Raw genomic sequence first — 72,089 nt, forward strand, 5'->3', positions numbered from 1 at the left:
TTGAAAGTGTGTGAACACATGCAACCCATGTGTGAAGTGTAAGCCACTATGACCATATAGGCCATAACTCACTTCACTGATACCATTTATTTGCCAAAATAAATAAATAAATAAATAAAACTGTGCATTAATGTGTGTAGGCCTATATTTAATTTACTTGTGCTCATGATAAACGTTAATGGACTACTAAAAGTTTAATAGTGAATATATATGGCTTAGGATTTGTGACTAATGTATTATTGGCAAAAGTTTAAAAAATAAATGAATAAAGCACAGTCAGATGCAGCAGACACCAGTTGTGTGTATTTTTTTATTTACGAACGTTTGATTGAGTGATGAGTTGAACTCACATATGCAGACTGGCAGAGTGGTATGCTTGGAACAATGGGAACAGCACGCTATAGCTCAGTCAAAATGTTAACGGTAACTCACAGACAAAACGTCTTTGTTTTAAAAAGTGCATTCACAAACATGACAAATACTTTCAACTCAGGATGTCTATCTTTATGTGATACAAAATATGCATACCTGTTTTAGATTTGTCTGTATTTCTATACATAGATATTTCTCCAAAATGATCATTACTTATTTTCTTTTTACAAAGGTTAAAAGCAGGGTTGTGGTCATATAGCAGCTTCAGATATCTTTAACATCTTCCATGTGTAACGACGGCCCAGCATATCCACAGATATCCCAAAAACGATTCATTTTCCTTTTTTTGTTCAACTCAGTGAACATACCGTCTTTAGTGAAAGATATATTCCTCAGTGAAGCCTGCAGTCTAGAAAAAATGGATCAATAAAATGCCTGGGCCATTAAATATATTTTTGTATACCCGCTTTTTTGTCAATATCATAAATACTAAAGACACAGGACAATATCATAAGACAATGCTGGGAGACTAAATGTAAAATTGTTCAAACATTATTTTTCAAGTTTTCTAGTTTATGAAAAAATCAAGCGAGCACAGAAACACTAAAACATCAGTCATTTCTTCAGTCCGTCCACAGCTCTTTTAATGAGCTTCATAAACCATAGAAAGAGGCCTAAGTGTTCCTCTTTTCTTTATGTGTCCCATTCAGATACGATGCTTGTCCATTATCAGTGAGGCAGGGTCCCGGTTTGGAAAAAAATTTCAAAGCAGTCAAACATACTGAGAAAAAACAGTACCATGCAAATCTTGCAAGACGGCGTATTCTCGAACGAGACAAAATATTCTTCATATATATCACTTGAAGGAATGGGCGAAAGGCAAAGACTGCTAATCATTACTAAATTCTATATTTCCAAAACCAAACGAAAAATACAGTATTTCTCCTGTACATACATAGTATAGTATGACTGTCCATCTTATGCGATCTTTAGTCTTGCCAAACACCTAGCTTGGAATAAACGTATTTAATTGATCCCAATTTCTTTGTTCTCCTCCATAAACCTGGAAAAGGGTCGACTTGCCCCGACCTCCAGTGCGGTCTTGTCCATAGCAGTCATGGGTGGGCTGCTGCCAGCGTGCACCCGCTCTATCCCTCCCGGCATGGGACCCAAAGAGGTGATCCCTGTGCCCCCCAGGCTCACAGGCAGCTGGGTGATGCCACCGTTCTGGATGACAGAGATCTCATTGTTCTTCATGGCCAGTCCGTTGGTGATGGCGGCTGCGTACTGGTTCCAGAAGCCTGGGTCCACGTTCATGGCCCGAGCGGCTAAGTCCTTCTGGAAGATCTCACTGAACTTCATGGCATCACCGCCTAACAGAGCCATGGGGTTCTCCACAGACAGCCGTCGACCTCTGCGGGCAGGTGCGTTGTTCCACATGTGCGTGCCCATATGGACCTAAAAATATCACAAATAATATTGAAAATGTTATAAATTATACCAAATTATTATTATCTGGCTCAGAAAATATTGTGTAAACTGTAACATATGATGTAAACAAGAACATAATAATAATAATAATAATAATAATAATAATAATAATAATAATAATAATAATAATAACAATAATAACAACAACAACAATAATAATAATAATAATAATAATAATAATAATAATAATAATAATAATTTTATATTATATATAACTGTTTTTCCACAAGATTTGCAAAAATGTTTTGTGAAAAAGCAAAAGGCAATTCATCTGTGCAATTTGAAGCTTTACTACCTGAATATAACATCTTTCTGTTAATAAAAAAAGAAATAATAATAACTCTATGGGCTTATTCTCAGACCTTTAAACTGACAATAGTAAATGTTATGTAGCTTACCTTGAGGTTGCCTTTTGTGGTGAAGGCCCGTCCACAGATGGAGCAGGCGAAGGGCTTTTCTCCGGTGTGTGTGCGCTCGTGGATCTGCAGGGCACTGGCTGAGGAGAAGTTCTTCCCACACGAGTGGCAGTTGTGCTGCTTAGGGGTGCGTCTGGGGGGTGGGGGAGCGAGCATGGGGTTCAGGCTGGAGCTCATGGTGGAGCTCATGGTAGTGCTCTGGGGCGGTGCTGCATGGCCCTGTATCCCCACAGGCAGGTGCGAGCTCTCACTCAGAGACTTCCCGTGACCATTCATCTCCATTTTGATCATGTTGGATGCAGTGCTGGCCAAACTGGGAGTGTTCAAACCTGTAAGACAAGTTCAAATATTGATGAATAGAAAGTAAATACTGGCAATTAAAACAACAAATATAATAACTAATACTAAGTAATATTCCATTAATATTTCATCAACAATATTAAACATTGTAACTTGTAACAGCTTTTCCTAATCTCATCATGGAAACAAATTTAATTATTGTCCTATTTAATTCATAAAGTCTTTGTGATTCATAAATGTCATGTTTTAAATAGAATGGCGTAAATGTTAAAATGTGTTGGCCTATATCGTAATAAACTGTTATCTTGTAGTATTAGGCTGACTTTATAATGTTACTGAATGATATGTTATGTATTGGATATAGTTTTGGCACACTCACCTCTATCTCTATTCAGGAACAGCATGTTGAAGTGGCTCTCCTCCTTGATAAAGTGCCTGCCAGGTTGAGTGGCAGTCAGGTCAAGAGCCCCAGTGCCTTCTGTGGCAGCGAGCGGAGATGGCGTCTCTGATTTTTCCGACTTCACTGTTGCCAAGCTGCCTGTATTGTTCTCTGGACCCTCCTCTGTCGTCATGACATTGCTATTGTTATTGTTGAGTATAATTGGCGACTTAGACCGCTGGCTCTCCGAGTGGCTGTGTGAGGGGGACAAGTGCTGCATGGAGCCGGAGGAGTCGGACAAAGCGGGGCTCCCCAGGCTCTGACCTTCTGTGTCTCCCACTGCAGACAGAGAATCAGTGGCAAAGCAATCGTTCTCTCCGCCAAAGCTGCTGCCGTTCAGGATTGGCTTCTGACCAATTGTGCGGGTCATGTTGGCAGTGGAGTCAATCATCTTCATCTGGTTCTCCATGGCAGCTATACTGGAGTTTATAGAAGGTGGAGGGGAATTGCCAGGGGAATAAACTTTTGGTCCATCCACTACATCTACATCTTTTAAGTCAGGCTCATCATCAATTGCTGCCTCCATTTCGTCGAGAAGGTCATCATCATAAGTGCTCATTGCATCTAAGCTCTTTTCGTCAAAGCCAATGTCAGTGTCCATTTCTTGAATGCTTTCTGGGACAGGGGTGTTAGGGATCTGCCCTCCCATGTGCATACGGATGTGCTGCTGTAGCACCACAGCGTTGGTGAACTTCTTCTGACATATGGGACATGAGTGCTGGACCCGCAAAGGTGGTTTAGATCTGTGCACGCCAAAGTGAGTTTTCAGATTGCCCTTGGTGGTAAATGCCCTTCCACAGATCTTACACTTGAAGGGCCTTTCTCCAGTGTGGATTCTGTAGTGCATCTTCAGAGCGCTCTGACAGCTCAGTACACGATGACAGATGACACACTGGTTTGGGTCAGTCATCTTCTTGTCAATATTCTCGACCAACTGCTGCAATTTTGATGTTTCTGAGGTTTGCATAGAGTCTAGGAGGCCTCCAAAAGGAAACTTGGCCTTGAACTGGTCAGACAGCATAGGGAGAACAGGGTGGGAGACTGCGTTCGAGGCAGAGTTAGGGCTGCCAATGGGCTCCGTTACCTGGCCCCCACTGGAGCATGTGGTAGATGTTACAGTGGTGGACAAAACCACTTGAGTGACTGTAGTTGTGGTGGTGGTATTGTCCCCTGGACGAGTGGGACAGCTCGGGGGCAGTAGAACGCCTTCAGCTCTTAAGTGAGGGTTATCACTCCCAATGTTGAGCTTTGGGGACGGTGAAGTAGTGGTCAAACCAGAGTCATTAATAATGTTAGGGGAAAGAGATGCGCACTCACTAGAGGGAGGAGAGGGCCTCTGTGGAGACCTGTTGAGTGGAGTAAGACTTGGAGAGTCGCCAAAGCCACCCATCATACTGGGCAGAGTGGGAGGCAGCTGCAGCCCTACAGATGTGGACACAGTGGGGAGGACAGGCTTACTGTCTAACCATGTGGTGACAGGCTTTTCCGGGGGCAAAGACATACCATATGGTATGCCTGAACTAGTGGGCACATTGTCCAGATACTCTGGCACAGGGTAGGGGTTCATTTGAATATGTGGGTATTTTTCTTTGTGTCTCTGGAAATGTACTTTGAGATTGCCCTTGGTGGAGAAGCGGTTTCCACATATGTTGCATTTATAGGGCCTTTCTCCAGTGTGGGAGCGCAGGTGAATCTGTAGGGCACTGTCACTGCCAAACACCTTGGCACAGAAGCGACACTTATGCTTGAAGAAGGGGTCGTCAGAGCTGGGCTTGGTGTCAAATACAGACACATTTGGGGGCTTCCCTTTACGGTGCTTCATCAGCGCTGAGAGAGGGTCCAGAGCATTGGCTGTGGCTGCAATACTCGCAAGAGGGTTAGGGAAGATAACACTGCTGGAAGAACTGTGAGGTATCAGTGGCATGTTAGAGGCAGAGCTCAGCAGGCTGCTGTGGCTGAGTGCTGGAGGAGTGCTGGAGTTTCTGGGTAGTGCCACACTGTTACTGAGGCCTGCGCCCACTGTTACACTACTGCTGCTGCTAATGTTTGTGCCTGTGGACGAGCAGGAGGGTAGGAGAGACGACAGGCCTGCAGCGGCCGGAGAAGGAAACACTGTACTGTTAGAGGAAGTGTTGGGGATGGAGGAGTTGTTAGACTGCTGACCACCACTTTGTGGTGTTTGGGAAAGAGGCCCTTCCATTGCAGAGGTCAGAGGTGAAGGCCCTTGGCCATTAAGTGTGGCTGGCAACCTAACAGGCAGCTGATGGACAGGGGGAGTGATGAAGCTGTGTAGCTGCAGCTGACTGGGGACAGGGGGGATGCAGGAGGAGACAGAGGCCTGACTCACAGATGTGCTGTGGTGGCTGAGCTGAGGCTGTGAAGCAGACTGTCTGTTCATCAGAGCCACCTGACTGCGGATCTGTTCGATCAGCTGCAGCTGGTGAATCTGCTGCTGCTGCAGGGCCATGAGCTGCTCCAGGATCAGAGGAATGGCCATAGTGGAGACTCCAGAGCCCGAGGCTCTGACACTCTGAGAGAACTGTGCCACAGCCACGCGAGTGCCCTGCAGCGTCTCCAGGGTCACGTTTGTGCTGGGCATGGCGTACGCACTGAGGCTGGAGGGAAGATCACTGAGCGGAGGTAGAGAGGGGTCAGGCTCAGGTGAAGTCATGTCTCTCTCCTCTGGATCCAGGCCCTTTTCAGGAGACAAGTCCAGCTCCATCTGTTCATCCTCCTTTTCCAGGACACTGACCCCATCTAAGGCTACTGTGTCAGGCATGTCCTCCCCCTCGCCGACAGGGCTGTGGCTCCCCTCCCTAGGGTCCTCGCTGTCCTCCTGTTCACTGGGACAACTGGGGACAGGGGAGGACTCTCCGGGGTACTCCTGGGAGGGGTTAGGAGTGTCCTCATTCTCATTGACTATGAGCACCAGTGGATTCTTGGTACAGCTGTTTAAATGTTCACAGAAGTCGGCCCATTTGAAGAACTCAGCACAGCACTTCTCACACACGTGCGTCTCCTCGCTGCCACTGCGACTCTCGTTCCCACTGTCTGCGTCCTCCAGCACCTCACCCCGACCTGAAGGTGAGACGGTCCAGAGAGAGGGGGGAGGGAGAAAAGAGAAAAGAAGAATTAATGAATAAATAATCGATAAAGAATCCACACATATTTTGCACAGCAGACCTGCAAAGATTTAACCTTTGATTTTACCCCCTCTTTTAACATAACCAAAATCAATATTCTTTTTATTTTTTTTACTCTGAACAAATTGCCGTAGTTCACCAATTCTCAGGCCCGGCTCTGTGCGTTCACACCCACTCCATAGAGCCAGCTAATAATTTTCTTTGTGCAATCCATCAAATTATGAGGGCCTATCAATTGTGGATACTGCCGCTTAATGAAATTCCATAGAAGCTATTGATTTCCAATATTTCATACAATTCACAGCTGCCTCATCTGTTGGGTACAAATCAGGACTTTGATGGCCACATTAGGATTCCCCTCTGCTATCAAAGCATTTGCACCTGAATTTCAAAAGCCTTTTTGAATTGCCAATGTAATATAGATTTAAATATAATGTCTCAATGCCAGGTATGTTTTTGAATCTCATTATTGATCGGGGTATTTCTGCATCAGTCACTACTAAACTGATACATTCAAACCTTGAGATGTTTGTATACCTATTCCACACAAATGAATTGATTTAAAATGTGTTGCTTTTGATCTTCTTTTTTGTTCTTTTTTCCTTAACCACTTTCTATTCTCTCTCTCTTTTTCCATCGTGCCATCTAAAAAAGACAAATTATATGCTGGTGCCATAGCAGCAAACTCTCTGATTGGTTGCATATGTTTAATCACAGTTGTAGAAAGCCACTTCCTTTTCCACATGCAACCAGGAGGAGAATTAAGCGGCTCCAAGTCCGGACAAAGAACAAGCCACACCTGCTTATACTTTGATAACTTTTACTAGCGCCTCAGTAACATTTACAATGAAAATATTTTACCACATGTATCTTATTTATGTATTTTTACCTCTTGTTTTTATTTTTGATTTAAATGTTTTGTTTTTGTTTTTTGTTTTTTTGTTGTTGTTTTTTTTTTTTTTGTATTAAACATTCTTTAGTCATTAATTATAATCAACATATAGTACACCTCTGTGGATTCATGAATTACATAATAACAACTAAGTAGTTCAAAAGTACAATGTTTGTACATGTATACATGTTAAAAAGATAATTATGTAATCTTAAAAAAAAAAAAAAAAAGTCTATAAGTCACCTTCTCGTAGTGGGTGAAAAAAAAGCAATGTTTCATACAGTGTCTTTTGAGCAAGCCACACATAAAACATTCATGCGTATTACATTGAGTCATTAGTGAAGAAATTTATCACTGGTGTAATTTCTGGCTGAAGGGGACTTGAGCTCTCAGGGTCTGGGCTGTGCAATCCAATCAATTATCTATATAGCTTTAAACACGGCATGTCATTGTATGGGAGATTATGTAAAATACTTAAAAACTTGTATGAATATGATTCAAAATTGTGCAAAACATATGTAACCCTTCATATCAACTCCTAAACACAACCTGACAAGTGAAAAGCAGCAAGTGCCCAAAGCGCGACACGTGACAGCAGGCGAAAAATCTCCTTAGGCCAGCAGCGGACAGCCCAGCTCATTTCCATAATTGAGGGGTGAAAGGTCAACACAAATGAGTAGGCATTGTGTTGAGCTGATTAGTTATTAGAATGGTATTACTGTCAATCTCTTTTATTCATTCATACAATTACAAGCAGGGACCTTTGTGTGAAAAAGTGGACAAAGACATACAAACAACTTGAGTAAACCGAGAATGTAATTTTAAGGATACTACTTAGATACAAATACTACTACCACTATCAGTGTATCATTATTATTGCATTACACAAATACAAAATATTATACAAAAAACACTAAATAGATCATGTATGAAAAACCTAAACCTAAACATGGTAATACAATTATATATAATTTTTAAAATAAAATACCATATATCTAATACCTAATAAATTATTTTAAACTTAAATCTACATCAACATGACTCTTGAAACATTAATAATACTATAAATGCCATTTGAAATTATATATATTTAGTTTGAAATGATTATACTATATTTATTGTTATAACACATCTAAAACATATTTAAACAGTGTTATATGTTGTACGCACTGACAGCAAGAATTAAAAATGACCTTGTATACCTTTCTTTTCTTCCTTTACTATAAAGCATATGTAAAGTTGAACCAGGTCAACGAGGAGATTGTGGACATAGAATCCCTGCGTTCCTTATCATGCTAAGCAATCTTTGGCATGCTAACTGAAACCGCTAATCTGACATATTATATCAGAGCAGCTATTCATGCTTTCCACTCTTCCACTGAGTGCCACAGTATAGGCATTCAATAGGAATCAGGAGTGTACAAATCATCCCATTCTTTACAAATTACAGTTTTTCTCACCAAGTTATGACACCAATCAAATGTACAGTGGAGACAACTGTATGCACTCTGAAAACATGAACAGGATCCAAATGCACAATTACAAGAGCATGTTTTTTCCTTCCATTATATGCACCTATTCTAATCACGTAATTAAAAATAAATATCCGAAAAACGCATATGTTGTCAAAAATAATGAATAATTTGTATTTGGAATAATGAGCCCAGTCAGTGTAGAGGTAATTTGACAAACAATAGAAAACAACGTCATTGCTCATACAAGAATGCCTTTGTGTGTTAGCTGCATCGTTTTGCATTACTCCACTATAATGTGTGTGTGTGTGTGTGCGTGTGTGTTTTAAAGCTATCGTAGCCAGTGATTTCATGCACGGACTGTCAGCAGAGCACCCAGAGTGTGAGCGCGTGTCATCACTGCAGACCATGGTACAGTTATATATCTGCAGCTACACAGAGGCCTTTGTCAGTGGCTGCAGATGCCGGGCCACCAAAACATTAACGATTTGTTTGTGTAAGCATTTGCAATACAGTATTCAATGACGGCACACTGTCCAGATCACTCTGTCAAGCCTCAAGACAATACTTATTCAGATAATGTTTGAACAGAACTTTTTACTGGGATTCAAACAGTCTATCAAAAGCTATTTATAGAATTCTGTGAAAATGCCGTTTAAATAAATGAATACATTTTGCATCTGTGTTTAAAAAGAATTGTGTTTTTCTGGATATTTTATCTTATTTTGAGAGATGACTTACTGCACCGACTTCTTCCAAAGAGCAAATGTACCTTCTGTGCCTTAGATACAATATAGATTTTGTGGCCCGTGCTGCAGGGGGGCTTGGTGCTGGGGCTGTAGCACATATGCAGGGAAGCTCTCCTGCCTTGATGTTGTGGGTTCAAATCCAGCGATCTGTCAAATCTCACTCTCTATTCTGTTCTTATGCTCTGTCCCCGCAAAAAAAGAAAAACATTTGGAGCATCTGTGCTTAAATGATTCAAGTCTGACTGTATTTCTGTGACATCGTGCAATAGGACCAGTTTATTATCACGTCTCTGCTATGAGAGCACAGAACGAAATACAGTTAATGTCCCCAGCTACTGAACTGTGTCTTTGACTGATCCTTACAAATCCTTTTCTTCTTGTTCTCCTCTCTGCTCCTTCCACACACAAATATCACTACTTTTTCCTGTGTTTTCTGTACTAACTAGTAATTAAGATATATCATATTCTAGGGGCTTTCTGGACTTCTTTAGAAAAACACATGGGTGGTCAAACAGTCAGCACCCACGGATTAAAAAGAAGATCGATATAGAAAAAGTGCGTGTGACAACCATAATACAACTATGACTTTAACACCGGTCCTGCTGAAAATATTGGTTGATTCAATTTGCAAACAATAATGGAATAAATAGAAATCATAAAAACTCAACTAAATCAAAGTTTAAGTGACTCGGTGGTGCCAAAAATAGAGGCAAAACATACAAAGTAGGCATAACAAAAGACACTAACTTCAAATTCAGGTATAGTTTGACAAAACACTTGAGTTAGTTAGTTGAAATTCATGTTGTATGTACGAGAAAAAGGAAATCCCTCCTTCATAAACCTAAGTGAGCATTATAGTAAAGCTCCCTTCATAGTTTACACTTTCTAGGACATATATAGACTGCTCTTCCAAGGTCACCATGGCTACAGTGCATGTTCTAATTGTACAAAGATCGTGACATCCATCGCTATGACCTGCTGTCTGGGCCCGAGACAAAGGTTAAGTCAGTGGGCTTTATAAATGCACTCCCCCCTTCACCCTTTCCTGTCCTAACACACACAACATCATAGTCACCACCCTGGGGGGCACCGTCCGGATGATCTGAGGTGCCAGACAAGGGATTTTGGCATATAATTTTATTTTTGATCTGTGCTTGACATAGATAGCATAACATTAAACGTTTCAAAATATCACATAAATACAACCTTTGCAATATAGAGATTATATTTTCTCACTTTTCCTCAAAATAATAATGCCATATTGTGTTTAATATTTAATTTTATCTATATAGTCCAATATCCAACCAACATTTTACAAAAGTGTGATAATGATTTAAAGTCTTAGGTTCTTCATGTAAATATTTTGTTGATAAATCATAAATCCCCAAATGTAAAATCCTCTTCATTCTCATGGTCCTTTATAAGCCTATGATTCATTGGCAGATTTAGCCGACTTTGTTGGAACTTCTACATCCCTCGGACATCATACAAGAACATTTGTCAAGGCCGAGCGATCAATAGTGTCATCGGTAGCTGTGCCACAAACGCGATGATGGCAGCTACACAGAGCGACAGGGGTGGCCAGAACAATGCGATCCCAAAGTAGTGATTCTCTCACTATGACATGTGTAACATGGGGCTCCGAGGCACTGCTCTGGGACCTAACCTGGTGTTATTACACTAAAGTGTGTAGAGGTATACTGTGTATACTGTGCTCGCGCCAAACCATAGGGATTGTTTTCTGCCACGTCTGCTCCAGAAACAAGCGGCTCTGTGTATGGACATAGGACATTCCATAGCTACTTGGGCTCCTCAGCAAAACGCCATTGACATTGCTTGCTATAACAATGAATACATATTTTTGAAAGACACATTCTATTTAAAAACAATTCTATTTAAATCCTTGCCAACACCCGATAATTTCTTTCAATGTGAAAAGTTGATTTGAAAAGAAAAAACATATATATTATTTATTTTTCCATCCCTAGCACTTTTGCAACAACACCCATTAAGTAACCTATTTTAAGACTTCTTTTTTTTTAATATAAATGTGTATATACAATCAAATTGTTTTTTTCCTCAGTAAAACTTGAACTAAATTCTTAAACCACAAGCTCTGTTCCAATCCTTAAATCTTATTCTATTTGTTATTTTCCTGAAATAGGACTGTATGTATTTTAAATCAACATTTATTTTTTTTAATTATTATTATTATTATTATTTGAGGTAAAAAGGCTTCACTGCCTCAAATGCTTACTGTGCTAAAATTCCACAATTGCCTCCTGAGTTTTCCCACTTGACATTCCTCAATCCTACAGGAGAGCAACCTGATAGATGCTGCGTATCTCCGTCTGGAATCTGAGGCATCCTGACACTGACAGCCGAGCGTTCAAGTTCGAATGAGATTTCCCTTCAGAAAATCAAGAGAAAAACGGACACAAAAAAAGGAGTAAGGAGTGATCAGTGAGTCTCGCCCTTCAAAGCAACATTTCCTCATGCAAAGAGAGCAGTACCCTGGAGATTACATCATGCATTTCTATTCCAAAGGAGCCTTGCAAAGTGTGTGTCTGTGATGTGTGTGACTGGGCGTGTGTTGGACCACCACAGACAAGACATAAATAATTTGGGTTAAAAAAGCTTGTTTATACAAACGGTGTTTGTATAAAACAGAATTTTGTTCATTTAAAATATTAATATCAATGGTTAGTTTATAATATAGGCCTATATGATCAAATATAATAAAAGCCTATGCAAAGATGTGCCAAATGTTCATATGTGAAATGCATCATAAAAACAACTTTCCACTGAGTATTTTTTGATCAAAAGTGGACTACGAATTGTAAAGTTGTTAGGCAAATCCCATAATTCCGGCTTTGTTTTGCCTTACTTTGAAGAGTGTCTTGTTTTCAAAGGAGATCGTCATTGCGCAAAAAATAGTGCACATGCAAAATAAGACATGAATGGGTCCTTTTTAAATTCCACATGGCGAGGACGAGTTGTGTCAGCCGGTCCTGTCCACATTGTGAGCGAAAGAGAACAAATCAAGTGTGCCAAATTTATGTGAGGGCGGTAAACAAAAACATTTCCATGACAAAAACTAGGCTTCGACTTACAAGTGAAAGCTTTTTTTTCTCCCGAAGAACAGGGGCTGCACCGGGACTGAACACCCGGGTGAAAATAAAATAAAAATGTGTGGATTATAATTATAAATAACATGACGTGGTTCCGCTCTAGATCTACGCTGATATATTTTTGACATTTAGTGACAAAAACAGATATTATTGTGCGTATTTAGTGCGTAAATTATGGACGTCAAACAAAATGTAAACATCTTTATAAGTGCGGCTTTTTCTCTTTTACAGCAGCGGCCTCATGGAGGCCCAGTCATACAATATCATAATCATATCGGGGCCTTCTGCAATTTCATATTTTCATATTTCAAATTCATAACATTTTTGCTGGAAAAAGTACATAAATGGCAATAGCCAGAAACGACGGAAAGTGACTAGTTCGTTTAGATTTATAAAATCTAAAACTTTTAAATAAAAAACTGATTTAACAAAATGTGCTTTTTAATAGAAGTCGGTATTAGACTGGATATACAGGCTATTGGCCATATTTAGTGCATACATCAGAAAGAGGGCAAAGTGACTGAAATAGGTTAAACAAAAATAGGTCTAAAAAGTGAAGGCAGGTGCCCGTTTCACCCCAGTGTCCCGTCCCTCTGAGTCCACTCACCGTGTTCGGAGATCACTCCTGCCAGCGCTGGGTCTTCGTCCGACTTGAGGTGCTGAGGCTTGGCTTGCTTGCGTCGGGACATGCTGCTAATGATGCTGCTGGCGACGTTTGTGCTCTCGGTGTTTTGGCGCTCCGGGATGTGCCTGCGTTGAGCAGATACATCAGCGAAGAGGCGAGTGAATCAAACACACGCTGAAGTTGAGAGGAGTGTGCGCGCTGCAGGACGGGGAGGAATCATAAGTCGAAATTAGTTGTTGGTCTTCGCTCGCTGATGTTCGTCGGATTGCGCATGTCGCTATAATAATTATGATAGTGAATAATGCCTGGCGATTAATGGCACTGTGTGAAGGTGGGGAGGGTTGGCTGCAGTCCAGCGGACGCGCATTGGATATGGTAATGAGGGACGGACTTAGCAATTAGCCGCTTCACTCTCAGACTTTATCCGTGTCTTTTTCTCTTTACTCCCCAGCCTTCCCCCGCCTCACAACAACTTGACAAAAAGCGAGCCTCTTCTTCTTGTACTCGGCGCTGGGGGGTCTACAGGGGTACCTTCAGCCTCTCTCTCTCTCCTCCTTCTGCAAAGTGAGGATTCACCGTGAAGTGGCTGTCATCTTCATCTCTCTCTCTCCTTCATAACTTCATAATTTACTTACGCTCGGGCAGCACGTCAGCTCTTCTCCTGTTTAGTTCTGTCGTCTGAATGGATGCGTAAACTTCTTCACAATAACAAAAAAGTTCGAGTTTTTATGTTAATAGGCGGGTACTGTCTCCAATCTTAGACAGCGCTCAAGTTCTCCAAATATGACGCATTCGAAGTGTTCCACGAGGAAAAGGGTACTTCGGAGCTTGAGTCCCTGCCTGCCCCGTCTCCCCTCTCTCTCTCTCTCTGTGTAAGCCGTGCCGGAGTCTAGTGTCCCGGCTGCCTTTTCGCTTCGGTGCACTTTCCAAACTAAAATAAAGGAATCGTTTATCTTCAAATCTTCAAATAAGACACTTGAGCGCACAGATGCAGTCAGAAATACGCTTTCCTCTGTCCAAAGTTGTCGCCGCTTGGTCTGGATCTGTCCGCTCTCTGCCTCTCTGTGTGTCCGCCGTGTGTGCGTGGAGTGGGGCACTGCGCTGTGTGGCTGAGAGTTAACCCCGCGACGAGCAGCGGAGGAAAGGTTCAGCCCATTGCTTTGAGCCACCACTAGGATGTACCACCACGTTACAGTTACAATAGGACGTCTTCCAGAGGCAAAGACGCACACACAGACAACACACAATTTTGACCTCCTATTCCGCATCAATTTAAAATCTTTACACATTTATGAGTGGCACACAGGCCTAGATGAAAATGGGACTTTGTCTTTTTTTTTACCTTTAACTTGCAATTTCATATAACGATGCATAGCCAACTGTACATTTGATTAGATGTGTGTATGTTTAAAAATGGCATTATATAGACTACTTTTTTCATCCATGCAAATTTAATATTTTTCATTAATTCATTGTAGAGCTATCCTCAATAGTGTGCATGCTTTTACTAAATGTATTACCACAATGACAAATGTATGAATTTATCTTGAAAAAAAGTTTAAAACCCTATCATGTTCCTGCAGAAATTGTGGTCTACAGTCAATACAGTTATTTCCAGTTTTAATATTATTACGCATTGTGCCAATTGCAGATGTACATTCTCATAAAATTGCTTTATAATCAATAGCTCGCTGAAATGTCTTTGATATCCTGGTATAAAAAGATAAACGTATTTTTTTTAGTAGCTCAAAACGAAACGGTGTAATTGGGTGTGCATTACAAAAGAGAAATCTTTAAATATTCGGTGAAAGGGGTTTGTCTGTCTTTAGGCACCTGCTCCTTCTATTAAAACACGTTTACTGTCACCAGACGTCCTGTTGTTTTGACAGAAGGGGGCACTTGCCAGAGAGAGCCCCGCACCCGCCCCTCTCTGTCTGTGGGACCTGTCTATCCGCTTTGCTTCATATGAAATCTGTTGACAACAAGGTCGTTCTGCCTGCGCAAACTTTCCTCTGCTTTTCTTCTCCGTCTATCCCCAGCACCTACATGCCCAAAAGCCTGTTATTATCTGGTATTAATAGATGCAGCCCCAGGAAGACAAAATCAGCTATTGATAATTGCAAGGAGTATACGGCAGCAACTCTATCGATCGGCGTGTCCTCCACTCCCCTGCTGCTGAGAGATAAGGAGACACAGTCTTTAGAGCAATATAATTTCTTTTGACCTATCTGCTTGCTACAGACTTATGATGAATAGCCAGAGTGGCTCAAGTCCTTTATCACCAAAGTTACCCCCTTGATATAATATTGATTCTTTATAACTAGCTCGCCACACAAAAATCAAACTGTCCACTTGGCCATCATCATCATCAATATCATCACAAAGGCGGAGAGCAATGGAGAAGCAAGCTTTGAAAAGAAGAAGAAAAAGAAGAGGGATTTTACAATCTTCTCCTGTAGGTCTAATCTTTATTTTGCTGATGATGAAAAGAGAAAAAGGGGAATGAGACTAGGTGCCATTTAAAACGAGATACCTTTAATCCGGTATAGGACACACACGGACACACAACAACAGACAGAAAAAAGGATGAGGATTCTGAGAGCTATTTGCGCAGTAGATTTTTGTCAGGAGATAGACAAGAAATGCAAACAGAGACCATAATATAAGTACTTCGAAGTTAAGGACTTTAAGTAGACTAAAAGAAAAACATGCCCATTTGGTGTTAACCTTTTACGCACGTCTGAGTAATGCACTGGCTGCTCCAACAGGGCTGTAGTGACTAAAGGGGAACAGAGCTGCAGCAGCTGGGAGCGGAGGAGAAGGAGGGGGAGGAAGAGAGATGGAGGGAAGAGAGGAGGGAGAGGACAGAAAACGTGTAATCCCCCAACAGCCCTTTGGATCTGGACCTGGTTCCGCGGCGCGTAAAAAGGTAAAAACGGCTTGACTGTGTGCGTAACTGGCTGATACGCAGCATAGAACTCTTTTCTCTTCTCTCCTTTCCTGCAGTCTACAGCGACATGTGGCTTACGTGGATACAGTGAATGAAGGCCGAAAATGGAGAAGACTCACAAGGTAAAAGCTCATAGGTTTCCAACGTTTTATTCGCTGTGTGGTTATTTTTACGTTCCAGCCGTTTTTGAATGACAGCTGTTAGAGGACAGTGTTGTGTTGAGAGCAGGGGAGGTGTTAGTGCTGTAGATATGAGTGCGCTATGCAGTTTGTATAAACGACTGGTATGCGTCAACGGCCAATCAGGCGTTTTTGCGCCGCCGCCCGCAACTGGTGTCGAGACGTGCCTGTCCACACAGTGCAGGTTAGAGCAATAGCAGCCTATGGCACAGAGCACAGCCTCCGATCTGCACCAATCACAGCACAGCTGCAACTTTTTTTTGAAGATATTCTCATATGAAGCCAGAGTCACTAAACAAGAGCCTACTATGAAGGAAATTCAATGTATTCTTGAACAACAGGTTTCCATTTGCGTTTCATTGTCACATTTTGGAGTGTGGGTAATTTCACTCCATTTCTGGAGTGATGATTAATATATTATAAACTACAAGTATGCAATGTCCATGGAAATCATAGATGAATATAGTTTCTGTGTTTTGTTAGAAACTAACAGGTTTGCTGTTATGCTACATAGGTTCAATATGTATTTTTAAATGTGTCTGTGAGTTGTCAGTCGACCACAACCTAAGTTTGCAAGTGTTTACTGTGGGGTAAAAAGACTTCTTTTTGAATCTATATTTAATGTATTTATTATTCATATTTTTGTTAAGTTGCATGTTCTCTATTGTAGATGTGTGAGTTTATATGAAATGGATTATTCTAATTATAAGTGACTAACACGGGCTGTATTCTCTTCAGCATTTTTAAAATGTTTTTACAGGACTGGGTCATTTCAGTCATCGTTTTGTGCTGTGTTAATTGTCTTCTGCTGGAGGTGGATGTGACATGTAGTTTGTACCTGAGATGAATCAAATCTGATGTGACTGGTCAATCAAGTCTAATTGAATTGAAATGAACCAACCATTTCTATACTGTAATTGAATTAGTGATGAGAATGTAATTGGAATTAGCACTTTAGAAGAGATGACAAAATGTTCACTGCCACTAGAAAGATGTGTGTATCAAATTCAGGCAGAAAAGCACTTGCAGTGATTACTGACATAATGAGATGTAAGTCATGAAATATACAAATGTATGTAATTATCTCATTTTAGTTGTGTGTGTGTGTTCTATGTGTGTGTGTGCACGTGGGTGTTCGCGTGTGTGTTATATTTTACACAAGGGTAAGTTTGTACTTTCAGACCTTAGTGATCCACACTATTTAATGCCATTTTCAAGAAGAATAATCAGGAAAGGACCAGAGCCACAGAACTGATGACACTTAATCTTTGTGAAATTCCTTCGGCTCTGACCTGTGAGAAAGATGGCAGAGGAGCAGAGTTAAGGCACAGCTGCTGCATTTATTTTATTCAAGAATTTTTTTGACGTATTTACGTTGCAGTCAAACTTCTAAAATAATCGATTTTAGTCACACTAAAATCATTGAGAAAACAGTACCATTTAGTTAACACCATACTCCCCGACTAAAAGACCTACACATCTTGTAATAATACTATAAATAATGTACAAACTTAAGTATAGCTGTATTAAAACTGCAACAACTGAATCTCATGTTAAAACAAATGTAAAACAGAATATTAAAATGAGCAAGTAAATTTATAAAGGTTCATTCAAACATGCTCTTAACACTGTATAAACATATAGAGTTAGTGTAGTTGTTAAATGAGGGCACACAGGCTGCAGACCAGTGCAGGGGCTGCTGGGATGTGTGTGCCATAGAGTCTGTTCAATAGAAGCCTCTGAATTTTTAAAGAGCATCAGTTACTTCTTACTGTCATTGTTTTGGCACCATTTGCCTTGCTTAATCCTGGTAAGTGCATATCTCCACTGTCTTACTCAGCAGCGAGGACATATGTCTGCAGGTTTAGATGTCAAGGCAATAGGGACAGATTAGTATTTGATTATTTGAAATGTCATTACCCAAAGTGAAAATGTAATAATGTAGATAATTGTTTCTGCGATGGACAACAGGTCATGGGTGAAATAATATTAATTTATTGTATGTTTTTTTTTTTTTTTTTCTTATGAAATTTCCCCAAAAAAATCTCTCTCCTTGGTACAGATACTATATGCTTTTGAGCTTTTGCCCAAACACTAACATATTTACGGTAACCTGCTAATGAGCTGCGGCAGATACTGTATTGTAGTAGGCAGCTGACAGTGTAAACATTTAGATTTCCCCATTCAAACACAAGGTGAGCTCCAACTAAAAGAATAGCTTTAAAATGAAATGAAATTAGGAACGAGAGGTAACACCTGATGAGACACAAGGTTAGCCGTGTTGTGTTTTGTGTTGTGTTAATGCCCTATGTTGCTATCAGTGTGTTTTGGAGTAGTGCCAGCCATAGGAGGAAGCGCACCTATTTTGTGAGAGGTAATAGCTCCACACTTAGCTTGTGATTGCCAGGATCTTTCACTGCGATCCGCGCCGGCTTCTCCTCTCTTCAGCCGCGCAGACAGCCTGATTACAAATCATCGTATTGATTTGATGAGTGCAAGATGTCTGCTAATAACTGTTCTCATACCATCTGTTAATCTTTGTTGTGATTAAAGAGGTAATCCCCATCTTCCCGTTATTCCCCACGACAACAAGCGTACACAAACTCCTAGTGCCGATTCACAGCACGGGCCACTTCCAATGATATCACACATCTCCAAATTTAATTGAAAAATGCTCCCCATCTTTGGTAATACAAACACAATACAGAAAAGAAAAAGATTACACACCCCACTTAAATCCATTGCCTTGTATAGCACAGGATAACCACCACAAAATTATTTTTCCTAAATATGATAATAAATCACAGGCCGGATCAATAGCCAGAGCACCAACTGCTGTGTGCTGATAACGCATTAATCAATATTTGGTATTTGGATTTTAATTAATACTTTGACAAGGCTGGAGAGGGAGAGAAATATAATGTGTGATAAAAATGTGGCGCACAATAAAGAAACAGATAAAGGTGAATGCAATCCTGGTGTGTCCCCATTGATCATGGACTTGTTTAACAGGCCCTTTTGAAATAGAGCCATGCAACACTCACAGCTAGTCTATACATTTTTCAAGCCTTTTTTTTTTTTTTTTTTGAAGTAAAGTTTGATGTTTTGAGATACATTTTAAAATACATAAATAAAAATCAAGGCATGTGCAATTGATAAAAGTGAAGTAACTTTTCTTTAACGTCTTGGAAGTATAAGTTGTATATATCCTAATTTGCATATGGACTAACTGACTAAATTATGACTGGCATGTTTGTGCAGTTATTTAAAGAACAATAAGTTTGAGTGGTGTCATTGCAAAAGGACAAGAAAAACAGCTTCAAGTGTTAAGTAAACAATCATTATTCATTATATCCAGGAGAAAGTATACAGTACAGCATCAACGACATTTGTGGTCTATTATAAAAGACTCATTTTTTGCAACGGTGTTTCGAGAACCAGGGTCATAAGGCAAAACCTCCCACTCAGGGTTGGGCCTGGTTAGTATTTGGATGGGGGGCTGCAGGGAATACCAGGTGCTACAGTGGGATAGCAGCGGCTCTATTGCAAATGGTTGTTGTGTCCTTAGGCAAGACACTGCACCTTTATTACCTTTATTGCAAATGTGTTGTGCATATGCCTGAGTGACTGGCAGCCTCACTTTCATGCTGTGGTTATAGTAGTAGTAGTACTAGTAGAAGTATAGTGGTTGAGGAACACGGTTTATTGTTATTGTCAAGATTCAAGACTGAAGAGGGACACAAAGTAAAATTAGAATAAAATGTCACTGTAAAAACATATATCCTTGCGACGGGACAGGCCGATGAGAACTAAGCAGATGTGTGTGTTGCCGGGGGTTACAGCTGGATTCAAGTGTCTCAAGGCTGTCTGCTGTCCAGTCTGCGGTCACCAGTGCCTGCTGGAGTGGTTAGTGTGTTTCTTAAGCTGGTCCTGACACACAGGTCCCATGTCCCGTTGGCACAGGGACACTCACTGAAAGGTCAGTCAACCACCTGGACATCAGTTGGAGGTGGCAGCGCATACTTCTTTCACTGTTATATTACTGATGCAGCATTAAAAAGAAAAATCTAGTTGCAATTTATTTGATAAGTATTACAATTTAGATACAATTTGTAATGCGGTTCTATTCAAATTTCATATTTCAAACACACAGGAGGACAGAATCTGAACTGCTAAACTAATGGTTTTATATGCAATCAGGTTAGACTTTTTTTTAAAGGTTTTTCCAAAATAAATTACCAGTATGTTCCTAAACAATTGCAGACTTTGTGATTTACTAATTACGGTCATTCAAAGTTTTGATTCAATTGCATTATATTTTGCAACCCTGTGATCATTGTGTTGTTAGTGATTTGTATTAAAAATAACACAACAGCCAAAAATTCACAGTAAAACTAGAGGGCGTCTGAAACTGTGTAGAAAATATTGTATCTTTATATCTGTATTATCTTACATTTGAAGGTGTTTTTTCAAACATTGTCGTCATGACAGAAAATAAATCCTGTTTAAAAATGTCAGACAGTATCATGAGTTGTGAGAGTTGTTGCAAAACATGACTAGCAGCACTAGTAGTACGTTGGTCTGGGGTTGATAATAGCCGAAGCTGATTTATTAGCATTGTACAACAAGTATTTAAGCCGCACGCCTTTACATTTTCTTGAGTGCTTTTTCTTTTACCTGTAATATTTCTCTGCTGGTTATTCCTAAATCATAGTAGTCTCAGGTAGCCTGATGTGGCATATACACTCTGTTGTAGACTACATCGAGACAGAAGTGTGTTGCCCAATCCCTGTAATCCAGATCTGAGTGTGAGGCAGAAGACTGCCAAGAGCCTGCATGGAGCTGGCACCAACCACCCTGTGTGTGTGCGTGTGTGTGTGTGTGTGTGGGGGGGGGTGTGTGTGCGCGGGTGTGTGTGTGTGTGGGGGGGGTGTGTGTGGGCATGTGCGTGTGTGTGAGTATTACTGTAAAACAACTGTAATATAACTGTAATAGTGTCTGGCTCATATCTATGACTGAGGAACAGAGCAGGTCAGATAAGTGTCATGAAGCCACTTTTTTAGGTTAAGATGAAAACGATTCATTGTAGTAAATGTTTGACAGTATAAATAAAAGTTCAAGACACACTGTTACTATATCTGTGAAATACAACTCAAGAAGTGACAATACCTTTTTTATTTTGAATACAGTATAATTTGTACATTATAATAATGATGCATGTCAAACATATTCTGCAAACTGAAATCTTGTTTGAAATCTTGTTACATAAAACAGTGCAATCTTATGTGATGATGATGAAAATAATTTATACCAGAGTATGTTTATTATTGTAACTGAAATTCATCTTAAAATGTGTACATTTTTTTTTCTATTTCTATTTTTAAAATGATTTTTGAAATGTTATATTTTTATTACTTGTAGCAATGCATTAGGCCTTTTGTGTTTGTTTGTTTTAGTGAAGTTATGATACAAAAATGTCAAACTTTTTGATCTTACCACAATAATAGTTAAAAACATTATTTTTTACACAACTGAATATAAATTTCAACACTAAATAGCAGATCATTCTAACATTTGGGACAGTCCAACTTTCACCCTGCTGATGTGATTTCCTTCAGTATGATACTTGTTCACATGAGTAGGTAGTTTCAGTACCACATTTAGTATGGATTAGTATTTGATTTCCAATACTTTTGACATTCCTAATGTGTACATACAGATACAGCAGAGGTCCAGTGAATAGAGATAGCGTTTGGTGACGGACAGCTATGGAGACAGGGCTGTTAGTTTACGCAGGCTGAGGGCTGAGTCGACTGAAAAATTTTGATCACTTTAATTTACTATATCCAATGTTGCCTTTCTCCCTCTCTGTCCTGCACTTTTATCAAGCTGCCCTGTGAGCCCCATATTGATTTTTGTATTTTCTGTCCAGGATAAGAAGACAGGGAGTTAGGGAGCTGCGGCTGAGTGGAGAACTTTCCTTTAGATTGCTGCTATTCTCCAGCTTATTGCATCCTGTCGTGTGTGGTTTGAGATGATGTCCAGTACAGAGGGGCTGCTCAGGCCAATATCCCAGAGACGCACACTGGAGGGGAGGGGGAGAGGAGGGAACCTTAAATTAGTTTTTTTTTAAAAAGTCGGATTAAAATTGAATTTAAATTTAGAATTTATTTCTGAAAATAGAGTATTATAATTTAGTTTAGTTAGCTATTTGTACAGTGCATCTTGTGCTGTTTCCTGAAAGTTTCCCCATTGTGTATTTGGATGTTACTGTATTTAAGATGACTCTAATAATAGCAGTACAGATCCTACACTAGACTGAAGATTGCACATATTATATTTGATACATTTTATATTTATTTATATTTAGTTTTTTATATTTAGTTAGATTACGAAATGAACAAACAACAAAACAAACAACACATTTGACATATTTGATTACATTTAATTATTTAATAGGATAGTACAGTCACACAGTGCTCAAGGGCAGATTCTAGTTTACGAAGCTAATATTGACACAACAACGAAATTTGACCACCTCCACACATAAATGTGTCTGTTCTCTGCACATTTTCCAGCATAATTTATGCTCCTCATTTTTTGACTGGGGCCATAAAAGAATTGAACAGTTTGGCGAATGCTTCCTTCTGATTCCTGTGTTCCTCCACAAGCAAAATTAATTATCACCTTTGCCCCAAAGAAATGCAATTAAAAAGTGATGATAACGTTTGTGCCAACATAAAATTGGACTGTGTTTTTGTCTTTAGTCCAATGCATTTTGATAATAACTGCTATATTTTGCCCAATTTTAGCCCATTTACTTGGTGCTATATTTGCATTTGGGATGTGCGAGAGAGTAGGAAGGGGCATGTAAGGGGAGGGGAGAGAAAGATTAGTGACAGTCTGATAAAAGATGTCTCCAAAACCCTCATTAAAATTGAATACCCTGCAAAGGCAAAGCAACATGCAATCTGCAGGTATTTCATTTAGGGCGACTATCTCAGCGAGGGATGGGGCGTTTATGTCTTTCTTCATTGCACACAAATAGCTGCGCCCCTTTCCGTTTTATTTTTCGCACTTCCACATCTGCCGCTGTCTTTGTTGAAAACCTCACACAAGTTTGCCCTCCACGTCAGCAACAATGAGAAAATCAAATCAAACAGAGTAACCCATAGCGCGTCCTGGTTCTTCTGCAAAACGCTCCCAAGGTTCAACTCATCAGGCGCTAAAAGAATAAGTGTTTTTAATGCAGGAGAGTGCAGGCTCAAGCTGCTGTGTTCTGATAGTATCCACATGAAAACAACTTCGGCTCATATGTTCAAACAGTGAGCGGACAAATAAAGCCAAAGTCATCTGTGTGTTTGTGGTAAGCGTCTCAAAGTGTTAGTACTCGTAAGGGAATATTTGAGTTATCATTGGTAGAGGATGTCAATACTTTTGTTCCCATGTTGAGTCACTTTAGAATTAAGTGAAAACCAAACAAAGCATGGGTGAATGAGACAATACCAAGTACAAATGTGGGGCAGCTTAAACAAACACAGTGCAAATGCTATTTTTTGTTGAAATATTTTTGATATACTGTGTGGGGTTTATACTAGAAATGATAAAATGGTAAATGTATGTAGCGCTTTACATCAAGGAACCACTCACTCATTCACACACACATTCAAACACCAGTGTACACAGACTCAGGAGGCGAAGCGGGGTTAAGTGTCTTGCCTAAGGACACAACAACATTCATCTATGGGAGCTGGAATCAAACCGCCAACCTGTGGGTCAGTGGATCCAACCGCTCAACCTTCAATGAAATGATCAGGCGCTTCATTTGTGATGCATTTTGGATATTTCTCATAAAATATAATGTAGTTAATGGGGGGAAAAAACTGTCTGTTGTTCCCCGTCTGAAAGTGTGGGCACAAAAGGACAATTAAATCTTAGGACATCAAAAGTTTTTATGATTTTGAAACTGCTGATATATAACAGAAATATAAACTTTTCTTTTTTTTTTTTTAAGTTTTCTCAACATTTTTCTTGAGTCAACTTAAAACTATCATCATAATGCAGCTTAGGCTTCTGTAAATTGTTCGATCTTCAAAGCTGCTCTTGACTCATCATGACATAAACCACAGAAAGGTCCTCGTTGTGTCTTCACAGCACCTCTTCTGGTTTGGGTAAAGTGATCCGAGTGTCCCTCCCGTATAGAGGAAACCCATGTATCAGATCTGACCTGTGTTGTGGCTGCAGCGGCACTTTCACTTCCTACTGTCTGGAACGGAGATCATGTGACCTCACTGCACTGGAATCTACTATAGTGCCCGCTCACACAACATATAGAGTTTGGTTTACTACTACAGAGGTTAATAGAATGCTAATGTATACATATATGGCCTACAGTGAGTATTCAGAACACAGTGTTTGTCCTCAGGTGAGACACAGTATACAATAATATTAGGTGCAACGACCCTTATTTTTAATTGGCTTTGTTTATTCTAATAATACAGTATAGTACAGTAGAATAGTAGTACAATCCTATCTACCAGGCTAAAAGTAATGACTACAACTACTACTTAAAAGTAAAAATGGTACGACTATTGGTATACCAACTATACCACCAATACCACAATGTTATTATTATTATTTTTTTTGTATTTTTATTTCTACTGACAGAAGTGATCTACAAAGTTAAATACATGTAACTGAATTTTTTTATTTTTTTCATTTTATCTTTATTTATACAAGGAGAGCCCAATAAAAGCACTCAGACACTGCTTTTCATGGGCACCCTGTTCAAATACAGAAAAAATAAGACAAATAAGTATATATGTCTATTCAAAACATTAAAAACAGGTGCAGATATGTGTATAAATGTTTGTCATCAGGTTATTAAATTGCATTTGTGGCACCAAATTATCCAGTTTGGCTTGTCCTTTTTTCTTGTCATTTTTTTTCCCATCTCAGTTTTCGTGCAGCCAGTCTGTATCAATGATTAACAAGCAGGTGAAACATTCCGACAATGTATGAAGAAGTCCCTTATAAATTAATTTCATACAGTGTTGTTCTTTTCTGACAGACAGCAATGGCCAACCTACTTTTTCATACGGTGTGCAGTGATGAAATTTAAATTTATGAAACGAAGGGCTGAATGAAAATGTATGTAAAGGTTTCAAGGTAGAGGCTGAAGTCTGCATGTCTATTATATCTCCATAATATAGTACAGAAAGAAAAATTAAATAAATAATAATAATATATGATCAGTGTGCAAGTCCTTATTTTGCCTTTTTGCTTCAGGAAAACGATTACAGTTAAAGTAGAAATTCCACAACTGTGTAAAATGCATTTGCAAGGCGGTTGCCAAACACAAAACACGTTACTTAGCCTCTCGCACCTATAATATTTTTTACTTGGCTGCCTCCAGAAAATCCAGGGGAAATTGCTCCTGCCTAAGCTACCGTTTAGTCATAAGGATATGGTCAATTTGGTTCTGTGCCAAAGCATGGCCCTGAGTCATTTTACAGTATGTTGTATTCTCGCTCATCATTTCCCCGAAACAGCACTTTGAATCATACAGCAAATAAATAAACCGCGCGCTGAGCCATGGACATGTGTCTAACGCATGTTGTTACGCTGCAAACCAAAGAAATGTGGTATAGTGCAAAAGTAAGAGAATTGGTATTTTTTAATGATTTTATAAAGCTGAGGTAAAAATGTCCAACCCAACCAATCTCCTAAACAGTTTTTATGCAACCCAAGTTATGTTACAATAGAAGTCCAAAAATAATGTGCAAATTTTAAAATCCAACTGAATATAGTAAAGAAAAATGACTGAAAAAGTTACTATAACAAATGTAAATATAATAAAATATAATCATTTGTATCTTGGTTCTGTATTTGTCATCCTGTTATCACTGATCCTTGTCATTCCAGCTTCTAGACTCTGACAATGTTGTTGAGTCTGCCTCCAGAGTGCGTTAAAGACATGTTTAGCTCGCAAATCGATAGCGCCATAAGAACGTATAGGCTCTGCCCCGTTATATACAGACGCATGACGTGTCACTTTATGAAATATACCAGGAGGGAAGCGCCCACATGATTAAGACGCTCTTGTAGATCAATATGGACCATAAGCATTAATATAGTCCCGTTTGACACCCGGGGGTATTTCTGTTCACACGGCTCACTCAGATGCTCCTAAACGTGATTTTGTGTGAAGTGAGAGAATTAGATTTGTCTGCTGGTGTTAAAATTCAATATGTATCCCTGAAAGGATTCTTTATACTGTAAAAGGCCTCGTGTGTGAACCTAACCAGCACGTGATGTAACACAGTGTGGGTGAGCATTTACTGGAATAAACTAATATGATTATGCACGCAGTTTATAGGAGAGTAAATGTTTGCAGACGTTTTGAACCTCAGTTTAAAGTTAAAGTGTGTGAGGGTCACTTCCATATTCCAGTTTATAGTTTTTGTACAGATTGTATAGAGGGTAAATAAATGATGCTAACCTTAATTAAATCATGACTTACTGACATAGTGTAAAAATATACTGCAAATATACATACTAGAACTGTGCAATTAATCACATTTTAATTAAGATGAAGATCCAGTCATGTTTAATTGTTATGCTTGGGTGTTTTTGATTGACAGGTCTATAGCCCGTCCTCTGTCTGCAAAAACATGCAGTTCAGAGTTCAGAGTTTAGGAGAGAGAAATGTCACTTTATTTTAGTTTAAAGGATAATCGTTAAAAGTCTATCTTGTTTATAATCAGGAAATTAATATTAATTGAATTTTATTGGTTCATAAGTGTCATATCGCCCAGCTCCAAACCTAAAAATCTTCACAAACCTAATTGATTACCAGTTTTATCGTTTGAGTTGATGTAAAATATATAAACTTCCTCTCTTTTCCCCTTTAGCCTATACTGACTCTGACTCTGATTCTATTCCCTGTGGTGTGTTTGAGAACAGAGGGGTGTTGTCATGCGCCTGACCCTTGAAGTGGCCCAGATGAAGGACAGAGGGGGGAGGGGGTCAGGGGGCGAGGGGGGCAGAGGAAACTTGGGCCAAGGTCAAGAAAGCTAATTTGTTTCCGGCGTCCCCTGCCGTCTGACCACACACTACTCGCCACACAGCAGCCTTTCATGTGGTCAGGAGCGGGGTTTTGGAGCATCTGCTACTGTCTGATGTCATAACGGATGACGTGGGGTTTGTCAGTATATCAATCATATTTGGCTCTCGGGTTGTCAAAGATATGAAACGTAGAGAGATGATACGACAACTGGCATCGATACAGAGGAAAATACCAAAACAAAACAATACCTTTCTAAGTCAGAGCACGTATTAATATTAAAATAAACTGTTACTTTGCATTGAAATGACCTCATATTGTCTAAAATTGCATTATTTATTATCATTCTGGTATTGAAACTGCCATCAAGTATCAAGTTTGAAGTTAGTATCTTCAAAAACAGTTTGCACAAATATGAAATTAATGCATCGTTGTTTGGCTTTGGTTACTAATGACAACACAAGTGACTTCTCCCACTTTATGTGCAGTGATTTCTACTTAAAAACGTTCCCATTGTTTGATTAATTTTGCTGGACAATATTACACACTGTACTTAGATAACAGTCACAATCCAGTGTTTTTTGTGATTCAGTCTGAAGTTCGGGTCAAATGAGACTTGAGACAATAAATCAGAATTATAAAAAATGGATGAACAATAAATAAATAAAATATCACCACAACGTGACACTTTTTCGCACAGTCCGGCACGTCGCCATCGGAGTCCAGCACTGCGGCCTGTCTTGAGCCAACTTGGTTTCCTCAAACTCTTAGCGGTTTATGTCTCAGAGGACGCTTCTTTTAACAATCAGAGCAGTGGAGGAAATGGATGTACAGCATGTGCTAGCTCACGGGCACACATGCTAACTGCACCTGTGAATAAGCCTCAGTAATCACAGTGTCTGCATTAGGACGTAGCCTTCAGTGAGGAAAGAGCCACCAGCCATGGAAGAAAGCACTCAACTTAAGCTCAGTGTTGGCGAAAAGGCCGGAACCTGGGATTCATTTGTGCCTGTTTGAGAATAGGGAATTCCAAAATGATGATATTCTGTTTTAAATGGGATTATATTTGTAGAAAAGTTTGTCAAAGCATCAGGATTTTTTTTTTTTTTTTTTTTTTTTAGATTTGACACATTTTTTATTTTTTATTAGTCTTTAATCTTACATATTCTTGTATATGCAGACTTCAAGAGAGCAAAAAAGCCTTGAAAAATTGGCAAAAAAGTGGTATTTTTTTGTACAAATATTCGTGAATGTGAAGATGAGTGGACTTGATCAAAGAGGTCATATTTAAGAAAAAAATGGGAATATGGAAAAATGGCGATGTATTTTTATTGTTTTAAATAGAAAAATCAACAGTTGTTTTTTTTTTTTTATCTCCTTTTACTTGCATTTTTTTATTCATTTATTTTTTTTCTAATTAACACAAACGATTTCCAGTACCTGTAATTTTGTTTTAGTAACGCAGTATTGTCTCATTTGTGATAGACTAAGATATAGATGAATAGACTCAAAGAAACCTAAGGCGATGTATATTTTCCTCCATTTTAATTAGCACCTGTGAGCTGTTTCCCATTAACACTGTGCACATTCAAAATCCCTCTGCTTTTCTCATTAGATAAAGTGGAGACAGATTAGAGAGCTTCTTTAACAAAGGTCACCCATTGCACACTGTGTTTGTTTGTTTGTCCATAGCCCTACCACTACTTCTCCACTACTTTAAGGCCTATTTTTTTTTTACAATCAGGAGATAAACTGTCATCTTTGTCTCGTTTTATGATAGTCTGATAGGGCGACGTGCCGTGCATTTTCTCCTGATATGAAATGTAAACTAAACGGGAGATTAAAAGCTGTTGAGGAAGCATCAATCGTGCATGTCTTAAAAGGCTGGAGGCATGACGTGGTTGTAAAAGAGTAACATGGTGACTCATCTTACTCCTCATTCATATCCACTGCACAATTACTCACAATATAGACACCATGCAAAATATATTACGTTGTATTCTTGAGCTAGCTACTAAACACTTAATAACTATAATAACTAATTAGATTTAGACATAGTAACTACTCAATGAACACACTAATCCTAAGTCCTAATTTTTATGCTTTATGAAGGCTAATTAAGGTGTAGTTATTATAAAGTGTACCATTTTACACCACAGAATCAATAGAACAGAGAATAGTCCATTTGTGACCTGTTTAAACTTGAATATATATTTAACACAATTTCTGAATGCATAATTTTGTTCACACAGTAGTTTGGTGTAAGGGATAGCAGACCAAGCCCCCCATCCTCCTCATACACACAGACACACAGGCACACATATACACACACACACGCACACACACCTCTGTAAAGTTACGCCTGAGCAGAGCCTGACAATGGGAGTCAGAGGAAGCAGTGAACAACAGAATTTAATACTGTTCAACAAAGCGAAAAGAAGTGCAAAAACAGTGTCAATGAACCTATCTCTATATCTGGATTTATATCTATATCTATACCCATACATGGAATTTTAGCTTGTCTATTAGAACACCTATGAATTAGTATTACTATCAGACGACATTTGATTATTGTGTGTTGGTATTGTGTGTGGTGGAATGCATTTGGTGTCCTACCTAGGAACTTATAATGAAAAGTTGTGCTTATTCTAATTATTCTACTTATTTAAATTGGTGGTTGCTATAAATACAATTGCTATAAGTATCTTCAATCACCTAAATGACATGTAAGAATGAATGAAAAATAGACCAGTAGGGCGTCAACAATTATATTCCCCTTGTCTACGCTTTCAAGAAGCGTTGCAGCTGTCTGTGTACTTAAATCCTATTTCTTTAAAGCTCGATCATTCACCAACCAGTGATTCCTCCATAGCATTATCTCACTACCTCATGTCCCGTTTGTGTAAGCATGTGGCTCTTTTGTTGTTATTCCTCATCATAAAGAATCCCTCTGAAGCCCTTTTAGCGCCCCAGCCTACATTTATCTCCCTGTGTCTGTAAAAGCCTTACATGAGCTCAAACTCACAAAGGGGAGTGGTGAAGACGTACTAGATGACATTCTTTTCACTGATCTCCACACAACTCGGAGACTAAAGTGTTGGAAAGTTGTCATGCCGATAAGCCATCCGTCGCGTCGCTAACAATAAGTTAATAATCCCCCGACCGTAATACACGTATGAATGGGGAAGTGTCTTCTTCAGCACAGTGGGAGTGCCCATTAAAACTGAGCATGAACAAAATAATTGTGATTTGCAGATAAAATCCACTTGAGAATGGGATTCCGACTGAGGGATTGTTGAGAGAGCTGTAATTTTCCACTAAAATGTGACACACTCTTTGCAGGAGCACTACTCTTCTGAGCTGAGATGTGTGTGTGAGCGTGTGTGTATGTACATGTGTCTGTGTGTGCTTAAAATGTTGCCAAATATGTCCCCTGAGGTTAACCTTCTCAAACCAATGTTTTGTCTCGGAGATGTTTTAGATATTACGTGCCATACCAACTTTGTTTTAGTAGTGTATTTATTTTCAATCACACCAAATTCTTCTTTTCTTTCACTTTTATGCCACTTTGTGTAAGTATATGACAGCTTTTTTTCAAATAAAATATAAAAAGCCAAGAGAAGTAGTAGTAATGTGTAGATCCAGGTCTTAAAGCGTACAAAAATAACAAACACATTCCTCTCGTAAAGCGTCTTTGTGCATCTTGAAAAGTGCTATACAAGTGTTATGTGTAATTATTATTAACACTGATTTTCGCAAAATTTCTAAACTAAGCAAGTTCAGTTTCTATGTATATATTTAGTTTTTTTTGCAGCAGGAATTAAGATGATATTTGCTCACTTTCTTGCATCACCACATGCAAACCATTCATCCTTAAATCACAACAAAATCTCATTGTGTAGCTGCATTTTTCTCTTTTTTTAGCTTTTAATACAATCCAACCTGTAACCCAAATACACCAGATTCATATAGTACACTACGTTGTCGACTCACGCCACACTTGCTACACTTGGACACTAGAAAGTCTTAAAAAAGGAGGCTGGCCATTGGTGCTTTGTCCCTGTAATAAAGTGTCTAGACACCAACTAACCTGGATTTCCCTGCAGAGTGCGTGTCATCAGTGAGAGAGCCCTGTGTTCTCTGGGGGGCACTCTAAAATACTGTCTTCAGATCAATGCCCTCCTACACTGTCTGTAATTGCACAATGTGGCCTTCTGTCAGGACCTCTGCCCTAGCAACTGTCACTAACGAAGGCTAACTTCTCTAGTTTGGACACTTATAAAAGCACGTAACAACAAGCTAATGGCATCACTGAAAGGGGAATGGAAATGGGTCTGATCGTTCTAATTAATTGCATCGTATAAATGACTAATACTAACCCTAACAACTTATTATTTGTAGTTTTTTAGCGCAAATATGGAAGCTGAAAAATCGTCCACTTTGAACTATAAGGTGCAATCGGATGTTTTTGTACAATCTTATCAAGAATTTGTTTTTTAGGTGCAAGCAAAAACCCATTTCCAGATTACATTGTGCGCTTTGAATGGACAAAATGAACATCTCAATATCTCAGAACTCCCCAGAATGCAGAATTATAAAACCTAAGGGAACGAAACACATTTATCTCTAGTTTTCCATCTTAATACTGTTTCTATTACTGCGCAGTACAGTAAGAGTGACCTTATTATTCCTTGCAAACCTTTCCTCAACAAATCTCTCAGTTACAATTGCATTTTGTTTTAGGGCCCTTCCATGTTGTGTCTGTCCCAGTCTGCTCCCCCACTGCAGTGTTATTGACATAGTAAATTAAAGAAGAAACACGTCAAGTGGCTGCAAACTTCTGCCCTGACACACCGCTCTGTAATGTCCAATTTACTCAAGTCTGGATCTCCTCGGTTCATTTTATTGTTTGGGTACAAATGTTCGGTTACTGTTTGGGTATGGCCTTTATGCACGTCTTCCATCTATCTAAATGTATTTGCCGTATATAGGTGTTTCTTTGTTCCATTATTATTGATCTATTTTCACCTGTTTTGCACTAAATTGGACAGTTGTATAATGAATTCTGTGTGTTTTATGGTGTAGATAGTTGCACGCTCCCCACAATAGCAGTATAGAAACAGTAGTTCTACATAAGTATTACAGGTTAATCTCCAGTCAGCATCAGTTACTTTTGAATTGTTTCGCTTTAAAAAAAATATATTTTTCTATCAAAAAAAAAAAAAAAGAAAGAAAAAATGTCCATCTATGTTGCAAAGTTGTAATTTCAATGATATTTTCAACTCAACAAACAGATAAGTTGGAGAATCCTGCTTGTGTGTCAGCACTGGGAAATGTTGAATGGCATGGCACTGTGCCCTGTTACCATGGCTCTGTGAGGGGCTGAGGACACATTCATCATCAAGATTTAGGTTTTCTTTCTCTCCTTTTACCAACCAAAAATACCCAGAATCCCTCAGTGTTTCTTTATTAAGCTGATTTATGACATCCAATATGACTGCAAGTAGAGAAAGATACAGACCTCTGTCTTTATAGAACTCTCTGCTATGGAAGTTGACAATAATTGTATATAGTGTATTTGGAGTAGTATAAAGTAGGTTTAATCATAATTGGATGTTAGTGTGAGAAAGAGTCTCCTGTGCGGTGGGTTTTATAGCCTAATGAAGATGAAATGTCTTGAAAAGACTTGGCGTCAAAAGGTGTATTCATTTGCCACAATGAGCACATTTGGCACTAGCCCAGTGCCTTGTTAATTGTGCAATCTGGAACCAGGATCTGATGTGGTAACTCCTGGACTGTCCACACCAAATCCAATCATGTTTTTCCAGGCCAAATTGACACTTCAAGTGAAGATGTGTCCTGGGAAAATTAATACCAATCCATTATTGTAGTAATTTAAATAAACAGATGACGTAATTATAACATCTCACACTCATATCTGGCATTGTTCTGCTGAGCATACAGATACTTGTATAGAGTATTAATTTGGCATGATTTTATATCTCGGCACAAAGCCAGCATTCAATATAGTTCATTAGCTAAACTCTTTACAGATTTACAACAATATTTCACACACACACACAAATAAAACTGATTAGCCATTACCTTATATTAACTAAAGTCCAGCTCATATAAAACTGGATTATAGATCTAAATCCATCTTGTATGGTTTTCTTCAGTTATTTTCTTGGTCTTGACTAACAGATTGATGAGGCTGTGACAGAGTGACATTGCATTCTGGGAACCCGGACTATGGCCATAAATCCACGTCCATTCACTTTTACAATGCCCCACTGTCTGGCCATCACTGGGGAGGAGGTAGTTACTGCTACACCCCAGTGCGCTGCTGCTACATAGGCTTCCACACTATTGTGCTCTCTTACACACATCAAGACTTCAAAACGCCAGTGAATTATGAAAAACTAATAGAATTAAAATGGTGACAAAATCTGTGGTGGGTGGACATTTCCCATGCTCTTTGGGGCATTGATCATTTAGATTGGTGCGGATGCTGTATTAGAAAACAAATAGAAAACATGGACAAATAAACACTCCCAGTTTCTTATTGACCTTGCAGAGGCAGCTGTGTTGTGAGTGCGCTCGACTTGGCTCCCTGCGCTCGCCATGGAGTGTGTGTACGAGGAGCCTCTTGAGCAGAAGTGTACGTTTTGTCTGTGAACAAACCACTACTATTGCTGCTGCTTCTGCGACTGCCACGTCAAAGGACTGGTTAAAATATGGGCCAAAATCTACAGATGTAAAAGCTTAGAAGGTTAAACGATTACATACATTTTAGTAAAATACTGTGTACAATTTATACAAATATGTTGTTTTGGTATAAAATTGGCAAATCAACTACATTGTATAGTTATTGTATGCTCACTTTGAAACCTTTAGTGTGTATTAAGCTGACAAGTATACTTCTTTAAGTTCTATCTTGAAAAAAAAAAAACACTCAAGATTACAATACAATGCTTTTTTTTAATGTTTGTACACAACAGGTTTACAAATAAATATTTCAAACTATGGTAATAAAGTACAAAGTGAAAGGTTTTGTCATATAACAGTAAAAGAATTATTCAGTTGTGGTCGTGTCAAGTTGCATTGACTTCACAGTAGTTGAGGTATACAAGACTGAAGAACACTATATAAACGAATGGCTTGTAAACTCCAACTATAAACATATCCATTCACAAGGGGTTATCGGCTCGTGTCTCTAATAATCTAGCCCCAAGCCTGGACAAATGTAGTGTTTCAGTTAAATATAAAACATGTCCAAATCCTAAATAGCCATGACTTCCCACCACCACATGTGCGGTGTTAACCTGATTCACATTTACAGTCCAGTTGTGAGTGTAAACAGGAGCTGCTGGCGTCGCTGCCGCACTTGTCATCTCCCTGGAGGCTTAGATTCTCCAATTTTTAGGTTAATTAATCAAAAATGATTTCTTTTCTCATTAGCCATGCAGTTGGTTCGCAATCTCCAAAATCAATGTTTTACAGATGTTTCCTGGCTTTTGTTTTTCAAGACGCCCCTGATTTTTATTGAGTATAGATTTCAGAGGTTGCTGGGGGATTGTGAGTTAACTCAGCCGCACAGCAGCCCCACATGCACAAAGAACATACTCTAATACATGGAACACTGATAACTAAAGGTCCCTGAATGAATTCATCAGTAAAGAGCCAAACACAAAAGGGTAAATTGTGATGTGTGTCTGAGCGATTATTCACCAAGTTTAAACACAGATTATACAGAAAACTTTAAATATAGGAGAAGTGTGTGTAATTCTAACATTTCATTTTATTAATGTTTAGTTTATTCTATGGTTAGTGGCACTTTGGCCGACTGATTACATATTTAAAAATTCTTAAACACTATACTATGCTATAATAACTTGATTTTTTTTATTTTTTATTACAGGTCTAGGCATAAAATATTGACCATTGCCTGGAGACTACATTCATCCAGTTTTACAATTCGTTTTTTGCAATGCCAAACTTTGCGACTGCCAACATAACAGAGGGGCAGCAATTCAAACTATACCACAGAACAAGCTCTTGTTGTGTCCCTGGGCAAGACACTAAACCCACATTACATTCTACCCTTTCCGCACTCACTGTATGATGGTCTTTGCGACAGGTATGATGTAAAATAAATACTGGTTTTATCTTCAACTCTCGTTGGATAAAAACATAATTCTTCCATAGCTTTCATCAAAACCTACCCAAAACCTTTGTACCTCTTCTGTACCATGTGTAGCGCTCAGTCGTCTCCTCTTGCTCTCCATTTTGGTTCCCTTCTACAGTAGAGTCTCGCGTTGCCAAAGCCAGAGGCCGGAGCCACACACATCTCTGGGGTTGTAGTGCTCTTTAATCACATAACAGCTTCTGCTTAGAGTTCCTGTTGGTTGTAAACAAACGTAATGTTGCATTTCCTGGAGTCTAGACATAGCAACACGTACTGGCAAAACCAAAAGGGGCAGGGCTGCGGTGAAGGAAGGCGCGCTGGCACAAGTTGGCATCAGAGGTGTGAGGTGAAGTCGCGTGAAAGAAAACATACGCATAGCTACAATTGTTGGTAGTGTTTGTGGAGTAATTTGGCTGAAAAGTGTACCAATAAACTTTAATGTTGTCTAAAGGAAAACAGGTAATAAAAGATGGTCTACAGTATAGCATACAATTTGGTTTAAGTGAGCCAATAGCTAAGTTGGTATTAACGATGCAGCAGTTTTCACTCTCCTCCATTTCATTTCATATGAAGAGAGAGTTGATACAGGGCTCAATGCTTATGTCTTAGATAAAGTAAGAATTAGTTGTGGGATTGGGTTAATGCAATCATTTCAATTTCGCAGTATTTTTTCCAGATAGGCAGCATTTTACAACCATATACTGCCCACCAATAACTACCACTTTCATATAAATGCTATCTTTCCCTTTTACTTTTATTTTTTTTAAAGCTTCAAAGTCATTCTTGATATTATTCACATCTGATTTGCATCATCCTATCCATGTTTTTTCTGTTCATCATAGTATTTTCATCATACTTCCTTCAAATTTCATATAAATACATTTTAGCTTTGACATTTTCTTTGTATATACCATACAGTGTACTCTTCCCTGTATTGTATAGAGCAGTCCCTGATCGCAGTTCCACTCAACTACACAGGAAAAAGAAGATGAAGCACAGGAGCAGAGGACCCCCAACAGAAATTATTATTGATTTAATCACATAATCAGCCGCAAACACTTCAGGCTAAGATAGCAAATCCATAATAGCCTCCCCACATAACCAGCCTTACAAATTTACCATCAAAGCCTGCTGCGCACACACGGCAAACACAGGAACCAGGGGTCACCTTCAGTAACCAGCAAAATATTGACGTTGCTAATGCTTCTATATGTTTTGAGTTAGGCCTTATCAATCACTGATAAGGGGCTGCTGTCTGGAAAACATAACTCCTATGGCCCAGGGATTACAGGCACGCTTTTCTTGTCATAATCGGAGCATATCTTTTCTGACAAAGGAAAAACAGGCCAAATCAATTTTGTCAAGGAGATTTATCTCACAGAGAGCGTGCGATATGGTTACTGACAGCGTGCGGAGACGGGATGAAAGCTTGTCCGGACTGATATGAAATTTAGCATTTTTCTAAATTATTAAACTAAATGTTATTGAGGTTGTTTTGTTTATTTAAGCCTTTTATCTGGACTCATGGTCACAAGTTGGAGTATATCTAAACATGGGCTTGATTGATAATTAATAGCTGATGTCGGCTGTGCACCTGTGTGTCAGATAAAATACCAGTTCTTTTGATATTGGTTAAAAAACATCTCACTTCTCAGATACATTGCTGAGAGTCAAAAGTTGCAGAAAAAACAGCGATCTAAATGAGATTCTTGTCTCTCTTAGCATCCATCTCCGCAGCTTTCTGTGCGTTGAGTTGCCTATCCCTGTCCATCTCGCCTGGGGCTGTGGAGCCTAATTGTTTACCAAAGGGTTGCGGCTCATTTGCTCCTGGAGATTGGGCCTAATTAACACTAACTTGTCTGAACAACGAGCGGCGCTGTCCACTCCACTCTAATCGAATCTGTACTCTTTCAAAAAATAATGAGATCATTTACACCTCATTAACGAGCAATGTAATGTCTGGGCATTAATCATAATGATTGCTTATCATTTCACTTTGCAATATTATCTCCTCTAATGAAACTGTTCACACAACTGCCAAGAGGCCCTTAATTGGTGGCGTGAAATCACAGAGCTCCAGCAGCTCGCTCAGAGAAGTGTGTGAAGTTCTCATTTGCATGGCTTTGTGGGGGTCGGACTCGGAGTGAGGGAGTGAGGGCTGGGACCAGGCAGGAGCACACTGAGGAACATCACACTGCATCAAACTATGGGCTGCTCCTCATGCTAATACACTGGTTATTCTAATCTCATTGCTAGTCATTTTTGTATTCTGCATGGGGACAATTTAGGGCTGATCTAATATCTTGGGAGAGAAAGAGGACTCCACAAAGATCCACCAGGATCTGAGAGAGGATATGCAGGCTGAGAGCATAAACCTGCCACACTGCAAGCAAGACACTTTATAAAGCACATGTTTTCTGTATTGTCTTATCTAACTGAGATGTACTATAAACAACAAATCATTGTGAGGCATTATAAAGGGAGTAAGAGTCTGTAAGAGCAGGAAAACCACACACTGATCTGACAAAAATATTTTCTAAAGCTAGTTTAGCTAGTTTACAGTTTTCAGATGTCGTCCATCTTACTCTAAACCCTTGATTTGATACAGGCCATTTCACACTCTACACTTACTGTATGCACTCACTTTAACTCCATGAATAAGCACAGCACATCCTAGTTTAAATATTGCATATTAAGGACTGTGGAAAGCACCAAAGGAGGATATGGCTGACTGAAGGATGGAGCACCCAGAGGCATGGCCGGGCACCAGGCTTAGGATGGCTTAGGTGTGGATGTCATTTGCTCTTTCTTCTGGTCAGAGTGGCTAGCTGCTAATTGTGGCCCCTGGTCTGTGAGCGGAGCTTGTTAGCCGTGGAGTAAGGCTTGCCCAAATTGAAATTTTAGCAGCGTATCTGAAAGTCAGGATGACTTCCAACTCAACATGCAAAGATGATTTAAAGACACAGTAAGTAATTCCTCAGCTGACAATTAAGTCATCCATAAAAAACACTAATATGCTAACTGAAGCAGGCACTCCCAGAATTTAATCCATTTCACTGTCCATTGGATCAGTGTGGCTCCAGCTAAGTCCAATGATACCACACTCTGGATAAATAACTAATACTCATGGAGGGGGAAAAAGAGTTCCAAACTTTGTGTTTTTATAAAACTTGACAAATATCTGAATGTCTCCCACAGTTGTATTTATTATAAATGGCGCAATCAACAGTACACTCTTTATGATGCATGGGTTCTGCTCCTGGGTCACTTTGCTTTCTCATTGCCAGTGTCGCCTGGCTGCGGCCCTCTCACACAGCGCTGTAGAGCAGTGTGGTCTGCTATAAGCATGTGCTGATATGATTTATTGTGTCCCACAGGAGCTCTGTAATGAACACACATGTATGTACATGTAACCCCGCTGCACTCGGAGGACTGCTCTGTGTAATATGACAAGTGCCTTGTCGATAGCCTGTATGATATGCTAATCATACTAAAACGCAGTGCCGTGGGCACTCCCTTGTTTATTTATGAAGGCCTGACCTGAGGGAGTGCAATAATCGGCTTTTCTCTGAACTCTCTAACCCTGAGAGCCAGGGGAACCGCCAATCACACATCTGAGTCCTACAATTCCCCCTCCTCTGTCGCTCTCTCCCTTACCCCCTCTATCTCTCGCTCTCTCCCTTACCCCCTCTATCTCTCGCTCTCTTAACACGTCTCTCTCCCTCTCTCCTACCCTTTCTGCATCTCTCTCTCCCTCTCTCTTAACCTCTGTGTATCTCTCTCTTACCCCCCTCTCTCCCTCTTTTCCTCTCTCTCCTCCCCTCAGCCCTGGCTGAAACGGCAGATTTATGCAAACAGCACTGTGTGCATTTCCCTGCCCGCATTTGTCCAGGGCACATGTCAAGTGCTCAAATCATTAAACTAATTATTAATTGGGACTGACGTAAACAGGTTGTCAGCAGCCTGCAGACCTGATGCAGAGTGCCTATTACAAACCCTTCATTTAGATATTAAAGCACTGGCTTTGCACTAAATCAACCCTGTTCAATAGTGTCTATAAAACTCCAGAGCGTAAGCCTAACCTGTGTTACTCTACAGAAAACTCATTTCACAGATGGATTTTTTGACTCTTTGGTTAAACGCAGGCCAAAATATGCATGTCTAAGTTGTGCTTCTTCAAACTCAGCCATTGTCCCTGAGCTGGAGGGGTCTGGCTATATGGTGAGGAGAGCTCTTGACTACCACATTCACCTGAACAAATATTTAGGGTAATGTTTAGTAATATGCAGATAACTAGTTTAACCAGAAGAAATATTAGATTAGAAGTAACTTTTATGATCACACTAACCTGCTTTATACAGTGTTAATCACTGTCCAAATCCTAATATGTGGGGTGGGGTGTAAATCAGGCCCAGGCCTTGCATCTGTTGAGCAGGAAACAAAGGTTTGTTTGTGAGCTTCAATCACTCTTGCTCATGAAAGCAGACACTTAGCTGAAAAAAAAATCCTTCTTTCTCTCCTTTTTTTTCCTCTTCGTCGGGGAAACACTCTGAACCAACATCCTGGGTATAAATTTGCAAAACGCAATACAGGGCTGATTGTGTAGAGTGGATGTGGGGTGCATACGAATAGGCCTGTGCCCCTCTCCCCTCACTGCACCGCCAGACCCTAAAGCCCCTTCCTCAGAGCTTATAAAATAAAATATGATACACTTCATTATATTCACTTTGACAGTTATGGAGGTACATTCACTTTATCTTACCACTCCAAATGTGAACAGATACAGAAAGTGGTTGAAATCACCATTGCAACATTATGCATTTATACATCACCCCAAAAAGAACCATATGATCTTAAAATACTTCTTCTTTCCCGTGCCTATCTCTTTTATCAGATAGCAAATATAGCACTCTAAGTCTACAGGAGCTTCAGTAAAAATGGGGAACATGTGAAGTCTTGGCACTGACACTAGGTCGAGCACACAGACCCCCTCTCCTCCCCCTCCCCTCCAGCCCTGCTTAGCACCAGGTGTCTGCTGCATTCAAATGATACTCTTATTCATAGACTGCCTCAAAACTCGAAAATTTGCAACTGAATGCTGATATAATCCTGGAAATATATGTCGCCATTAAAAAGTAGGCTATTTAGAGGAACAAGACGGTCTTTGTGTGCTGGTTTATGTATATTTATCAAGTCTCTAAATGGGAAAATGGTGGGATAAGGAGAGAAGGGGAGCGTGGAGACTTTCCAACTGTTTACATGTTAATTCCAAACTTAACAGCCCTTGTCCCGTAACTATTTATACACCAAATGCAAATCATTTTTCTCCTTTTGTTGTATGGTCTTTTTTTCCAGGCACTTGACTGTTGATGGAAAAATGCTAATTAATGTGCATATATGGGAAGCTTTGTGCTAATATCATGCTGCCAGATTTGAGTGGCAGATTGGATTTAGTTAATATGGCAGTCTATTGTGGAGGATAGCAACAAGTGAAAAGATCTGGTGGGTAATAACAGGTGTGTGTTCATGACAGTCACTACAATTTGTTTCATCTAAACAATGGTGGGAAAGACCAATAGCAAACATGTTGGTATTACATCTTAATTCATGTCTAAGTTATGCGGTTTTATGTTTCTCTTTTGCACCAGATGCCCTCTGTATTTGGAATTTGAAAAGCACTGTCCTTCTTCGACTAATAATATCTGTGATTATACTCGTAATAATAGAATTTTCATATCTCTGCTAGTTTTTGTTGACGAATGCACGTATGATCGGTTATGAATGTCTAGGTAGTTTAGAAGTCAGGGGTTAATCTAATCTAACCTAATCTAATCAAACTAACTAAATATGTCTCTAACTCATCGTGGAACATAATCTTAATTCAATGAGTCTGGACAATGCATAAAGGGGCTAGCATCTGTGGTTAAGAAGACTCAAATATTGCATCATTAAAACTTTCTATAGCCGTTTAGTTTGCACTGTGCTGTATGCGGCTGAATACCATTGAAATATACAGATGACTGAATGAAGAAGAAAAGATATGAGGGATGTGGTAAGCTAAAGTGCCATGGCAACTGGTCAAGAGTCCAGAGAGAAGGAATGTGTCTAATAAAATGTAACAATACTAGCCCCCCTCTCCTTCTCTCCTCTTCTCCTCCTCTCTCTGCTTTAGCAACTGAATGACTACGAGTGAATTTTATGGGTGAATATCTACAGCAGCTTAGGGACAGTTTACAGTTTGGGGGTCCCAATGTCGTAAACACAATATTTTGGCACTTAATTTTCAGTATCCATTCGTGCCATTTCTACAGTGCAACACAAAGATCTCTTGAGAGTCTTTTTACTAATGACAAAACTCCTTTCTTCTTTTTGGCTTTCCTTCCTAAACAGATTATACACTGCATCACAATATAAGAAGACAAGGTCCCTAGAGTAAATAGGATTCCCATTGACTGCAAGAACCAGCCTCAGTATGGAAGGTATAGGCTCTCATTTTGCAGAAAAAAAGACACTTGACTTTTTTGCTTGATACCGTTTGGCTAATGATTGATGAGAGGAAATAAAATGAGGAGAACTACCATTTCTTAATAGTTTTTTAGTCTTCGTATTGATCCACAGCCTGGATAAATTTAACATCAATATGCCAATAACTGAACATCAGGAGGCAGACTCTCAGCAAAGAAAGGGAGAACAAAAAACAACTTTCTCTGGCATAAATATGCATACAATTCTCAGGATCCTTTGTTTTTCAGGCAATTATTATGCTAATATCGGCACTGCAAACTACGAAACAATACCATTGAAAGAATAGTTGTAACCAAAAATGAGGAAAAGTATAGAGGCATTATTCAAACAAGACAGAGGGCACTGCCTATGGAGAGATGACACAGGCCTGCTACTACCGGAATTATGCACAATCCATTGTCCAAATATCATAAACTGAAGCACGAACAAGCCACCTCCCGTCAAACGCACGACTAAATCATTATTTATGTGGCTCCCAAAGCTGTGCAGAACAATTAGTCATATTTGGAAGCTGAAATTAATTGAGAGAGATGCAGTGGACAACAAAGCCAGTGCTTTGTCTCTTCCATCCATCTGACAGGGATAATTAGATATATGAAATTGAAATTCCTCACTGGGGGGTCTGTTGACAACACAATTTGGGATTTTTTTTCTTTTGTGTTCATGTTCATGCTAATTTGGACTTTGTGTTTTTGCTAAGCGTTAAAAGCGGCCTCATCTCCAGCACTCTGTCTGGTTACAAATAGATGCCATTTCTATGCCAGTTTCACCTGTTATTTTAAGTAAGGAGTTAATGTTTTGCCATGTTTGTCTATGTTTTAGCAGTGAGCTGGATGTTTAATGTGATATGAATCTTCAGAGAGGATAAAGGAAAGCTTTGTGGTTACAGAGGAATTATGGGTTATGTCACCTTTCACCACAAATCTACACGGGGCCTCTTCCGCGAACATGAGAAACGACCGCACTTACGCTTCTCACAAGAGGAAAAAATCATAGTGTGACATTAATAGAGACGTACAGTGCTGCCTGTTCCCTTTAGAGCACATACAGCGCTCTACAAATTCTAAAAGTAATGAGGACCTCTGCCAAGGCTCCATCTCGCAATGATAAAGATGTAGATGAAATATGATAAAGATGCCCAGACCTGTGCTCAAGGTCAAATTAATTCAGGGTAAATTGCCCTTAGTATTAAGCTACAAATACAAAACAAATATTATAAAATATTTTAATATTTGGCACAAGCGATACAAATCTGTTAAAATGTTCCAGGCCTAAATGAATCATTTTGTCACTGAACCTTTGCTGACACTTATGACACATTTTCATTAATAGTACACTTTTTACAAAGGAATAATTATTTGAATGGCATTTTCACACTCCACAAAAACTGCACTGCAGAAAAGACAAATCAGATGCAAGGACATGAATTAAAGGTATAAGTGTGAGGAGAGGAGGATGAATTGAACCGGAAAGAACCTTGTGTCTAATGCTTGCCACATTGGCTCTTGAATGAAGCTCTAATTACCCAGTGGTATTCGGTGCCAGTGTTCCCAGCTCCCAGCAGCCCCTGGGCCCAGTGCAGAGAGCGTCCGCGCTGCAGCTGCCTCAAACACTCGCAGGTACAAGACTAGGCTAATAGTGGTGCCACAGGGGAGCACATGAAAGAGCAGGAAACTGCTGCCAGAAGCCCTGAAAGGATTCATGTAAAGAAGGACATAGATGTGCAGGCAGGGACGCTACGCCCCCTGGATTTGGGTTACCCATCTCTCTGTGTGGCCAAAGCTGCACTCATTTTATAGTGTTAAATCACCGTAATTTTATTTAATGACACAAAGATTATATGAGACAGAAAATGATTTAAATATTTTTAATACCATCATATAAGAGACATATAAATGCATTTACATATTTCTCTTCTGTTAATAAAGTAAGGCCTTGTAGAGTCTTGTACCTTTAGTCACAGTTAAAAAGCTAATGCAATTCAGTTGCTTAATTATGTTTTTAATTGAATGATATTTAACATTTCTCTTGTAATGTACTGTATAATGTGTAAAGGGCACGGCGGGGCGGGCCGGAAACATGATGCAATCCCAATGACTGCAGACCCATCCTGAACAACAGGAATTCCCACAAGCTGGATAAACATGTGGCTATGGGCAGAGGCTCTTCAAACATTTATTTATCTGTTCATAAAAACATGAGCATACAGCTGTTGACATTACAATCATGTGTACACTGAATAAATACTGATCTAATAAAATAAGCCTTAATCATGATAAATATTTTTGGTCAAACTAGTTGTCTGCTGTAGTCCAGTCTTACTGATCTGGCCCGAATTGACTTTGGGTAGACTATTGTATGGAGTCTACAGGGATTTACATGTACAAAAAACATGTGAACAACTAAGGAGTGATGCGAGGGAATGGAGAGTGAAGGAGCAGAGTGTCATTTTTACAAGCCCCATATTGATGTGTCTTGTTTTCGCTGACAGTTGTGTGACACTAGTGCTAGTCTGGTTCAGGAAGGATAGAAATAATATGACAGGGGTTGTGAGTGAGCAATGTAAATATGGTCTGCACAAAGTGATTTTATTAATATTTAGACTTAAATAAGGATCTGCGTAAAGCAATGTATTTGAATAGGGTATATAGAGGTTTAGTGGTGTCTTTCAAACTGGTACAGAAAACCAAAAATTGGCACTTTTTAGACTGGTTTACACTTACACTGCATCCTAGATTTCCTGGGTTTGGCATTTAAAAAAAAAATGTTTATCCTTATTTCATTTGCTGGTATAGATGAGCAGTTTTAGGCTTTAAATTCTAAGCTGATATGGTGAGAATAAGTGGCTTGGATACTGTACTTGATATATGACCGTACATAGCTATCTTTCAGCGTCCAAATGTCTAGTGTTTGCACAAAAGCAGTCATCTTTCACCCTAGCATATACACGTCAACATTTCATATGTAATTACTGTGAATCAAGTCTTTGTGCATGGGTCGCTCATAAAACAAGAGCGAAAGGACATCGTTATGCTAGTGGGGCACCTCGCTAAAACGCTCCACTGACAGAAAATGAAAAGCTGTAATTCCTCTGGTGAAGTGAAGTCTGACTTGTCCGAGTAAAGCACTTCCTATCCTTTTGTTCGGATCTCAAAGGAATTATAGAGGCGAGAGTTAGATATGGCTGTTAATAAGACCAGCGGGGACTGACCAGATGTATGTCAAGGTGATTTAGACCATGACAGTTATATTAAACTAATAAAACCAAGAGACTTCAATAGCTGTATGCATTGTGTTGTGTCCTTTAGGAATGTGAAAAACACTCTACTTTACTGGCTCTCTTTTGGTTTAAGTTTAAGCAGGGAAAGTAAAAGTAGCAGTTTCTCTTTGGTAACCGTGTGTGTATGCACTACTGAAATCATGCCTTAAACTTCATATTAGTGTCAGTGTATAATGCAAAACTCATTAACCGTGAACCATCATTAAAGGGCCCATGTTACATTATTTTCTGATCTATTTTATAATGTTATTTCCTCATCAATAACATACCTCTCTCGAACAGAAAATACACTGCTCCCCCTTGTGATGCTCCACTGTGTTTTTAAGCCCCATACACCTTCACTAGAATATTTGGATGATTTCAGCCCTGGAATTGCAAATCTCTACGGAACAAAAGATAAAATGTAGCGATTAACTTGAAAACTACCACTTCATGACATCACAAGGTGGAACAGAGCATTTTGAGCTTCGGAGATGTGAAGAGACTAGTAATAAAGTGTTACTCAAACATGTAAAAATGAAACAAAACACAACTCCAGGTCTGTTTTTGAGGAGGTTACAACATTATAACGTAGCTTAAAGGTCACAAGAGTCAATTTTGCGTAATATAAGAGCTTTAGAGCGTAATATAAGAGCTTTAGAGCGTTATGGTTGATGTAATCCCTCATTTGTCCAGGAGTGGTAGGTTTTAAAGAAAGTCATATTTTTTGGATCTGCTAGCCATTCATCTGTGTTTTTTTTTATGTACAGTATACAATAAATTACATATACACATCCCTGAAGTGAAACTACCGAAATAACAAGTGATAACATAACAGTGGTAAGCATGAGGTCATTTGTGTTTACCTGCTCCTCCCATAGCTCACGTTAAGACGAGAGGTATAGAACAGGTCGCTGTGAGGGAGGAGGGAGGGAGTCTTGTGCATGGAGATCAATGGGCTAATAAAACAAATCGATCGAATGAAACCACAGAAAAAAGTGAAGTCATTAATTTGCAGAGACAGGATGATCCCAGCGACCACACTCATTGATTAGAAATGAGGTTTGAGCAGAACCTTCAGGGGGTATCATATTAGAGGAGGGAAACAATGTGCTGGATTTAAAGGAGGGGATGGGTATAGTAGGTGGAGCTGACTTAACTTTGCTGTACTGATGCGGAGAATAGGTGAACTCTTGGATCAATGACCTCTCGAGCATAACTCCAGTGAGACGATGACACTGCGGCTGTTTGCTCTGCACTGCATTGTCAACACTAAATATGTGCAGGTGTGAGCTTTTCTGCTTATGAGCACGGCCACATTGATTTTCCATGCTCTTTTTTCAAACAAAGTGTACTCAAGCATGATTATGATATTGAATACATCATAGAGTACAAAGAGGTCTGCAAATAAGGTCAAGAGGTGAGAGCTAATGTTCCATTTTTATCAATATTATTATTGTTAATCATGATTTGAAATCAATATTATTGGCCTGAGTTATACACGTTACGGCCCATAATGTTGTAGTGCACTTTAAATGGATTGAATATGGACACTAGCCATAAACCAGACCTCTTTGGAGCCCACTAAGGTTTACATCCAAGCATATCAAACTGTTGAAAGTAAACTGTAGTAGTATAGAAAGGCAAAATTCCAAAGAATGTTTGAACAAAGCTACATATATAATGTGAGATGTTAGAGGTCATTCGTTTGACCTCATTGTATCATCTTTTTGGCTTGGTTGGTGTAATTCTTCAGTCTTACAGGAGTGGTCCACAGACAAATTTCAATTCGTAGTTAGATGGAAATGGTTTTAAATGCCTCTGACTGACAATGCAAGTATGTATTTTGTTTGCCATCTGCACAATACAAGTATTGTAAGAAAGAAATCATATGTCATAGAGTTTTCTCACTAGTTAAAAACACCAAGATATTAAATATATATAGACATACACACACACACGTACACACATTCACATACATACATACATACAGGATACAAAAGCATATGTGTGAAAATTGCAGTGAGTGAGGAGGCCAAAACTATATGCCTATAGAACTCCATTGACTCCAATGTTCAGTATATCTTTCTGATCCCAAAACCAGGCAGAGCCCAATATCACCAAAGTTTCACATCACTCAAGGTTCATCCAATCTGCAGACACAGCATAGCTTTTCTGTGGCCATTTGAGAAAGAGAGAGGAGAAAAGCAGGTGATGTGAGATTGACGACTTAAATACTTCATCAATCAATGCTGCAGCCAATGTGTTGTTTGGTGATTGGTGGAGAATTCAGGCAATCCATCTTTTCTACACAGCAACTGGCATTCGCGATTCTCCTCAGGTTCTCCATGTAAGGCCTTTATTTCTTTATTTCCAAGGTTAACCAGTGTCGTAGATATGTTTGCTTTTATAGTGTGTGGGTCAGAGGTGGGCTGCTCCATGTTAGCCTGCCACCTGTTATAACTGTCATACTCAGTGCAAAGCATGTGGAAGTAGGTTGAACTCATGTCTTCATAATACAGTACATCTGTTACAAGTATATAATGAATGACAGTATTGCTATATGCTCATCAAGCTGTTATAACTTCATGCTCTTACTTATCCTGCCTTAATTATTTGGGGATTTATTGTCATCTTATTCAAAGGAATCTATTTGCAGAGACAAAGAAAATGTATTTCTTGACTGAGGTTATGACAGTTTGGCAAAGTAGTTCATACTCTCATCTTAGCATGAAAGTCTTGTTCTCTTCACATCTGGGCGGAGTTCTTTGGTTTTGAGTTTGACCGCCATAATCCTCCAGATAGGTCCTTTAGTTGCATTTAAGGAAAACACAATGTCCTAGTGGGATTAAAGCAGTTTTAAAAACATCCCATTTAAGGTTACAAAACAATTGAGGAAATCATTTTTTGTAGCATATTTACACTTCTTTCCTTTGAGTCTATTTGACATGGTTATAGTAAGACTGGACCCCTGGGTTTGCTTAATTAAAATACATCCGTTTTGCCGTGCCCTCAGAGGCCAATGATAGAATAACTATGCAATGGGCTTTGCAGCATTTAGCTCCTTAAGGAGTTAGCCTGTGTTGTCTCAGACAGCCACTCACAGCTAAGTCAACAAAACCCTGTAAAAGGCAGAAAAGAAAGAGTAGGACGAGATGTAAAAGTGCCTGGTGAGAGGGGGGTCTGATCCCACACAGTGTAAACCCTTAGCTTTTCACACTCAGCAGCGTTTTCATGCTAAGCCCCAAGCTTCAACTGAAATCCTCTCACTTATCCTCAAATCCGAGATGAAATACTGTCAGATGTAGTGTGATCCTGGGAATTTGGGGTAAGACTGACGGAGAGGTTTGACTGACCGATACTGGTGTGTATGTTTGCGCATACACACAGACACACAGACACACACACACACAGGAGGAGCTGCAGTGAGGGTGAGGGGAGCTGATTTAATACAAAGATTTGTCAGAGGAGCAGTGAATGAGTCATGTCCATTTGATGGTCAGTAACCAAGGACACTGCTATAAATGAACCATATGGACTTTCAAATGTAGCTACACCTCCACACATAAAATAGGTTTGATGGCTGCTTCCTTTGTGTGGTATAATTTCCTGTTTTAAGCATCTCTTTTTGGGCTCTGTACATAGTGATTATGTGTCATTGTGGCTCCTGTGTATGTTATGCCGTGTGATGTTTTATGTGGGACTGTTTGGGGTGATATTCGAAGGGTGTGTGCGTCGCTCATTTCTGAATCGCTCTAAGGCACGGCCAGGAAATGGGAGTCCTGGCATTTTGTTTTGCATCAGTGCCCCTCTTTATTAGAGAGGAACAGAATCAGCATAGAATAATAATTGGAAAATTGTAAGCTTGCTTTCATTATAATTAGCGAGATCGCAGGATGCAATAATCCAATTATTTTACTTAAAAGCAACTTTCCTGGTTTCACTTCGCAATGTTTTAACCTCAACTCACCGCTATTGCTTAGTCTGTCTGCTCCAGTCTGTCCCCTGCTAACATGTAAACAGCAGCATGCTTGAGTGTACTCCGACAGCTGAACATACACAGACATATGAACACCATTTAGTCCCCTAAGCACACATAAAACACACACACATACACACACCTCAACAACATACAAATAATTGAGTAAGATTTCCTGCTACATTAAGTTTAATGTGTTTGACATTCGGTGGGAGAAAACACTGAGCTATGAGCTGCAGGTTTGAAGAGTTTAGGTTTTCTTCAATCAGGGCACTGCATGGGCTTCATTTTACAGGCACGATGCAAAGCCAGCGCCCGTCTGAGCTAATTAGCGCTGTAGCGAATGGAGGCAGGTCATGGCTCTCAGAGGATTGGTCCACAGAGAGGTCACTGAAGGTCAAACTCCTAGTATGGAATGATATAAACAATCATCTATAGACCACAAACCAATCAATCCCTTTTAACACTATCCACTTCCTGGTTGGCTGCTCTCTGAGGTCAAGGGTCAATGTACAAAAAGACAACTGAGGCGGAGAGGTTTGGAATAGAGCACATAAGACTGATTAGCTATTCATTTAGTTTTGGCAAGTTAATACTTTTGTTTCTAAGAAATACTGTGTCTAAGGAAATATAATATAGAAAAATATAATAATTTTCTAGCTTTGTATGTTCAATGATAGTTTCAGTGCAGGTGCTGCTTCTGCATACTGCTATTGGAGACATAGACAGACTAATAATAAAGGACATAAATAATAAAGGATAACAAACATGTGAATTAAACAAAGCACAACTCCAGGTATGGTTTTGAGGAGGTAACAACATTATAGCATGTCTTAAGGCTAGCAAGAGTCACTTTTGCTAATATAGGACCTTTAATGCCTTTAATGTCCTTTCTGGTATACCTCTTACAATATTCAATGGACGGTAAGGAAAAAGTGCTACAGTACTACAATATTCTTAAAACAATATTCATGTAGCCATTTCAATAATTTGTAATTCTGGAGAACAAAAAACAAAACAAAAAACTCTGATTCAACTTTTTTTTTTTTTTTACTGGAAGCTATAAGCTATTGTAAAATGTTCTTGTATTCACAATGAATACAACTAACTTTCAGCATGACTATGTGAAAATAGCAGAGACAGAGAACAGAAGCTGAAATCTGTGCACTGTGTGTGTGGCATCGTGTGTGTGTCTGTGTGTGTGTTTGGGGGCAGTAAGACGGAAACCAATGCTGGAGGAATTGAATTACCAAGGCCTTTTCTCATTATCATTTAGCCCTCTTTTATGCCCCACCAGTGCAAGATGATGTTCCCATGACCCCACTGCTCAATACACACACATATTATTCTATCCTGCACACATGAAATTCCTGCAAATAAAAACCTTTGTGCTCGGCAACAGCTAATTATTTGACAGATTGGCCCCCTTCTGGCTCAGGTTACAGTGTGGAGCAGTGGCCATGTTATAGTGCCATTCACACACACAGCACTCGCCCGGTCGCCCCAGTGAAGAGAAAATCCCAGAGGGCCTCATTCTTTTCAGGAGATTATATATTTTGGGCCCCCACCTCCTTCTCCACCCCCCCCCCCCCCCCCCACCATCTATCCATCCGAAATCAGGGAAGCGTGTTGTGTGTATGGGTTGTTGGGCAGATAGGGGGGTCTGTGTGTCACTGTCAGTCATTTCATAGTTTAAACAGTGTGCTCGAGCAGAAATAGTGAAGCTCTGCAATACTTCACAGCAACAACTTCTCTAAAATTAAAAATTGATGACGTAATAAGGGCAAATTATATTCATATTTAGGAACAGAACAAGATTGCAAACTTATTAAGCTCCATATTACGCTAAATCAAAATTTTGAGTTTTAAGTCATGTTACAATCTTGTCCTCATCAAAAAGTTAGTTTTAGTTTATATTTAGTCTCCTTCTCCACAGAACATTTTTTAACAAAAATGCTTGTTTCCGCCTTGTGATGTCATGATGTGGTAATCCAGGAAGTGCTTCTCTGTGTTTTTGGAGTGCTTAGACTTTCACTAGATCCATAATTTTTGTTTTTGCATTGCCCACATGCACCTAAACTTGGAAGCTAACTGCTATTCTTTTATTTTGCTTAACTCATACTTGAAAATTATATGTATGTTTGTGCTTCAAATGTATACATGTGCATTATATTAAGCGCAATTGATCTTACTGTGTAACTACTAAGCCTGAAGTAGAGGATAATTAGATTTGAGTTGAGGGGAGGGCTTTATATCTTTATGATAGGAAAAAAAAATGCATTGATATAAGTTGTTGCCCAATAGTTGTTTTTTTTCTTTTTCTTAAGAGCCTTAAAAACCTGCCTAACTAAAAATAGCACTTGAATTTAAAATACTATTAAACCACCTCTTTCCCTTTAAACCAACAAGGGGGGTGGTGAATATTAATGGATCAAAGTCTTGGGTGGGCATGCCTTTGGCTCTGATTCAGTTCACTTATAACAAGAGTTTGTCATTAGTGTTTCGGACATGGACCACCAAGATAAATGCCAACACATGTTTAAATTATCTGGAGAGTAATGGCATTTTCCTTCAGCCCCTCTTTCCCCAAACACTCCGTCACTGACTTGATACCACTCATTTCAATGTGAGCGTACAAACTTCATCTGTGTATTTGTACAGGATACATAACCACCACCTCAATTCTATATCAATGTTCTGTAGTAAGAAAAAAGTAAAAGTGTACTTCTTAAGCCCTTTTTGTCAACATAAATCATAAAGTAGAGCAGTGTAGTCTAACAAAGGTGAACTCAAGCACTGGGAGGAGGAATACTAACCAGCAGGGTAAACATAGTGCCGTCAAGAGTTGCCAAGTTTACAGAACCAAAACACGGAACTTGTGAAAAGTCTGTTACTGGAGAATTATGAAGAAGGAATTGATATCTTGTATGGGCACATCTGAAAATGGCAAGCAATTTTTTTTTTTGTATAAGGAACCATAGAAAGCAACACTTTAGTATTTTGATATTTCTATCTTTTGAAGACCAACTCTTTTTGAGCTGACCTTAATGCAAATATGTATTGCATCTACAAGAGTAGTTAGAACCATGTCAACAGACTGTGGTGCACACTAAAAATGCATTTATCCAATCCAGAGGCAATTTGTGTGTGACAGCCATATATATTTCATGTTTTAACAAACAGCAGAACATCTTCTCTACCATAGTGAAGCTCTCGCAGAGCTGTGGTTTGGTGCATGGCTGGGATGCCTGTCTGCAGTGTTCACCTGGCATGAACCCAAGCGAGTGGAGCCTGGAGTATTCATTGCTCAAACCTGGGTGAAGGTCATGGGGACCAGCTCTTCCCTGCTTCGCTCCCCAATGAGCAAACATATGGCAACGGAGCACCTTGAACATGTTTGGGTGTCCAAAACTACTTGGCTTTTTTGGACAGGCACCACAAAGTGACAACAGAGTAAAGTAAGGTCCAAACACTTTTTAGGCTAGATAAATACAACAAAGACCAGCCACTTGATACACACAAGCTCGAAAAATGTACAAACTAAATATTATTCTCCTATTTAGATAAAAATGTTTATAATTGTCCTTCCCTGCACCGCTCAGCCAGTCTAACCACTTCCATGTTTTGTCTGTGTTAAGCTCATTAGTGGCTGACCTAAAGGCATAAAACAGAAAAAGTGCATGCTGGTGCATTGATGGAGCCAAAAAAATGAGATAATTGATGTTTGCTGTTTCAGGATAGTAAAAATAAACAGGTCTCACTATGATAATGGTATGGTGTGTAGTACGTACACTGTGTACTTGCCTTTAGTTTCTGGTGGTAAAGAGGTGAGGATGATGATGTTCTTTCACTGGGGGTCTCTGGTGTCAGGACATCCAGCCCAGGTGGTGACTCAAAGGCCGACTTCATTAGCTTTAAAGAGGAAACAAAGGAAGAGGCATGGTGAAGAAGTGCCATCCCTCATCTGCAGGGCCAGCGCCTGACACATTAGGAATCTGTATGCTCAATTAAGCACTGGCAGGCTCATTTTTCCTCCGCCGGTCCCTCCCTACCACTCGCTCCTGATCAAACACAACAGCTATCATAGAAGATCAGATCAAGATGTACACTGCATGTTTGTTAATATTCAAGTGACAGAACGAAGGATTTGTGCATTTGTGAATTGTTAAAGCAAATTCCTTTTTTGTCTTTCAGGAGGACAATCCAGGGCATCCCAAGATCAGGGCCTGTGTTGAATCCTGATACTATTTGTAAGTACTTCAAATATTGGCTTGGAATTCAGTTGAAATGTATACTTTGGATTACAGGTTGATTTTGAAGTATCCATGGGTTTTGGCATATTATCATGCAACATTTTGAGAACTTTTTCCACTCAAAAGATATATAGTTTTTATTTGTAACTGCTATGGCAACAGTCCTCATTTTTGATAATTCTGAAACCCATGGATAATATCTTAATAAATACGAAGGGACTAAAGTTCCCATATAGAGTAAAATAAAACAAAAAATATATATTTGTCTAGCATTATTATCATGTATTTTGACATTTGCACAAGTACAACAAACTCTGTCAAATGAATAAACAGTGTTAAGTCAACTATGAGTACACATGCTTTATTAATACAGTTATCTTTTATACATGGTAACGTTTTAGTCTTGCTCCCAGTACATCCACTCACACATTACAAAACACGGCAGCCTAACCACCCCATGTTAACACCAGCTACTTGAAAAATGACAATGTTCCGTAGTGTGACCCGCGGGTGGTGGTCCCAGGGGCTGCAGGTCAATGTGATACGCATCATCCTTTGATTAATGAGCCGAGATGGAACGCTCTTTTAAAATCGTCAGGGTCACGGCTTAAGAGGCCTCCAGTTGGACACTTCGCCACACTTCACAGGAACAAGTTCTCTGTATGACTGGCCACGCCCACCCTGTCCTCTCTTCCTCCTCCTCTTTCTTGTTGAGGTGTACGGGACACATGAAAAATGGCGTGCAGCTGGCGGAGCACTTCCTCTCCTCTGGTTGGGGGCACCGGTTCACTCCTCTGACAGAGACCCTCACACCTACATTAATAAGGGCTCTCTTTAAGTCACTCAGGGCACTGCACTCCATGGCCGGGCGGATACCATTAACCCGGTCTATGTCTGCATTAAAATGTCATTAGTTTACACAGTTAAATCAACATACATGAATATACATTTTTATGAGTATGAGATTCAACTGTTGTCATGGGTGTCAAGATTTATGTAAGATTGGAGAGGCCTTACCTACAAAAAAATCTAATCATAAAACAAAACATCTATCCCAGACTCGTTGAGCATAACAAGAAGAAAAGAACAAGGATGAATGATCTTAAAATATCGCAAAATATACAATTAATCAACTTTAAGACCCATTTTCTGCTGCTATTATAAGCCTTGGAATTTACCAGAAACGCAACACCTTTTGAAAATATGCTAAACTCTTTTGTGCAGCCATGGGTTTGATGTAAGCTTTATTGGCACTTGAGAGTCCTTCTATAGTCAGATTTCGAGAGCTCTGAAAAAGAGGTGCTAATCATAATGCTGAGCTAGCCTTGTTGAGCTGCTAATTACCTCCATTATAAAGATGCAGAGGGTCCTATCAGTGCATATGTGTGCGCATGTATTTGTGTGTGTGTGCGCTTGTACTCGTGTGGTCCGCCCTGATTAAGCGGAGGATTAGTAAAGCCGTCCCACAGAGGGAGGTGATCAGGGGCTGCACGGGGAGTGGGAGGGGAGGGGGGGATGTTTTGGGGGAGGGGTGGGGGGTGGGTGGGATGGTGTCCCCCTCCTGGAGACGAGCCCTGACCTTCTCATTTCATCCTCATTAGTATCTCATGTCAACAGAGCAGCCACTCTTTAATCATCTGCTATCATCCCAGGGCTCGCAAACAAACGGCACAAATAAACACCAAAGTTAGCCAGAGGGCCATTCTGACACGCAGATGTATTAGCAGGAATAGTATATAAAAGTGGTATATTTAGATTACCTATAACCAATACACTTGACCATATTACATTTTTAAGTGTTTCATTCCATTATATTGCACCTGTAAATACTAAGCTTTTTCTTATATAATGGCTATAAAAGTGCTATTTTAATAATGTCACACTATTTTCACTAAGAGGTACAATATGTGTGTTTGTAAAGAAATAGAAAAAAAAAACACAACAAAAAACATATGCCAATTTATAAGTGATCTAGTTTAATCACCTTGGTAAAAGTTTATGACCTGACCCAAGTTTAAGGTCAGTTGTAAACTTCAGACACTCATAGTTACGAATTTTCCACTATATTGAAATAAGGAAAAGCTCAACGAAGGCCTATATCTATAAAGTAACGTATACTGTATGAAAACTTAATAGAAACTCAAATATATTTACTACTACCTAATGGTTATGGGCACTCGGATGGCAGTGTGGCAGAGCGTTGGCCTCCTCTGTGTGTCTCGCCTCTGTCCCACAGTGGACCACAGCAGGACGGGTGAGGGAGGGGGTCAGAGTGTGTGTGTGTGTGAGTGGTCTGGGGTGGGGGGGTGGGGGGTATACTAAGGAGTCCAGGGTGCCAATGCAAATGAGCCCCATTCATTTCCCCATTTTGGCATATGGTGGCCCATTGTCCTCAGCCACAGAGGCAAAAGTGATGCAATTTGTTGGCATGTTCCTGTCATTTTCACAAACTGCCTGTCCCACTGTGGGTTTGGCCGGCACAAGACAAGCAAGGGCAGCTAGCTTGTTGTTTGACTCATAACATGTGCACCTTCTTGTGTGTGCTGAAATCCCCAAGCAATGATAGCTGTGATCACACCTCCACTCATTACGGCCGACATATGTTGCCTTGTGGACAAATATTTTGAAGAGGAGAAAAAGAAAGTCAAGCGTTTGTGAGGAACAACAAAGCTATTGAGAGTAATCCTTCTGAAGATTACAGTATATTAAGTATTATCTGTGTCAATCCCTGTGTTTTCTTGATATAACAATAGCTTAATCCTTGTTTTTCAGATTACTAGTCTTATGATGTAAAACATATCCCTCTTATTTTTCTCAAGGTAAAAAAAACAGTGATGAGGAGCATTATTACAGGAAGGACATCTGACAAAGAAATTAATCAAATCATGCAGGAATCTATGGGTTTCAGCTTCTTGCAACATTTTGAGGACTTTTCCCCCGAATTCAAAATATATAATATGTAGTTGTTAATCATTATGGCAACACTTTTGTTTTTTTTATTATTCTGAAACTTGGATAGGCATATGCTTTATTAGGGACTGTAGAGGTAGAAATTAAGGCCTTAGCAGTTTAATCAAAATGTAAAGTTGAGGTTTATAGAAAATAATACAATTTTAGCATAATGCGAGAGTGAGAGTACACTCTGCATTTGTTCCTGGTTTCACTATACCATGCATTTCAAACTACTGTCTGACAAAGAGGGGAAGAAGTCTTGTTCAACTTCCCAAAATAGACAAACTTATGACATGAGCTGCACATTATTACCATGCAACAGCAGAAAGAAAGTCTAGACATGAGTGCATTAAGGTCAAAGCCAAAAAAACTACGATCATGCACAAAACCATGCTATATGCACTTGACAGACACCCTGATTGCTGGGGTCAAAGGTCACTGAACCCATTCCGCACTAGTGATGGTGTGTGTTGCATCCTTACTTCGCTGCATGGTGTCACTCAATATTTCGGCCATGGCAGTTGGAGGTTTTGGTCTGATTGTCTTCCCTGCATGTGGCCCAGTCTCTGTGGCACGATCCGGCCTCGTGTGGAGATGGGTGGACTATCTAAATAAGCTCTCCCCTGGAAGAAATCAACACAACTCAACTCAGGGTGCTTTAAGATGGATGGTGTGCGCTGGGTCCAGTAGGTGCAGGAGGCAAGTAGCCCTCCGAGACTCATTACAGCGCGGTCACATCGAGAGCATTGAGTGACACACCTGGGTGATGGGCAGATGCATCATTTCTATTGGACTTAAGTGTTCTGTTGAAATGCCAGGTGACCGACTGTACTGAGTTTAATAGTATTAACAAGCTATTCATGTACTATAAGAAGAGAAAGAAAAAAGACAAATTAGACTCAACAAATGTGAGGGTTAATTGTGTCAAAACTGTTACAAAAATGAACACATGACAAGACTGAGGTAAGTATTAAGGGATTACATTCATTTTTGGACAACATATAATTGCATTGTTTTGCTATATATAAATGTGTATGTTACTCTCAAGTCCATTTTCACTTTTTTTTTTTTTTTTGAAGATATTTAAAATGAGTGTTTTCATGAATCATTGCTATTGGTTTGAACTTTTTTCTCAGCATTTTGGTTTATCAGAATCAAAATCAGAAGACTTTTATTGCCATTGCCAGTGAACACAGCTCACAAACTAGGAACTTACTTCGGTGATAAAGTGCAACATAAAAACACTGAATAAATACAAATAAGGGCATGCATAAAGTTAAAAAGATAGGCTTAAAAATAAAATAAAATATTTAGGGGTAGAAAATATATACAACAGCAGTTTAGATTGTTCTTTTCCAGTTAAAAGTAACTGGTTTCTTAACTTGTTGAGGCCAATGCGCAATCAGAAATACCTAAATATACTGTAAGCATGTGAAAAGTGTAGTGGTATGATATTTTACAGTAAAGCTCATATATGTATCCCAATCTCCCATCTGCAGTTTGGACAAAAATCTGCTTCACTTTTCCTTTGACTTCCTATAAAGTATATACATTTCCAGCTAAAATATCACCACAAAGTTGAAGTGACACTAAAAACAAGGTGATCCAGCTCAACTTCCTTAACCAAACATTTTCATGGCTATAATCAGTTCATCTAATACATCAGTCATACCTCCCTGACCTCAATCCTCCCTGCACGTCTCCTCCCCCGTCCCCTTGTTCACGCTGTGGTAACTGAGACCCTCCTGGCCTTATCTTTAACCCTGCGTGTACCCCCAGACCAGGGCCCACCCCCCCAGACCTGTCAGGCACCAGCTTCCCATGTCCGTCAGCGGGTGATGGATGAGGTGGAAGGTCGTCACCCCACTCTCCAGAGTTCAGCTTCCTATCAGCCATGCGCAAAAGGGCCGCCATTGAAATCATACATTTGACAAACTGAAATCTGGCTTTCAACGATGTAGTTTGCAGGTTATTTAGTTTACCACCTGGCATCTTATGATTTCTACCAAGCAGAAAAATAAAACGCTTTGCAGTTTGTTTCAATTTCTACAGCTGTTAAATGAGCCAAAATTTAAGTAGAATAAATTTATAATAACCTCACAATTTAACATTTTTTAATTAGTTTTAATCTGGTTTAATCTGGGGTTAATCTGGTTTGTGTACGGAGTGAGGGTATTAGGATGATATAGAAAAAACGTCACCAGTCCTGCGCACTGTATTGACACATAGATAACAATTTATGATCAGGATTGCAATAATTCATTTGTTATCATATCTTACAACCTTATTTAACCAAAAACACTTTATACGATTCCTTCTGTCATCGTGTTTGTAACGTTATAGGCTTTCATACCACATAAAAAACATATTTTTATTGACATACAATCCGATGAGGTGTTTTTTATATAATCTTTTGAGCTATAAAATGTGCTATAGAAGACAAAGGACTTCCTCTCACTCTTCTAACCAGAGGCAGATAGAGTGACTGGCTGACACACTATAAATACTCATAAAAATAAACAATGCTCAATAGAGTGTGGGCTCTCAGCTGACAGGAGCATACATCAATGTTATTTCCCGCTTTTGCAAAAATACCTAATTCTCCTTATTTAATCAAGCTCCTCCTTCGCCCGGCCTCTCCATCTGATTTACGGGCCTCGCTGTCTTTATGAGTACCTGTTTCATTTTCTTGTCTCTCACCCTGACATCTAAAGTGATAGGGATTTTATGCTTTTGATAACAATATGAGTTTCACTTTTGCCCGGAATTCATGGCCCTGTCAGTGACTCATAAATAATGACAGGGAGCGTTCACAGGCTTCTGCAACACTGTGATGGGATTTACCTTGGTGCGGAGGATAGAGCCGTCGATAAGAAGAAAAAAAAAACAACATAGGGTTGCGCACAGGAGGGGACATGCAGCCGACCGACCCAGGATCCCGGTAAAGGTCAAATCGTTGCGCGTGGAAGTGCTGTGGTGTCATCTCGTCAGGGCTCATAATGGCGGTGCTGTCATAAGAGCGTTTTGATAATGTCAGAGGACCAGACATGGCATGTGAAACGCACTGTTCCATGTACAGCAATAAGTCACCGTTACTACCCTCCGCTGAGAAATCATTACAAGTCACGCTTACCATTTGGCTTGATCCCTAAGGACAAAAAGAGGTTTCTTACAACATCTTACCATCCCACCACACCGGTTTTTGAGCCTAATATATGACCAATAAGAAATAAATGTTCTGTTTGTTGGGGTTGCATGTTAGGTTCCAGAGATACTGACTGGTAACTACGACAGATGAAGCAATTGTTTTTGGGGAACAATATTTGTCGTGGGTATATTTGCTTTGTATTACTGGGAACTTTTAGGTTTTTTTCGATTTGTAAGCTGAAGAAGGTTAACTAAATCATTTCTGACTCATTATAGAAACAGTTGGACAACAAACGTGTTAAATTCTGTTATTTATTGCAAGCAATGTTGTAACAATATAGTACATTTAGAATATTTTTGGGAGATATTCTTGCTGTTTGTTGGGTCTATGGTATAAATTTGTTTGAATGTTGTTGTTTATTGTCTATATTTTCCACAGAAATCTATCGCACTTTGAAATTTGTTATTGTAAAAAGCCCATTTCATCATTTTTTTTAATACAAATTTGGCTATAGTGCAAGAAGAGCAGGAAGGGACTTGAGTATGTTTTGTTTTTTGAAATATAAACTAAATATTTCATAATTTTCCTTGACACATGAGCTAATGGGATCTCAAAGTGTTTTTCCCCCCTCTTACTCTCTCCAATATTCTCTCCTTTTTTTTACACTTCTCCCTCTAGCTTCCTTAGACCAACTCATTTTGTCTGTTTTCAAAATTCCCTTACACATATGAAAAATAATGGCGTGACCAGGACAAAGAAGTGCTGCTAGATTTACAAGCCCACTTCACACATCGCGCTGACAAATTGGCCATTTCTACATTGTTGCCTAAAACCTCTGTGTTACCGGGGCAATGACATTAAACCTGTCCCTTTACAAGTGATAAAGTCAAACAAAGATGACGCACTGTACTTGAATGCTACATCTATGGGAAAGGGAAGTAAAATGTCAAGTATTTAAAGCGAAAACTGTTGTAAAGTGCGGTTATGGAGACTCTAACGAATCACTGACCAACACTAAAACTCCCTTTGTTCAAATCGCTGTTGGTGAATATTATTGGCCTGCATGAAAGAGCTGTTTTTGTCTCCCTCCTTGATCCTTGTGTGCATTCGGGCTTCTGAAAAGTGCACATGAAAAGGGTCACAACAAGTATTCGGCGCGTATGGGGTGTGATTTGGCACTGGGCTTGGCATGGACACAATGCATGATGGGATGGCATACAGAGGCTGGAGAGGCTAAGGGGGCCCCAATGGAGTCCCGGCAGGAGCTACATAGAGAGACAGGAGCCAAAGCAGAGAGGAAAATTGAGACAGATTTCCTTGCAGGTGTTGGGATAATAGACAGACAAATGAACTAATTGTTGAGGCCCGTTTGGCACCACCGAGTGTGTGTGTGTGGGTGGGGTTAAGACGAGCCGGGGAGGGGATCAGAGTGCTCAAGAAAGAGGCATTTAAATGACAAAGAGCAAAATATGCAAATGTAAAATATCTGACTAATACATATGTGGTATTTACTGTAACACCCAGTAGGGGGCTAGAGTTCATGGTCACTGCTGCTCTGAGGGTCTTAAGTTTGTTGTTGAATATTTTAAGTGAGATGACATGATGTTATTGGTGTAAGATCTGATTTAATTTTATTTACTAGGCACAGATAAGGCATATTCTATTATATTTTGTTCAGATTTGAGATGGGTCTCAAAACAAACAGTTACATCACTGCTCACAGGGCTGATTCAGTCCTGAGTCTTAGTGCGTACTGTATTACATTAATGGGCAGACCTTTAACACAAAAACACATTTACACACATCCCAATCAACATAGGCCACTTTAAATTATTCAAAGGCACGACTGGAGCCTATCCATATTCTCCAGTTAAAGTAGCCAGTAGGATATATTTGGAACATCACACTTTTAAGAGCGTGAGCTTCTACTCCCCTGGGTCATTTTCTGCTCTGGTCTTAATTGAGAGTCTTCTGGAAAAATCATTACTATATTAATGATTTAACACAAAGTAACTACCTTCTTTTTTCCAGGAGGAAAAGGAGATTTGCTTCGAATCAATACCCATGCACGCTCATTATAAGGGGGGTAAAGTTATAGTAATTAGGCAGACACCAATAACTTTTTAATGATCTTTGTTTTTAATTGCATATTATCGGGTTGCACAGTCTGTGTGTTTATACCCAAATATAAGATAATGGTGAGGAGGGGGGAGTAGATTAAAGAGGAGGAGGCACCTGCACGCTCTGTGCTCTGCAGCACTGAGAGTGAGAGTCTGCAGCTCTGAATACGCTGGCAGCTCCTCTACTAGTGTTGTAAATACAAACTATTTGTAAAATAATGCTTCCTGTTTACTGAGCAAAGGAACTGAAAGAACTGACTGAATAATGTGGCGCAAGGACATGTCTGAGACAACAATCAACCAAGAGAAGGACATGCTCAGAGATCATTGTTTGAATGCAAGCTCAGAATGTTATTGTAAAAATAACCCAAATTTAATACAGGCAATTACGTTTTTGAGCAAAATGCTTCAAATATGAAAGAATAGGGAATAACATGCAACATCTGCAGCCATCTGTTAGCTCTTAAAGGGGAAGTGGTCTACTTAAAGTAGCAGTGGGGTGAGCTTCTGAGAGAGACATGGAGAGGAGGGAGGATAAATGTGGTGATAGAAGGAGCCCAGGAATGCCAGGCTGGCAATCCAAGTGCTTTGAAAATGTGAGTCAACAAACAAAAAAAACCCTCTTACCCATTTGCCCCGTATGCCCTGCCCTCCCCTGCCCGTTCCCCCAAACGCTGCAGCAGATTGTGGGTACAATGACTCCCCCGTCAGGTGATTATCTGGGAGCGCCTGATGTACCATATTTCAATTACGACTGCCATTGTGAAACAAGCTGCATATTCAGAGTAATAAGCCCCGCTGTCGCAGTGACAATGTCAACTGTAAAAGAACGCCAGCTGAAGGCAATTACACATGTTTTCAGAGCCAATTATGATCGCTTTCGTGGCAGCAGTTATGCCACGAGCAAGGAAGTGTTCGGAAATTTTGTATTTAATGGCAATATGCTCAGAGTGGGATGGTGCTTAGTACCCCATTCCCAGACCGACCATCACAGCCTCTGCAGAGGGGAGCATGAGGCAGGCATTAACACGTTTCTTAGTGCCACACTGGAGTGCAGTAGAGCCCTGCCACACATGGGTTAGACTCTACAAACTGTGGCCCTAAGCCTAGATATTATAGTTGGGCTGGTTTTACATGGAAATAAGCGCAAAATGACAAGTTTATTTGATGATGTTGAATTTCAATTTTGCACAAGACAACAAGCCAAATGAAACCATCACAAGCTGCATAATGACTGAACATAGCATCACACAAAATGTGCACATTTGGCTGGATTACATGAGGCATTAGATGTTGGCAAAAATGTTTGTGCTGTTTTGTTAAAATAAAAGAATGCCGTTTCAGTGTGAACCCTCCCGCTCTCTCTCCCTCTCTCTCGCTCCCTCTCTCTCTCCATCCCTCTCTCCTTCTCTCTCCCGCTGGGATGTTTGTATAAAACCCAGTCAGTTCTCAGGGGTAAGAGGTTGACAGCCGAAGACATCGCCCCAGAGATTGGTGAACAAAACACATATATTAATGCATTAAATGTGTTGACTGTGTTCAGCCCTGGGACGTATAGAGGGGGGAGCAGCAGAGAGGTTAGTGGGATGAAAAGAATAAAAAATGCTTGGTTGTAATGTATAGTGTTATGTTGTACGGCGTGTCTGGAGGTGGGGTCTGGGAGGAGTGTCAGATTATAAGGCCCGTTGGTGAGAGATGAGGGATGGCTGGCTTGTAAACAAGTGACAAGCGTCCTGGATGACAATTCCTAATCCATCATAGTGGTGTCAGAGCAGCACAGAGAGGTGACAAACAGGGCCCAGGAGAGAGGACAGCTGCTGCACGTCAATCCACATCATAATTTGAAAAGCTGTCCACACCAGCCCGAAACACAGGCAAAGAGGAGAGAAGTTATACTTATCTGCTTTCACCTGTCAGTCCAGAGCTATTAGTGTCTTTGTAAAACTTATTTCTCTTGCTCAGAAATGTCGGGACAAGTATGAAGCAGGAATTGAATAACATGGCTTTAAAAACTATTAACTGAAGAGCATTTACCAGGGAATAATTCATTAGCAAAAACAGATAAGTGTCATTTTCAAAAGTCATTGGGGGCTTGCAGTTTACTCTTTGGATAGTTGTTGTATAGAAGTTTTCAAAAGCCAGATTTATTTTATGGTGAATCAAAATATAATTCTATCCATCCTTGAAAAAATCCACTATACCTCATTTTCAATGGCAATATCTGTAGATGATGATCAGAAAAAGCAAAAATATTTTTGACAATTTTTCAAAACATTCAATCAGTTAGTGCGAGTGAACGTGCAATGTAGTAAATGTTCTAACTGCAGATGGACTACAAAAAAATAAAATCTAAAAAAAAAAAGAATTAATTAGCTCAATTCATTATTTAATTGTCATAATTTTGAGCATGAATGTTTTTTATTTTTTTTTATTTAAATATTGATTTATGTCTCTGGCAGATGTATCTTCATATGTCTAACTCGAAACAGTTCTTAAAGTTATTCATGTTAAGTATATTGGTCCTTCATCGTCTTTGTGGTTTTCCTTGGTCAGATTCTACTGCTGTATTAGTTCAAGGACCTCATTCTTGTCCTCCCAGATCTTGCTTTCCTTTGCCAAACCAGGATTTCCGATACCAACCAGGCCCCTCAACTTTGATGTGAATGCTGCCCTATGAGAAATACTAAAAAGTGGGAAGGGGGGGGTGGCTTTCAATGGCCCTGACCTTACCAATGCATCTGCTCCTCTTATAAATGGTCACATTGATGCTAGCTGCTTAGCTCAGAGCTGGAAGAAGCCAAATCTGGGCTAGCGGGCCACCTGCCAACACAACACAGGAACAAATTGATTGAGATGGGGCCAACTCTTACTGCAATTAACCCATTAGTTGTTTCTGAAGTACTGCACGAGCAGACTGTTGAAGAGCCACTGTTAAAGTGCATTTAATCTCTCAATTATGCCAATTATCGATGTTGGGGAAATATATTTGTTGAATAAATCTTCTAGTGTGTTTGTCAATTTCTATTTAGTTGCATCTCCAAAAGCTTCAAACAATCCTTGAAATTTGTGTCCTTCAGTTATTGGCTCAGTTTGCAAAGGTACTTGTAAATAAATAACCAGTCAAAAGAGACGGAAGCCATTGTGCCACAGACATTGTGCATGTTTGAAGGTGAAATTAAAAATCAATTCAGTTTGCTTTTTTACTTGATCGACTTGATAAAAAAAAAAAAAAAAAAAAAAAACTTAATTTGTTCTAATTTGTTCTTACAAATCTCGAAAAAATGGGTACGCTTAGAGGAAGCCATTTTTTGGTTAAAATGTAGGAAATGGTGGTAAAGTTATAAAAAATAGTCTTTATTCTTAAATAAATTACATACCTTTGTCTAACTTCTTTTAAGGATGATTTTATTTTTTTTCCATTTTGGATCATGCAAAGTGGATTTTAACAGGATTTAGAAGTGGCATCAGATGCTATTGTAATTATGTGTTAAATAGAGGTACCGGCAAAGAGTTTTAATACAGTTGTTTTCAAACATTTCACACCAAGCATCACCTTGTTAAATATTTGGCTTCCCAAGTACCACAAAGACTGGTCTAAATGTGGACAAAGCTGTCTAAAATAGTCATAAACCCACTAAATAATGCCAAAGTGGTGAAACAAAGCTTGCGAAATAAAACCAAACCATACAGAACATTTATTTAAGTATAAATAACAAAGCCGATCAGTACGATCAGAAGAAGCCACTGCATTATAATTTAGTTCATATTTAGTTGACATATTCACCTGATTGGGGTACTCCTACCATGTGCAGTGTATTTGACACTTAACAACAGTAAAACACAAGATTGAACCACTTCTTTTCCCTTTGTCTCTGCCTTGCACTTAAGGTCAGCAAAAGACAAGAGAGAACAGAATCTAAGGAGCAAAAGCCAAAATGGTTTGTGTCGATTTAAGCAAGAGGGTAATAAGAAGAGGGCAGAAAAAAAAATCAATAACAACATAAAATTGATTTAGTGCGTGTCATAAAACATAAGTAAGTGCTCGGAGATAGAGAAAACTGGAGTCTCAATTTAATCTGCGCAAAAAGCTGCCGTGGCTGCACTGTACAGATGGAGAGATGTGAGAGGAAAGAGATAGGAGGAGAGGAAGGGGAGGGGGCACTTGAACGGCCCACATGATAGAGAGAGAAAGATACAATAAAATCTCAAAGACAGACACTTAATTGTCATAATAAAGACTCTCTCCAGTGCGCGGCAGAGTGGAAGGTTAGCCCCCCATTCATCATCCAGCTAACAGCCGTCTGAGCAAAATCACAATTAAAATCTGCTCAATATTGTCCCAGGGAACGTTTTTTGCGAGCATTAATTTTTTCCCATTGATTCTCGATCCGCCATAAATCAGGAACGTTGCGGCGCATGTAATGGTTTATGGAGAGGGGATTATGGTGTTATGAAGCTAATGTAGCAGAACCCTCTCATTTACACAGGCTCTCCCAGGCCGGCTTACATGGCTATAACACTACATTACGGCGGCATCACAAACACGGCATACTGACACACTTAAAACGCATCGGATTATTGGACAATGGATTTACAACATTTATGATAATCGTCATAACAGCAACATTTTAAAAGGCTGCCACTACAAGCTCTAGGAAATGGAGCTATTGATTACGCTGAGGTTATGCAGCAAGTACAATCACAGATGTAAAGCGATATGGAATAGTGTTTCATATGCATTCAAATGTTTAAAAAGAACTAGAAAACTTTTAATAGACCAAATAATGAATTCATTTGTGTATAAAGTGGTTTAGTGTTTATACCTGGATAATTGTGGTCCATAGTGGGTTAGTATTAGCACAATTATAGCAACTTTTAGCATTCAGTGTAAAACCTTAGTTCATGTTTTCTGCTTTGTATAAATAGAGTTAGGGTTGTTTTTTTATTTATGTATTTTGTGAGTGAATGGTGTGGATAGACAAATTAAATAAGCCAGTCTAACCTTTTTCCCAGTTGACAGATTTTATATTTTTCTTTTACTATGGATCATACCTAGATGAATGAAGTTATATTCTTGTAAGAACCATCTGTAGAGTAGAAAATTTCATGTTTTTTGTGCTTTTTCTTTTTTTTTCCATGCCCAGACCTGTGTATGTAAACTCGATCTGTCTCTAACACATAGGAGTGATATTGCAGGGCTTGAGGCTGGAGATGCCCGTTCAGACTATCACGGCTCAGTCTGAGAAGAGGACAGAGGAGGGAGCCCCATGCAGTGCCCAGGCATCAAATCATGGTCATATAAAGCGCTCGTGACACCAGCTAAACCAGGAGATGGATCATGTGGCTTTGTGGGGCCGGAGAAGTTTGTCCCCTGACACAGCCTCACACCAGCCCCCACTCGTCCCTCACAGAACCAAACGCACACATAAAATACACATGTGCTTCGAAACGGTCATATGTGTCGTAAGTTTAACAAGGCCAAATAAAAGTAATAGGATGATGTGGTGACGTGGTACATATTGCAACAAATAAATGTTCTAGCATGATATTTTACAATGTAATAATACATGTTAAATCTTGAATAAAAATAGAAAGACGTTTTTCCTATCATGCAAAACTATAATTAGAATCAGACAAATTCATCTCAGTCGGTTTTAAGACTTTAGGGGGATCGCTCCTTCACTGTGGTTCTTTTTCCGTCTGTTCTTTTTCCTTGTCGAGAAGGAGGTTGCTCTGGGACAGTTATCCATTTGCTTGTTTCCTCGTATTGACAGATGACCGCTTCATTTTCTGACTTTCTGTTGGTTAAATCAACAATTCAGTGAAGGAAACTGCTATTGTGATTCTTGCTTGACAAAAATAAACTGCATTGAGTATTTCGGCAGACTAAACACAGACATACATACCTGCACAACCCCATAGCCCCTCCCACACGCTTACATCTACTTAAAGTCCCACCTTGACTAAAGCCAGGCTCTATCTACATGCATGATCAGCTCCAATGCCACTGCTGCTAGACTAAGGAATAATGAGGAGGCTGCTCAAACCTCTGGGGTGATGTGGGGAGCCCTTGTAGAACAGCAGATAAACAAATCATGTGCTGTAATACCACGTTATCTCTACATAATGATATGGCCATGAATAATGTTAAAGCCAATGACAATAAATGAGTGCTTGATAAGAGGCAGTGGGATTTACAGTGTCTATGGGGACAAATGTAACAGTGGAGGATTAAATGTAGCTCACTATGGCACAAAGATGTAATTTAATCTTTCCATCTTTATGGTACAGCTGGGGCTTCAGTCAGACTGCACACTGCTTAGAGCGCTGCATCTCCCAGATAAATTCACATGACAGTCTGCAAAATGCTCCCATAACCAGTGACACGGGATGATTTCCCGCTTCTGACAAGCCCCAGTATTGAGTATGATAACATTTACTTTGTCTTCATCCTTGGCTGGAGTATAATATCAATCCGTTTGATGATCCAGCAAAGCGAGTTGAGCACTTGTGTATCAATCTTCATACATGGCTGCCTAGTGTCTAACAAAGAGCCAGAATGGGATCATTCAATCACAGGTCTGCAGCTCTCTCTGCACCGGCCGGCTCTGCACTGGTGCCTCTCTCCTGTCAGTGCGCTTCTATCCTTCATGCTCCTCTACGTCCTGTCTCTGCCTCAAACTGCAGTGGGATAAAGACACAGATTACACATGATCATATCAGGATCATATCAGGCCATGCCAGTCATAACTAAAGTGTCAGAGCGCTGAGGTAGAGCTGAAGAGCTTTTTTCATTAGCTCTGTCATATCCTCTTTCTTTTAACTGAATGGGGGAACTCAAAATAGGCTGTAAATGAGAAATATTGCTTAACTTACAAGAAAAGCATGTTGCTTAACAGGAACATATGCATCAAACTAATTTACACTTTCTGCTGAATAATAATGCAGTATTATTTGCAGAAAAAAGGCGGTTTCCGGAAGGACATCAGCTGTAAAAAATGTTTTTCAGAAAGTAAATTATTGCATCTGTGGGATTAAGACCACATTTCAAACACTACAAACACTTCAAACTACTACTATGTGCTGATATGATGCCTTAGCTAAATACAATTGCACAGCTCTAATAGAAATAGCTCTCGGTGCATGCTCAGCAATCAACTTTTCCCTGTTGCTTTTGATATCATAGCTTTGGGTTGTTAGGCCACATCTAATGTTCGGTGAAGATGGCCTTTTCATTGTCTTTTTTCCCCTCATCGACAAAAAATAGTGTCCTCACTTTTGTGAAATAAAAGCAAAAGGGGATGAGATGAGAGGGGGTGGCGTGGCGGGAGGGCAAGCCGAACAATGAAATTTAACCAGTTTAAGGACTGTATCATTTTGCCAGTGTACCTCAAGGCGTTTGGCTGTTTATCGGTGCGACCGGAGAAGCAGAGATCACCGCACTGGTAATTGTTTCCTCTAAATCTGCTGAGCTCTGAGGAACACCAAGTGCAGTTTTTCATCCCACACAGAATGAGAGGGTAAAAGGACAATACTAAGAAAAGCAAAAATGCTATAGCCCATCATGTTGGTTTTTATCACTCTATCTGCTAAGGCTACACAATTATAAAGACTGCTCTCTGCAATGGCTACACAGGAACAAAAGTTGACTCCACGGGCTCAGAGAGAAATCAAAAAAATAAACTTGGAAATAAAATTTAGAATTTCACTGTAAGGATGACATAATGTTGTGTGGATATTTATCAGGGGTATGATGTATTTTAAAATTGCACTTAAACTTAGTTGGTGGAGAGTCCACCAACAGCTTCTCTCTGTTGAAATGGATGCTTTGCCTAGCAAGATCCACAGTATGAAAATAAATTAATCTATATCTCAGGAGATAAGCAGGTGATGCCACCAGCCAAGTTACAGGTCAGTTCTGTGGTATTTTGGTGTTTTTAAAGAAATAAAACACCTGTAATGGAATCAATAAATTCTTGCTATACTTTAAACATTCTATGCAAGGCAATAGCATCTCCATGCCTGACACTCCACCAGAAAAGTTACACAGTACATCTTTAATATAGATTACAAAAAAATTATGTGTTTTGTTTTATATTTCATTCACATTCATTATTATAAATGTGCATTGAAAAATCTGTTGAGAAGAGAATAAACTCAGTTACCATATGCCATGTTGATGCTTTTAAATAAGGGAGCCTGACCACTCAGCTCCTCCTCTTCAGTGTGATCCATGGTGTGGATAAACAGGTATGATTGACATAAAGGGCTGTGAATATACACAGAACCTTGGTCGGTTTGCTACTCTAACATTACATTTGTATTTGATAGGGCTAGAATAGAGGTGTTTTGAAAAGCATTTGTGGTCTAACCTGATTTGACATTTTTCCATTGAGTCCAAGCAAAGTGAAAAGCTTGATATCTAATTTTGTTGAAACGTAATGTTCGCTCCAAGCTGAAAAATAACATAAAACCAGAAATAGGCATCAGAAATGGTAAAGTACTGCCACACTCCACTTGGACCAATTTGTCTCCATCACTCCACTCATATAAACACTGAATGATTTAGCTAAAACTGTGCTCCACAACCTTATGGGGATTCTTTATTTTCATTATACTTGTGAGTATGTTAGCCGCTTCGATTGTATGCGTGCATTTGGCTTTGAAAGTCCAAAGATTTAGCACGGCAGTATTGGCTCATTTTTCATATCCATTGTTGCCTTGTCAGAGTGTCATAGCTATTCCACTGAGCTGTTAGATCAGTCCAAATGTATAAATCATCCCACATCTGACACACTCATTTAATTTGGGGGCCCTGGTGCGGCAGCGGGCCCATTAATGGAAAACCCTGCCTTGTTTGCTGAGTGCAGACATTCTGCCTTTTTATTTTATTTTATTTTTTTTATTTTGATAGATATTCAATATGATTTCCCAGAGCCGCCGCCTGTTGGCACCGTGTCATTTATCATGATATGCCAGCTTTGTCCGAATATTTTTAATCACTTTGCATATTAAGATGGAGGGCCAATCTCCGAGGTGCTAGGTGGGCAAAAACCTTTCCCATTCCTCAATGCTGCAGTGGTTCCAACCCCAGAGTCTGTGTTATTGTTTTCCATCTGTGAAATAAAGTAACAGGTACTTAATGTACCAAAAACAATTTGTACAGCAGTTCTTTTTCCCCATTGAAGGCGCGCTGAGGGCTCCCCTTATCTCAGCGAGGCTAATCCATTTTCACACTGCGCTCCGGCGCTCTCATTTTACAGATGAGGGGCTCGGCGGCTCCACGCTGGGCCTGAAATGGGACCCCAGTCTCTGTGGCCCCTTGGAGTTTGCGTAGGTAAGTGTGCAGAACAAATGCTGAAAAGTCTTTAAAAAGTTCAAGTCAACATTTTTTTTTTCTTTTTTCACCTGATCATGTTTATTTGTTGTACATGTTATACATACCAATATAATCGTACAATTTGACATCATGCAACAGTGTTCTCTGTGTCACTGCTTCAAATGTAAAGTCACTGTTTATAAAAATATATTGATGCCACATGTAAACTGCAGTGTGAACTAAATACAAGTGGGGTTGATTGTGGTTGAAAATGATCAGGGAAAATGTGATGGACCAGTGTAGCACTTCAAAAGCCTGTGATTATGGTATGTTCAGGTTTGAGGAAACAAATTGCTCTGAAAATTACATGAATCTGTTTTGACAATGGGATATTTCCTTTTTCATATAAAACCTTTACAGAGTGCGCTTCCCTCTCGTCGGCTGCTCTGAAGTCATGCCTCACAACACGAGACACAAAGCTGGCAGCGCTCTCACTGATAATGATATTGGGGTCCCAGAGCTTCCACATGAATTACTATCTAATGGGGGTCCTTCTGTTGGGCTGCACCAGGGGGCAGGATTCAAGTGAAGGTTGGAAACATGTCCAGTAGTTTCAGGAACACATTTTAATCACTATTATAAGACAAAATATCAATATGCAGCAAAGGATATAATAGGCATTTATGGTGTAGGAGCTTATTTTCTTTATCCAACAACAGCAAACTTTTGCCATAAAAACTGTTTTGATTTCTTTAAACAACCTGCTCCTAACCTCCTCTCTCCCATCATGCCAAGTCATTTAAGGCATGTGTGGCCTGTGTGCCCCCCCATCACCCCCCTGCCGGGACCCGCCTCAGCGCATGCCCACTGGCTCGGGCCGGTCCAGAGGGCAGGCGGGCCAGGGCTCCCAGGACTCCCAAGCATTCAGAACAGCTGGAAGTCCCATCTTCCCATCCTGCTTCTCAGCAAAACAATCAAAACACAGAAATCTATAATAAATCAGTCCAGGCTCTGTCTGGGGAGATGAAAAGGGTTCAGCTGAAGAAATATAGAGAGGACAGAAAACAAGACATGCTCTCAAAACTGTTCAGCTTGATAAGTTAAATATATACCAGTGCTCAA

General features: G+C 39.6%; 1 protein-coding gene across 1 annotated transcript; it reads right to left on the reverse strand.

Moving 5' to 3' along the window:
- Positions 1–308: 308 nt before the first annotated feature.
- sall3a (spalt-like transcription factor 3a) lies at positions 309–13,821 on the reverse strand. Its single transcript, XM_033981203.2, has 4 exons — positions 13,013–13,821; positions 2,959–6,096; positions 2,262–2,608; positions 309–1,830 (listed from the first exon to the last, which is right to left on the reverse strand). The coding sequence occupies exons 1-4, from the start codon at positions 13,092–13,094 to the stop codon at positions 1,399–1,401; spliced, it is 3,999 nt and encodes a 1,332-aa protein (XP_033837094.1). The 5' UTR covers positions 13,095–13,821; the 3' UTR covers positions 309–1,398.
- Positions 13,822–72,089: the final 58,268 nt, after the last annotated feature.

This window comes from Periophthalmus magnuspinnatus, chromosome 16, assembly GCF_009829125.3.
Source record: "Periophthalmus magnuspinnatus isolate fPerMag1 chromosome 16, fPerMag1.2.pri, whole genome shotgun sequence".
NCBI classification, from domain to species: domain Eukaryota; kingdom Metazoa; phylum Chordata; class Actinopteri; order Gobiiformes; family Gobiidae; genus Periophthalmus; species Periophthalmus magnuspinnatus.

What these genes read in the sequence shown, in the direction of transcription:
- sall3a (XM_033981203.2), bottom strand. Translation starts at nt 13,094, where the DNA reads ATGTCCCGACGCAAGCAAGCCAAGCCTCAGCACCTCAAGTCGGACGAA. An exon ending in AGGAGTGATCTCCGAACACG is followed by an intron (nt 6,097 to 13,012) that starts GTGAGTGGACTC and finishes TCTCACCTTCAG; the next exon opens with GTCGGGGTGAGGTGCTGGAG. An exon ending in GTTCCTGAATAGAGATAGAG is followed by an intron (nt 2,609 to 2,958) that starts GTGAGTGTGCCA and finishes CTTGTCTTACAG; the next exon opens with GTTTGAACACTCCCAGTTTG.